This window comes from Battus philenor, unplaced genomic scaffold, assembly GCF_028537555.1.
Source record: "Battus philenor isolate CCGP_79_NKW_IND1 unplaced genomic scaffold, ilBatPhil1.0.hap1 SCAF_1, whole genome shotgun sequence".
Lineage (NCBI taxonomy): Eukaryota > Metazoa > Arthropoda > Insecta > Lepidoptera > Papilionidae > Battus > Battus philenor.
In genome coordinates, this window is record NW_027181661.1 from 428,569 (window position 1) to 500,657 (window position 72,089).

The following is a 72,089-nucleotide window of genomic DNA, read 5'->3' on the forward strand; positions in this document are numbered from 1 at the left end:
AATCCTCTGACTTCTCGGGAGGATGAGAAAGACGCTCCAAGTGACTAAAGTTAAGGGCCCCCACTAAGTGAACTTGACTTGAGCTGTTTCTATACGATAATACTATCAATAGATTTACTACATGTATACATGTTATTGAATATACTATTGTATATAATTGTCATTGTTATCTTAATAAAAAATGATAACAAAAATTTCTTTTACTGATTTCCTCTATTTTTTATTTCATATCTTTCACATATAACTTGTCCCTATCAAAAGAGCTTTTCATTGTACCGACACTTAGCGATTCATTTATTTATATGGATTATATTGGAGAGTAGATATATCAAAAAGTGAGAAAAAACTTAAGTTATAAAACTTGTAAATTTTCAGTACATTTACCACCTCACGCCCTGTGAGAATTGTCGTCATATATCCTTTATATTTTAGTTCCCAAACTATTCAGGCTTTCTCTCACATAGTTGTAGAAAATACATAGTCAATATATATAGCGATAGGTTATAGGTAAAGGCTTTAAAGGAATGAATGTATAGCTCATTTGCAGACAGTTCATATATGGTACACCTTATCAAAATAACAATAACGTAATGCTAATACAGTAAGAACAAGCATTTTTAAAATTTCGATTTCTCTATATTAAAATTGATTTTTATTTACTGTCTATCCCTTAGACTTTGTACTATAATAAAAGTTATTATCCTTGCATTCCAATAAAATGAAATTAATATACCGTACTCCAGAGTGATCACTTTAAACACGCCTATTGGAAATATATGTAAGAGCTTTAAATATTAACTTCCTTTAAAGTTTTCGTACGTATAAATCAATCTGTATACGAAAAATCTTCGTTTCATAAAAAAATGCAATAAACATAAGGTAACTCCGTTGTATCTTTTTACGATAAATTCTTTTAATGCTACAGAATGATTGTAATAAAAAAGCAGATCGTCGTTGTTTCAGCTCATAGACGCCCACAGCACGACTTAGGCCTCCCTTAAAGATATCTATGGGGATATAACATAATCGCCACAAAGGCAGGCGCATTGGTGATTGTAGTGTGGTATTACGGTACGCAAAAGACGCTGCTGCTAATTCTCTGAAAACTTGTTAGTTTAAACATGTATTAATTTATAAAATTCCTGCAACAGAGTAAGAGATATTAATACACACCCACACACACACATATATATATATATATATATATATATATATATCATTTATATATATATATATATATATATATATATATAGAAATGTTAAAAAAAGTCGAACAAGTTTATTATAAGTTGAAGAATTTCCTGATCCACCAGTCCAAATTCTAATTCGATAATATGCGAGAAACATTCCAAGGAACAGTCATATCGAAAAGTTGCGGTGTTGAGTGGCCGTTACAAATTATATATTAATCGCCTTGTGATTTTTGTGAATATATTACAAAAGCAGAGTCGTCGATAACTCTCCGATAGGATTAATTTACTTAAGCATGACTAGAAAACAAAATGGCGGCGGCTAAAATAGGCAAGTATACTGGCAGGTGTGTATTAACCTTCATGGTTATTTGGAAAGCTGTCAAAGAAAAATAAATTACATTCCCTCCCTTTGTTTAATAAAAATATATATTCGCAATATCCTCAAAGTGTCACGTTGTCCAGCTAAACACTACGTTATGTTTTGATGTGCCTTTTATTCGAATACATGATCCAAGTTTCACGAACTACAACTCCATAGAGGGTAACCATTGTATTTTCTCCAACAGTATATAATATCGAAACAAATGTCACATAGCTTCAATTCACGTGAAAGTTAAAAAGTTCAAATGTCCATAACATAACATTTAGGCAGGGTACACGATATTTCAAATAGGCATCTTTGTCTAATATACTTACAGGTGTTTCCAATGTCACAACCCTTACTTGTAAGCTGTCGAAGTTATAATTTTTTATATAACTGACAGTGAATAGGGTAAGACGCAAGATGACAATATTAGAAACAAATAAAACAAATAGCTACTATCCACGCATAAATACACATATTTCAATGTATTTAAATACATATATACTATTTTATTATTGGTTTATCAACTGCATACTGTATGTTAATGTATGCGTATATTCATTTACGTGCCAGATTTAATATTAACAGTATATAAAATCTGTTATTTAACACGTTCAGTGCGGCTTGAGGTCGATTCAGCCTCATGGTAAACTTTGCACTGGTGCGGCGCGTAAAACTCGTGTTTTCTCTCTAGTGCGGCGGCTGTTTACACTCAACCGTATGAGGTATGACAAAGACAAATATAGCTTTCTTTATGTCTGCGAAGCATTGACTCAATATTGTAAAAAAATATTGATGAACATGAGGCAGAAAAGGCCTCAACCGCACTACTAGGAAGTTCAGCTTGAGGCTGATTCGACCTCAGCCGCACCAGCTGAAAGTTCTTCAAAATTGGGCCCGCAGTGAACGTGTTAAGAGATACTGCGAGAAAAAACTGTATCTTGTATTCCCTCTCTTTTACACAGGTTATCTATGATGATAAATTTAATTAAATCAAGATACTTAACTTAACCTAGAATCAGAATAGAAGCCTCTTCAGTGAATATTTATGAGGGTGTTAAGTGTTAGTGATTAAAAAATATATATCTATTAATACATCGGCATGAAGTAACTGTAAATTAGATCGGTTTCTTTGCTTTGTTTAATAAAATGTTAGATTGTTGTTATGATTTGATTATTAAATACTGTTATAGTTTTAAAAAATATAGGTCGTCGATATAGCTAGAATTACTTACCGGAAGTGGCAATCTCTCGTGCATCCGATGGCAAAAAGGTTCTATAGTAGCAACCTCGAACAGGTAGACGCAGCGTGTGTAAGCCCTTCACTTGGTAGACTGGCGACATAGTTAAAGATGTCAGAAGTAGAAGAACTAGATACAGGCAGCGCAGGATCGGTCATCGTGGCGATTTTTGAGGGAATGCCTATGCCTGTCAGTAGGAGTCCATCGGTTGAAAAAGAAAGAAGAAAATGCTTATTGTTATACGATTCTATCTCATCTTTTGTTTCGTCTTTCATCTTTCTCATCTATAGGAACTCTTGTTTATATAAAGGTAGAAAAAAGATTGAGGAGGCCACACTCGCCTCCATTATAATAGAAAAGGATCCAAGAGAGTCCGTCCTCAAATTCTTTAGGAAAGTTGCACAATATGTAATTAATAGGAATAAAACATAGTTAAACATAAAATATTGTAAGTCTTATTATATATTTAATCTTATTAAGATAGATTTATTGAAATTAAAATAAAAAATGTTAAATTCATGTACATAAGAAAAATAAATAAACTAAATAAAGCTGTGATACTGCAATAGAAAATACAACTGAAGTGTTTGAGGATGGATGAAAGGAATAGAATGATTGAGAAAGGAAGATGGAATTATGGAATAATAAAAGGAAGAAAAAAAAGATATTGTGAACTTTGGAAGATGAGGAAGAAAATAAAAAATTCATGTGAATAAATTGTTAAGAAATAAAAAAACCCTGTTTCCAACAAAATAGGGGTGGAATGAGAGGTCCCAATAGCGGAAGCCTCATAAAAAAAATTAAGGTATGAGGTTAAGTTACATTATGTATATATGTCGTAAGTATATAAAACCAGTAATTATGTACTAATTTATTTAAAATATTATACAAGGTTTTCGTATGGATCTCCACTTTTGGACGAACATAGCGCCGCACGATGCAAAACTATTTAAATTTGCGTACAATTTGCACAGTGAACGAACTGTTCAACCGTGAACAAACGACCATAAAGCAGGCGTATTGCAAAACTCAAAATTGTCAATAAATACATATTGTATATTTCGTCCCAAATATAATAACACTTGATTGTCCAAAATGAACTTAAATAGTTGTGAATTAAAAACACTCAATTATTTTTATTAATTTGACATCATATACATATATATACATATACACACACACACACACACACACACATACACATATATATATGGACGCGTAAGCTTATACCAAACCTAGAGTCATGGGTGAACCGAGATCATGGAGAGTTGAACTACTACCTGACTCAGATGATATCCGGCCACGGCTGTTATCGAGCGTATCTCCATAGGTTCAAATACGAAGATTCCCCTGACTGTCCTAATTGTGTTGGAATGATTGAAGATGCAGAGCATGTCTTTTTCATCTGCCCCCGATTTAACGAAGCCAGGAGGTCTTGGGAAGAAGGTGTAGGATGCAGAATCTATCCTGAAACTCTGATAGCTACAATGCTATCCTCGCCTTCGGCCTGGGAACTTACGAGCGCGTACTGTACGACGGTGCTAAAGGAGTTGCGTAAAATAGAGCAAGAGCGGAGGAAGTTGGCCTGAACAGCCACTCTATCAGAGAAAGCTGCGGCTAAATCCCCCCCGCGAAGTAATGCCTAACGGCCATGCCGTGGGGACCAGGGATACCGAAGAGAGAGGATTGTTTTTAGTCGGTATTGATCTAGATCGAGTCCGACATACGGGGCACCAACATCAGGCCCTATGATACGTAAAAGTATTTTTAAACCTCTATAAAAAAAAAAACACATATATATATATATATATATATATATATATATAAAAGGTGTTGAATTAGCTTAAAAATTTGTGATTTCTAAATTGTATGAATAGGCGTAATTGCAGTGATTGAGGATGGATGAAAGGTAATTGGAGTGGAAGAGAAAAAAGAGAACGAATTGTAGATTGAAAGAGTAGCAAGATAGACATTGTGAGGAATGAAAGAAGAGAAAGTAAATAACATAAAGTGAAAATTTTAATAAATAAAAATTAAATCCCTGCCAACTAAATAGGGGGTGGAATGTGATGTCCTCAATAGTGGAGGGCATGTAAAAATAACGCTTAGTGCGAGTGGAAGGAATTTCAACCGTGTACGAATACGAATCTGTACGTCATATTGATGTAGGAAAAGAGATGGATGGATTGTTATGTGCAATTCAGTCAATATAATACTGATAAGCTGGCAACTTCTCGCAATATAATTCGTATAATAGTTATAAACGAAACTGACTGTTCTATAAATAACTTGGCATGATCTTTGACTTATGTTAACAAAACATTTTCTTATGTTTATGCGGTCTTTGTAAACGTTTGGAAGTTGATAAATCACCTCTTTCGAGTTCGCAAAGAGGGTGGAGGGTGTTCCTCTCCACCCGGGATGCAAGGCAAATTTAGGGCGGCCTATTTATTTGTAGTTAATTATTTTCGCATCCGTTGTTCGTTTAACAAGAAAATATTTAAACAGCTAATGCCGTGAAACTTTTTTATACGGGATCATTGGATTAGTAAAAGCCTTAATTGGATGAATTTTCAACTCATTTTTCAGCAAACAGCTATAGAACTTTTTCAAATTTCACCGGTCTAAATTTATCAGTCTGAAATATTTTTAACGAATATTTAAATGTCAATAATTCTTGGAAGTAATGTCACCTGATTATTTTGATTTAAGCTATATTTGATAAAGCGTATATGTATTTATTTATTTTATTTATTTAATACTCTTTATAAAAAAAAAGTACAAGGGGGCGGCCTTATCACACAAGGCAATCTCTTACATACAACCATAGTATGAAAAAGGTAAAAGTACTAATAATGGGTAGTTTACGTGTACAAAAAATAAATATTTACAAACAAACGAACATAAACGTACATAAACATACATAGACATCATAGAAATACATACTTACATACGTATATAACATATACAATAATAAATAAAAACGCCTTACTAACTTCAATCAGTATTGGTTCGGTCGCCTTTGCCTCAGAGAGATACAGAAGAAGAAAAAGAAATGAATTAAGAGATAGATAATTATAGGTCTAGTAAATGGTTCTTAACAATTAAATTGAAAATGGATAGTGAGTTAGCACGTCTTATATTCAGCGGTAAATCATTCCACAATCGTCCGGCCTGCGTGGTGAAAGATTTGGCCATAAAAGAGGAAGAATGCGTCGATATTCATAATTCAAAATTCTCTGATGAATAAATATTTTTTTAACTTTATTAAAAGATGTGTTGTTGTGAAGTTTCTTCCTGCTTCTTGGCTATAACACCTTTGAAGCAGAGCAGAATCAATAATAAATTAAACAAAAAAAAATACTTGACAATCACCAGGAGTTCTGCTATAAGTTCCAATTTTGAATTAAAGAATTTTATCTTTATCTTTATAATACATTATAACCTGGTTTACAATAGTTTTAGATATAATTTAGGAAAAAGTTAAAGAAAAGATAAGAGTAACTTAGAGGCACTGTGATGTGATAGAAATTTCAGCAATAAAAATAGAGAAATATTAAATGTTAAAAAATAAAATTATGTGCAGATTCAATATATAATTAAAAAAGTGGTACATTTCGTAATTTCTTACACCCATTGACACGTTTCTATCATAGCATATATCTTAATATGGTATTTTGGATTGGCAAACTTCTTTATTGATACTAAAATAGAAATATTTAAAATTATTCAACAATCTTTTAAAATAAAATTCTTGATCGAACATTGTATGTGTCTTATAAAAGATTCTCTCCCTTTATTAAAAATAACTGTCGATAGTTTTCTTCCGTATATACTGTAAAGCATTCCATTTAAGATTTATCGAGTCCTTTGTGTTTAAAATACAAGGCTTTGTTACAATTTGTTTCGTAAACATACACTTAGCGGTTTTATAAACACCATTTCACCAAATAAGTTACGTAAATGCAATGTGTTAGTTGCTGTGTTTGTAATCATTTCGCTAATACGATGGGGCAAGTGAGTTTGCTACGTGCAGTTCTACTTTTCGGCATTTTAGCTAACGCTGTAAGTAAACCAATACTTGAATATCTATTATAACAATTACGGCATTTAAAAAGATAGTAAAAGACCACACTGTAAAGCCAAACCGAGAGCCATAATTACCGTTTTTAAATAAAACTATTTTACACTAGTTTTGGTTCTGTTAATTAATCAACCAGCAAAGTTCCACGTCTATCGATTTCCAAATATTATAAAGCCATGTTTACGTGTTGGTGATTGGCCATCACCTAGTTGAATGGGAGATATAGTTGAGGTTATATGAAGTCCTTGGATGCGAGCATCATAAAACCGGTGTTCTAAACGTTTTCTGGGTAAGGCCTGTGACTTGCTATCGACGTCTATTGATTGATATGATTATACCAAGGCTAAAATAATGTTCCAAATTTGAACTTGTTTATAAAGTTTATAAAGCCAGTACAAATATTATCCACAAATCAAATGGAAGAAAATAAGGCATTTGTAATGGCCCATAATGTAAGCTGTAAAACAGACGGTATCAGACATCATACTACGTTATCGTTTATATTTATATCGTTCCTTTATAGGCTTTACGTTTCACTATTGTATTATATATAATGTATATGTTATAATACTATTTTTAGCAACATTAAACAGTCTTTTAGTCTCTAACGGTTTTAAAACACAAGTATTATTATTTAATATAGCATTGTTTTATCATGTTAAGATAAATATACTATATTATAACTGAATATTACAGCTTAGCGGTAGAACCAAAATATAACATACAAAAAATTTCGTTGATCTTAACTTAATACGATAAACTTTTTATCGTACTTAATATAAAAAAAAACACGTATAACATTGAATATTTAACAGTTACACAATATTTTGGTTAAATATAACAAGTGTATATATTATGGATTTAATAGAATTTTCTCTAGTATCAACTAGCTTTAGCCTGTGTTTTATACAAAAGAGTCCCTGGATATCGCATGGAAAATATATTTACTTAAATTATCTGTATATGTTAGCATGCAATGTGCAAGTATAGTTCAGTTAAAAGTTCGAGACATTGTCGCTTACGACAGGCCACATAAGAAGCCTCGAGGAAATCCGCAGGATAACCAACATTAGCGACGTAGCTCGAAGAATTACTCGTCTAGGGTGGGGGTGCAGGTGTACCGAACAGTCACTGTGCTCTCGTCTTATGGTTAAGGCTAGTAGTTAAACGAAATACATTCATAGACAATGGGCAGCAGCATCTTATGAAAATAAAACAATTAATGTAAAAAAATTCGCCACCGAAACCCGCTGCCAAGCGTCTAATTACACACGCCCTTTTATGATTAAAGGGTTTAGCGTCTTATTAAAAGACGTTTGTAACACTTTATCAATTTATTTAACACACGAACAAATTTTTATTAGCGCTTGAATGCGAGCAAAAAGGACGTGCATTCGTCGTAGGACTCTGGGGCGCAATCTGCTCTGCGACCGAGTGAAAGCGGGCAATAGAACAAAGGCGCAAAAGAAATAAAAGAAACAAAAGTAACAAAAGGTCTGCGCCCGCGTCACCGGTGCGTGCATGTGCCCGCTGCACTAATTCGGCACACTAAGTTCGCCCGTCGGCTACGCTCGCCCACAAAATCTTACACCTATTAATTATTCAGACATCACATCAGTGTATATACGACTCCCACATGATGAATAACAAATAAAGAAATTGGTTTGCATTTAACTTTTTAAAAATAAAAATTACTCGATTTTAAATTAATTTAAATTACTTATTTTTACTATTCCGTGATCGTATCATAGATGAGGAGATACTCAGGAGAATGAAAGTCACAAAAGTAAATCGAAGATTTACAAGCATGAAGTGACAGTGGGTGGGGGGGGGGGGTTCGATTGGCGAACACAAGCCGGCAGACGCTGCGTGAGTAGGTCCCCCCCCCCTAGGTCCACCACTGACGACATAGTTAAGATAGCGAGAAGTCGCTTGATGCACACACAGCATTGTGGTCATCTTTGAGGCAATCCTATACCTTGCAGTGGGCGTACATTAACTAAAAAGCAAAAAAAAAGAAAGTTCTTAAGATAATTATACGATTTACTATTTAGCCAAACTATTACTTGACTTTTGTAATCGTTTTTGAAGTTATTATATATTTAAATTTTGAATCGCATTATTGTATAAAAAAAGACCAAATAAGATCGAAATCTCATCGTACCGAAATAATGTGAATTAACACAAGAGAACAATTTAAATAAATTACAAATATAATGTTATAATAATCATTTATAACTGTAATAAAACCTACCAGTCCATTATATACACTACAAAACCTTTAGGTTCTAGTGCGCATCTCTGTATGTTAGGTAGCCAGCCTACTTCAACTTGTTAATCCACTGTACTACGTTTAATGTGCGTACTAAGCCGGAATGTTGAACGGAACGAGAGCGGCGAAGTGTGGGTGTTTCCAGCCACACGATCTATCGAGCAAACAAGGTGCGGACTTCAATTATTAATTACAAAAGAATAATAAATATACCCTGTTTGTACATGGAGATAAATTTAATAATTAGTTGGTATTAAACCGATAAAAGATAAATAATATACGTATATACAACATTGGAACTTTTAACAGAACTCTTATTATTTATTTATTATTTAATCTAGTTTATTTTCAACTTTGCAAGGTGTTATAGTTGTGGAGAAGAAGCAGGAAACTTCTTCACAACATTTTTAATGCAGTTTAATCTAGATTTATACATATACACTTCATGAGATATAGCCTAAATCAAAATAATCAGGCGACATCACTGCCAAGGGTTCTTGTCGTTTAAATATTCGTTTGTTGAATAAAAAGCTTTCTTAAGTAAATTTATTTTTAACGCTTAAAATTATTTTTAAATCTGATTACGTTTATTACAAATGAATAAGGGACTTTTTACAATCGAAGCTTTGGTACAGCCAGGTTTTTATGGTGCCTTGTAAATACGCTATGAATGTTTCATATATTTTTTTAATTTATTATAATATGTACATTAATCTTGTTATGTGTAATTGTTTATTCATAAAGTGTAGCCAAAATGTCGCTTCAGTTTTGTGACTGTGATATAATATATGGATACGATTCTTATGGTACCCATATTTTTGCCATAGATTGTCACTAGATACACGTATTTTGCATTTAATAATCTAGGAGAATTGTTAGACTCGGAATGAATCACTGCTAAATAGGTAATCATCTTATAGGTTTCATAAAAATTAAAAATATACAGAGTGATTAGATTTAGTTTTAATAGATTTAAAGCGGTGAAATAGTGAATATTCAGAAATATGTAACATTAATTATTTTATTCAATAGGAATACGTAAGACAAACAGTTCCTTATAGTAAAGTCTACTGAAACAGATAGTAAACATCGTCCATGAGTGATCAGGAGAGGCCTGAGTAGTACACGCTTTAAAAACCTACACTACACTCCACTTATTACACTATACACCTACACATGTATAGTCTGTCTTCGTGAGAACATCACCAATGTAATCGGTAGAGTAACTTAGCTCTAGGAGTTCTGCTTCCGTAAGCTAAATTTCGAACAAGCTGTACAAAGCCTAATGCGGCCAGCAGTATAACATCATTTACAATAAATTCAAAATCATGCATGATAGTTAACATTTAATGGAATCACGCGTTACCTCGCAGAAATCCATCCTAAGTAAGAAAAGGTCCAATATTTAGCTACTTCCGCACATGCAGTGGTAGTCGTGCAATAAAGTGCACCGCCCGCCAGCCCGCTGATAAATGCGTATGCGGCAAACAATGCGAATCACACAACCGCGACCACCTAATTACTCAACACGTGTTTCACCCCTCCACGGGACATCTTCAGGAGTTATGTTACACCGATTAGTGCCAAACACAGAGTCAAATGATAGTTATCAATAATTATTTCTAATCAAAATCAATGACGTAGCTCGAAGGATTGCTCGTCTACGCAAAATAAAATAAAAATAAGAAATCGCTGGATGCAGGCAAGACTGGTCATCGTTGCGATCTTTGAGGGTCGGATAAAGATCGGCTGAAAGCAAGAAGTAATCCAAATTCTGGGACTCATCGCTCATGGAAGCCATTGAAATTAGGACCGAAAGGTACTCTAGTGACATCTAGATGCGGGGTGGGTTGACTTTTTATTATATGTGTATATATATATATATATATATATATATTCCATAAACATTAGCGTCTATGACTTTGTTTTTACAATTACGTTTAATATTTCCAATAAAAAAAATTGCTCACATATTTGCGTGTTAATTTAAGCCTCTTAAACTATTTACTAATTTAAATAGTAAACTATTTTTTTTAATTATTAAAGACATGGATTGACGACATGGTTTAGGTCGCAGTAATTCGCTATATTCTGGAAATCGAATTTTAAAAACGCTTTTACTTACTGTATTATCATTGCATTATTTATTATTTCTGAAACAATTTATTTTTAGATGGTATATACCTTATATTAAATAACAGTAAATAAGCTATATATAGACACCTATAAAGCTTTGACATATATAAACAATCACCATGTATAAAAATTACTATTTTTTTGTATTTACTAGTTGAATTCACTCTGACATTAGATATATTACATAAGACGATAGTTGTACTCAAAGGATGAGATTTCGCTACATATTAAGCGAATGCCGGTATCGGATATTGAAAATTGAGATCATATATTACCCCGTATAATCTATATCTAATCTATATATAATCATACGTATTATATAACAGTCTATAATATTTATTATTTGTGCATAAAAATATTATAAAATAGTAGATTTACGTAAAGTTTTATCAAGTAATAAAAATAAGGTATACCTCTATTTACACTTTAACAGTTATCAATTTAATTTATTGTTTTTATAATAACTTTTGTTTAAGTTATCTTATACATATTAAATTTAAAGAAATTATTTAACAAACTCATGCACTATCACAGTGTATAGGGTATATACTTAAGACAGTAGATATACGTATTTTAATATAACTACTGTATAAGATATATATTGTTATAAAAACCCGATTCAGTTTGTGAATATAACGCCATTAACCTCCAAAATTGACTTTTCTTACTTTCTCTTTACGTACACAAGACTCTAAAGCCTACTGCAAGGCGTAAGCCTTCCTCTGAGATTTCCACAATGACTGGTGTTGAAGATACCAGCTACTTCCCGTGACCTTGATTGTGTTGAAGGTCCACATACCGGGGGCGTATCAGCGCCGATTCAACTGGATCTTAATCTCCACACAAGAATCTTTCGGGTCCAACAGTCGTAGGCTGCACCAGAATGTGTCTTTCCCGCTGCCTGTTCAGATAAGTATCTTTGAACGTCAGGTTCTACTGCGAATCACGTAGATTTAGCATCGAAAAATATTATAATTGATCTTAGATTATGATGAAACTGAAAGGTTTTATCTAATCCTACCTAGGTATAATGTACTACCATGTACTTTACCCTCCCTTACACGCGTCATTCTCGTAAACACACAACACATTAATTCCAGTACACAGAAACACTATTTAACAAAATAAGTAGCTGTTAATAATAAAAAAATTATAAAATGTAAAACCGACATCGTAGTTTTAAAAAAAAAACGTAATTGTGAACATCCTGATTAGTAATGATATTAATCTATCTAAATTATTTGCATTAAGAAAGACGACGATCTATGTATATAAATAAATATATATGTAGAGACATAATATAATGTATAGCTAAGCTCCAAAATTCGAGGTGCGTTCCACCAATTCGCCTAACTTCGTTACGAGGTAGGTCATTCTGAAGAGAAAATACTGAAAAAATGTGCAGTAAATAGTACAAAACGACATTTTTTCTTTTCAGGTAGGCAATAAAGTAAATTTAATATCTCTTCGCAACTATCAAACATTTAACGATAATGTTTAGAATGTGTTTCTACAAAGTACATGGTTTTACCAATCGGTGAACCGATGACATAGTTAATGTCCAGATAAGTCGAAGATTGAGCGAAAATAGCTCGGAGAAATGTTCGTCTGAAGTGACAGTAGGCGGAACACATTGCTCGTGGTCAATAGTTGTAAGGGCTGAAAGGTTCTCTTGTGGCGTCCGCGGCGTGGGTAGGCTCCACTAGGTAGACCGACGTCATAGGTTAGATCTAGGAAAGTCGAAGATCGAGCAAAAATAGCTCAAAGAAATGTTCGTCTGAAGTGGCAGTAGGCGGAGCACATTGCTCGTGGTCAATAGTTGCTAGGGCTGAAAGGTTCTCGTGTGGCGTCCGCGGCGTGGGTAGGCTCCACTAGGTAGACCGACGTCATAGGTTAGATCCAGGAAATTCGAAGATCGAGCAAAAATAGCTCGAGGAATATTCGTCTGAAGTGGCAGTAGGCGGAGCACATTGCTCGTGGTCAATAGTTGCTAGGGCTGAAAGGTTCTCGTGTGGCGTCCGCGGCGTAGGTAGGCTCCACTAGGTAGACCGACGTCATAGGTTAGATCTAGGAAAGTCGAAGATCGAGCAAAAATAGCTCAAAGAAATGTTCGTCTGAAGTGGCAGTAGGCGGAGCACATTGCTCGTGGTCAATAGTTGCTAGGGCTGAAAGGTTCTCGTGTGGCGTCCGCGGCGTGGGTAGGCTCCACTAGGTAGACCGACGTCATAGGTTAGATCTAGGAAAGTCGAAGATCGAGCAAAAATAGCTCAAAGAAATGTTCGTCTGAAGTGGCAGTAGGCGGAGCACATTGCTCGTGGTCAATAGTTGCTAGGGCTGAAAGGTTCTCGTGTGGCGTCCGCGGCGTAGGTAGGCTCCACTAGGTAGACCGACGTCATAGGTTAGATCTAGGAAAGTCGAAGATCGAGCAAAAATAGCTCAAAGAAATGTTCGTCTGAAGTGGCAGTAGGCGGAGCACATTGCTCGTGGTCAATAGTTGCTAGGGCTGAAAGGTTCTCGTGTGGCGTCCGCGGCGTGGGTAGGCTCCACTAGGTAGACCGACGTCATAGGTTAGATCTAGGAAAGTCGAAGATCGAGCAAAAATAGCTCAAAGAAATGTTCGTCTGAAGTGGCAGTAGGCGGAGCACATTGCTCGTGGTCAATAGTTGCTAGGGCTGAAAGGTTCTCGTGTGGCGTCCGCGGCGTGGGTAGGCTCCACTAGGTAGACCGACGTCATAGGTTAGATCTAGGAAAGTCGAAGATCGAGCAAAAATAGCTCAAAGAAATGTTCGTCTGAAGTGGCAGTAGAACGAAGCACATTCCTCGTGGTCAATAGTTGCTAGGGCTGAAAGGTTCTCGTGTGGCGTCCGCGGCGTGGGTAGGCTCCACTAGGTAGACCGACGTCATAGGTTAGATCTAGGAAAGTCGAAGATCGAGCAAAAATAGCTCAAAGAAATGTTCGTCTGAAGTGGCAGTAGGCGGAGCACATTGCTCGTGGTCAATAGTTGCTAGGGCTGAAAGGTTCTCGTGTGGCGTCCGCGGCGTGGGTAGGCTCCACTAGGTAGACCGACGTCATAGGCTAGATCTAGGAAAGTCGAAGATCGAGCAAAAATAGCTCAAAGAAATGTTCGTCTGAAGTGGCAGTAGGCGGAGCACATTGCTCGTGGTCAATAGTTGCTAGGGCTGAAAGGTTCTCGTGTGGCGTCCGCGGCGTAGGTAGGCTCCACTAGGTAGACCGACGTCATAGGTTAGATCCAGGAAAGTCGAATATTGAGCGAAAATAGCTCAAAGAAATGTTCGTCTGAAGTGGCAGTAGGCGGAGCACATTGCTCGTGGTCAATAGTTGCTAGGGCTGAAAGGTTCTCGTGTGGCGTCCGCGGCGTAGGTAGGCTCCACTAGGTAGACCGACGTCATAGGTTAGATCTAGGAAAGTCGAAGATCGAGCAAAAATAGCTCAAAGAAATGTTCGTCTGAAGTGGCAGTAGGCGGAGCACATTGCTCGTGGTCAATAGTTGCTAGGGCTGAAAGGTTCTCGTATGGCGTCTGCGGCGCGGGAAGGCTCCACTAGGTTGACCGACGTCATAGGCTAGATCCAGGAAAGTCGAAGATCGAGCGAAAACAGCTTAAAGAAATGTTCGTCTGAAGTGGCAGTAGGCGGAGCACATTGCTCGTGGTCAATAGTTGCTAGGGCTGAAAGGTTCTCGTGTGGCGTTCGCAGCGTGGGAAGGCTTCACTAGGTAGACCGACGTCATAGGTTAGATCTAGGAAAGTCGAAGATTAAGCGAAAATAGCTCAAAGAAATGTTCGTCTGAAGTGGCAGTAAGCGGAGCACATTGCTCGTTGCCAATAGTTGCCAGGGTGAAAGGTTCTCGTGTGGCGTCCGCGGCGTGGGTAGGCTCCACTAGGTAGACCGACGTCATAGTTTAGATCCAGGAAACTCAAGATCGAGCGAAAATAGCTCGAAGAAATGTTCGTCTGAAGTGGCAGTAGGTGAAGCACATTGCTCGTGGTCAATAGTTGCTAGGGCTGAAAGGTTCTCGTGTGGCGTCCGCGGCGTGGGTAGGCTCCACTAGGTAGACCGACGTCATAGGTTAGATCTAGGAAAGTCGAAGATCGAGCAAAAATAGCTCAAAGAAATGTTCGTCTGAAGTGGCAGTAGAACGAAGCACATTCCTCGTGGTCAATAGTTGCTAGGGCTGAAAGGTTCTCGTGTGGCGTCCGCGGCGTGGGTAGGCTCCACTAGGTAGACCGACGTCATAGGTTAGATCTAGGAAAGTCGAAGATCGAGCAAAAATAGCTCAAAGAAATGTTCGTCTGAAGTGGCAGTAGGCGGAGCACATTGCTCGTGGTCAATAGTTGCTAGGGCTGAAAGGTTCTCGTGTGGCGTCCGCGGCGTGGGTAGGCTCCACTAGGTAGACCGACGTCATAGGCTAGATCTAGGAAAGTCGAAGATCGAGCAAAAATAGCTCAAAGAAATGTTCGTCTGAAGTGGCAGTAGGCGGAGCACATTGCTCGTGGTCAATAGTTGCTAGGGCTGAAAGGTTCTCGTGTGGCGTCCGCGGCGTAGGTAGGCTCCACTAGGTAGACCGACGTCATAGGTTAGATCCAGGAAAGTCGAATATTGAGCGAAAATAGCTCAAAGAAATGTTCGTCTGAAGTGGCAGTAGGCGGAGCACATTGCTCGTGGTCAATAGTTGCTAGGGCTGAAAGGTTCTCGTGTGGCGTCCGCGGCGTAGGTAGGCTCCACTAGGTAGACCGACGTCATAGGTTAGATCTAGGAAAGTCGAAGATCGAGCAAAAATAGCTCAAAGAAATGTTCGTCTGAAGTGGCAGTAGGCGGAGCACATTGCTCGTGGTCAATAGTTGCTAGGGCTGAAAGGTTCTCGTATGGCGTCTGCGGCGCGGGAAGGCTCCACTAGGTTGACCGACGTCATAGGCTAGATCCAGGAAAGTCGAAGATCGAGCGAAAACAGCTTAAAGAAATGTTCGTCTGAAGTGGCAGTAGGCGGAGCACATTGCTCGTGGTCAATAGTTGCTAGGGCTGAAAGGTTCTCGTGTGGCGTTCGCAGCGTGGGAAGGCTTCACTAGGTAGACCGACGTCATAGGTTAGATCTAGGAAAGTCGAAGATTAAGCGAAAATAGCTCAAAGAAATGTTCGTCTGAAGTGGCAGTAAGCGGAGCACATTGCTCGTTGCCAATAGTTGCCAGGGTGAAAGGTTCTCGTGTGGCGTCCGCGGCGTGGGTAGGCTCCACTAGGTAGACCGACGTCATAGTTTAGATCCAGGAAACTCAAGATCGAGCGAAAATAGCTCGAAGAAATGTTCGTCTGAAGTGGCAGTAGGTGAAGCACATTGCTCGTGGTCAATAGTTGCTAGGGCTGAAAGGTTCTCGTGTGGCGAGAACCTGTGCAACATTATACAATCATCACATGTCATTGTATGATAAATAATCATTTAACATATAAATAAGAGACTACATGTAAACGCATCCTAACATGTAAATAATGAGATAAGTTGCGTGATGTCCCGTCATTTACCGGTAAAACCGTCTACAGAAATCCAATATCCTACTCGACTCAACTTCCGCTTATGTCTAAAACGTAGCTGTCATTGGTATATGATAAACCACTACGGCGTAGCAAACGGGGCTACGGCGACTACGAAAATGGAATAAATTGGGTACAAGTAAATTTATATATGTATCCTCCTACGTGCACAGTCTCCGTCACTCTTCAGAATCTTTATCTTCTTTGGAATCTTCTTCACCCTTTCTAATCTTCTGCTGTGATATCGAACTATATTCCGATCTTATCGTATTAGCGCATGGGCGTGGTATACCGTGATCACCATCCACTGACTTTTCAGATAATAATTTTTTTTTCATTTTTTTCAGTTCACAAAAAGCACCGTTATTAAGTTCTTTTTATAGGATTTTTGTATCATCGTAATCATAGATATGGTTGGTGAAAATATTAAATAATGTTTTATCAGTTCCTCGATTTACCGCACGGGTGCCGGATACATGACTTTGTAGAAAGGTTTAATAATATGTTTGAAAGAGAGATACAAAATATAAATATAAAGAAGGTAAAGGCGGTTGTAAATGTACATACATGTTACAGTTAGTCAAAAATCATTTGAATTTAATATAAGAGTATTGTTACTCTGAATCCAAATCAATTCAACTCACTTCAAATTATTAAGAAGCAAGTTAATTTATTTTAACTGTATGTAAGAAACTCTAAAATACCTTAATACGCTTTTTAAAAAGAAAATGTATTAAGTGTTTTTAAAAGTTTACTTTTAACGCCGTAATTGGACTATCTCTCTCTCTCTCTCTCTCTCTCTTTTTCTTCCTTTTTCTGCCGATAGACGCCCTCTGCCAAGCATAGGCCTCTCCTAAAGATATCAATGGAAGATTTACCATAATCACCACGTTTGGCAGACGGGTCAGCGATCGCAGTATGACATTATTGTACACAGCGGAAACTTTTGTCTATCTTTTGGTAGCTTGTTGATGAGCGTCGAAAATCCAATATAACTAATACACAGTGTGAATTATATAAAATTTATCTCGGGAATTGAACCCGAGATCAGTCATAGCAAGTCTCTATTCTCTACCGCTAAGCTACTACTTTTCAAATGAAGTCTTTTAATTTAACATGATATTATAGTCAATCGACTCCGTACAAAATAGATTTATATGCGTTAATAAATTTAAATAGGTGTTAACAAAAGATTACGAAGATATAAAACCATGGAGTCGTCAATATTTAATGTTTTATAAAACTAAAAAAAAATTTAACTGTATTTATAATGTGATTATTTTATGATATTGCAGCAATGTATATTTTATATCTTTAAATATTTTATATCACAGAACGAGTGTTTTTATTTAAACAGTGAATTGTATCAGATAACAACTTTTTACTAATTTTTGTTTCCGTAAAAACTCTGGCCTTAATGAATATTTGATAACAAAAATAACTGTAATCGTAGAACCGATTTCGAGTTTTGCTTTCAGTAAAATATTTAGTGTTTATATATATATATATATATATATATATATATACATATATATATACATACATAGTATATATATATATATATATATATATATACATACATAGTTATGTGAGTCTGTGTATTCGAATGTACCTGCTTAAAGTATGAATTAATTAGTCTCGCTGGCAAACACAAACAAAACTCAACGATGCCCCTAGTTGCTTTTTAATTACGTGGCAGTATAAGCGCAAAATGTTTTCCATCCTCCCACAGGTGTTCGTGTGAGCACATTAAATTCACAAACGTAAATATGATATAAAAGTTTCAGCGTCGCGTTCACAGAGACCGCAAGCTAGTTAGAGTCTCCACGAGTCTAAAACTTTCCACAGCCGAGGCGCCTCAAAGCGACACCATTCAAATAATTCTAAACACTTTTACCTCCAACCAGCCTCGCTGTAAAACTTGAAACACTTCAAAATTATAATTCAAACTTATTTGAATCACAAAGCCGCTTTCAATACGAACATTAAGAACTCGATAATTAGTAACAATTTAACTTTTTGTCTATCCGTTGATTGTTTTAAGACATAATTGACAAGTAATTACGAAAATTGCTCACAAAACAAAACTCACGAAACCGCATCTCACTCCAATTATATAACACGGGAATGTTGAATAATTAACGAGCGTTCTACACAGTTAACAAGGATTTATAGAGCTGCTATAAATACAAGCGAACGGCCTATAACGCATGATTACATCGCGTCCAATTATGTCAGGTAAATACCTTCATAAATACATATATAACACGGCTTTACAATTGCTTCAATTGTAAAAAAAAATAAAAATATAAACATAAACTATGAAGAATATAACATAGAAGAGAGTAAGAATCTTTTTCTACGAAAATAAATTATGTACATATATAAATATATATGTATATATATATATATATATATATATATATATAGTGTAATTACACAAAGGTTGTGCATTTATCTGCTAAAACCTTTAAAAACGAAAGACTAATTAATAACTCCAAACAGTACGAATTCTGCAGGGACACGATAATAATAAATTTTAATATGTACAAGATTTTCGATTCAGATTGATGGAAAACATTTTCTCTCGTCTATACAAAGTATACACGGACAGATAGTAAAATATAGTTATTTATATACAGTAATGTAAACTTTTAAAACGATTTTTCTTACTATATTATAATTACAATGTTTATAATTTCAAAAACCATTGATTTATTGATAGAGAGTACCATATAATAATTCACAGCAAATGAGATATACATTCACTCCTTTTAAACATTCATGTAAGATATATCCACCTACAACAAGTCGCTATATCTCTGGAAACAAAAGTCATAGAGACTTGAAATATAATAGAAATGTTCCTTTCACTCAGTAAAGGTCGGTTATGAATTTTACAAGATTCCATTCGCAAGGAGGATTAAGGGAGCGCAATTCGCGACAGGCAAGAGAAACCTAGTATTATAAAATTACCTCGTTCTGAATTATATATTTGGAATGTAGGAACATCAACTCGAAGCTCTGGATTTGGAATAATGGCATGCTGTTCGACTTATAGGTGATAATGACTTAGTTCCTAACAAACTTCTCAGACTTGAACACCGTCAGCTTCTTGCTGGAAGACTATCAATTTAATACAGGATTTATTTAAATGCAATAAATAAAATAATAAATAAAAATAAAAATGTAGCTCCGCGATCTTATCCCACCATTCCCGCCCCTATAGAACGAGTAGAAGGTTGACCCACTACCACCCCTGCACGTTGGTGTTCCCTTGGTGTAATAAACATTTATATCATACGTTACTGATCCGCACAGCCCGATTATGGAATAATGTGCCGGAATATTTTCTGAGAAATATAACCCATGTCTGTTCAAGGTCACTGTGAACACGTACTTACTGAGTCTGCATTCTTTACTTAATTCTTCGACCACATAATCGCTTTCCAATAGGCGAGTTGATAAACTGGTAACTGTTAAAATAATTACTGTAGGGTATTGAATATATATATATATATACATAATGTAAAAATATATATTTAAATATAAAACGGTAAAACACTATTACTTTATCGAATTTATAGGAATAAGATGAGTTACAAATGAACTAGTCTGTAAGCTTAGACCTAAAAAGAAAATATTTCAGAGATACGAACACGAATAAACGTTTGATACAAAGTATAGATAACGTATTAGATGAACTCTAATGGCAATATTTCCGCTGGATCCCGGGAGGCTTTCATCGAGTGGAAATGACCCTAATATGCAGGCTGTACGTTGTTGCGGGTGCATTGGCCGGGATGCAACACCTCCCTGTGTTATATTTAGGTTTTTTTAAACAAAAGGTATAACATTTTTGTGATCTAATTTCTTTGATCTATTTTCTATTTTCTATGATCTCTCTCCTATTGTATACTTTCTGTGGTCTATTTTCTATGATCTCTTTCCTATTGTCTACTTTCTGTGGTCTATTTTCTATGGTCTATTTTCTATGATCTCTTTCCTATTGTCTACTTTCAGTGGTCTATTTTCTATGATCTATTTTCTATGAGCTCTTTCCTTTTTTCTACTTTCTGTGGTCTATTTTCTATGGTCTATTTTCTATGATCTACTTCCCATAATATATTTTTATGATCTTTTACATGATCTATTATCTTTTTTCTACGACCCATTTTCTTTGATCTATTTTTTATGATCGTGTTTAATTTATAGGGCTATTTCAGGTACAATAGAACTATAAGAACCAGAAATACATATATTTCTAAAAAATATATATATTAAGAGGGTTTAAAAATAAAACTACATTCTTTATGTAGGTACATAAAGAATGTAGTTTTATTGTATTATAGATAAGTATAATGTAGTTTTATTTTATTATTTTATTATAGATATATTTTATACCGTGGTGATTAATCGGTCCTGTTGGATGCGGAAGGCCTATGTCCAGCTTTGGGCATGATGATGGTTGACGGATGGTCACTAACTTTACGATTTATTATTTAATGGTTTAACAATTTAACCATTCGAAAACTAATCGTCCATGTCGGAAACGAGGTCGGCTCATATATCACAGGGTACGCCCACTCCCTTTCATACTAGACAGTAGCATTGCTTGAGTTTCTTCTGCTACTTCTCCCAGCACTAATATTTTCTGAAGTGATATTACTGTTAGCTAGAGAATACAGCGTTTTTTAAGACTGCCTTCTTATTATATAATACAGTATAACGTGGCTTTAATCTAGGCTGCCGAGAGAACTTTCAAGCGTAGGTGCCTGTAAAAGAGTCTTAGTCCAAGAACCGTCTATGCCATGGTCTTATGAACCCGGTGAAAATAAATTCCATTTAACTATTTCCAGACCAGACCATAAGTCTGCGATCTGGAATAAATAGTAATAGCTCTTAACATTTTTTTCTCGTTTACATTCTTTGTTTGTGGCAAGGGCGTTACAATGCGTGTGTAAATAGTTTTAATTTTAATTTTTATTGTTCTTTTTCTTTTCTTTCCTTGTCTTTCATTCTTCACGTTCTGATCTTCTTTATATGACGCCTTTGTTTCCTCATTTACATTTATAATTATATTGGTTCTTATTTCATATATTTACTTGTTTTTTATTTTGAATTTTTGTTTACACAATTTATCAATTTAGTTATAAAATCAGCAGACGGCTTGTTAACGAATAATGCACAAACTAGGCAAGAAATGATATCAAGTTCCAAGGCTTCTCTTTGCCGAATAAGTTGTCTGCAAGACAGTGTACATCCGATGTCCCTTCCAAGAATCTTGACTTAAAACGCGAGGGACATTGAATGATCATAGCGTCGGTTCTGGGTTAGGCTCCGCGTATTCGCTGTTCACCAGAGCACTAGCTCTGACTCACAGAGACCCCAAATCGGCTCTTAGATAAGTTAAACATTAGAATGAGATATATATTCTTGTATAACTTTCTTTTAATAGAAGTCTCAGATTCATGAAACTTGACCATTTCTATTTGTAATTTTTATTTATTTATTTATTCAATGACACTGATAATTGACCTTACTCTTTATATTTTTAGTAACATTTGCATTTTGTTTTCAACTTTGAAACTACCACTTAATTCAGTTATAATAATAAAGTGAAAAAATAATAATAACCAGTCGCACTAAAACTTAGTAACGTAGCTTGGGATAAAAAACATTTTTTTATTCGACTGCGATGCGACGCGAAAGGCAATAAGAAATATACGATTCGCGAAGACATCATTTATTTATTATTTATAGCTTCAGTGTTCGTTTATAGGCTCTTGTTATTGTATTATCAATTTAATGTTTCAAGGGATGTAAGCTTCGACTTGGTGTCTCGGACTGACTTTTTTATAGCAAAGTATTTGACCTTTGTCTGAAAATGATGAGCGGGTACACGATGCTACATGCTTGCCTAGAAGGAATCTATCTTGATTTCAAGACTCCCAAATTATAGCATGTCTTACTAATAAACAACATGAAGTGTCGCCATACCTTTCTAGACTGTGACCTTTCTGTCAATCATAGGAGCTATGATAAGAGACAGAGATATAAAGATAAAGGTCGACAGAAAATGAACTGTGATATAAATAATAAGGAAATGAAATAGTATTATTATTACACTAAGGCAAATAAATGTAAGAAACAGAAATAAAAGAGAATTTAAATATAGGATCCTGCAAAGAAGGCGATGGAAGTGAGACGATGTACGAAAGAAAAGACGAGAAAAGATATACGAGATGTTGTGATGAGAAAGAGAAGTAATGTAAGATATTAATAAGAGTGAGAGAGAAGCATGACAATGTATAAATAGTCCCTGCTTTACGTAAGGAAGATGTCTCCAAAAATGAGGGTCATAATAAAGTAATAGTTGGCTGAAAAAAACAACGCCAGTTGGTTTTTCCATGCATTGACTTTTCGCACTATAAATGTATTATCAATCAAATGTTTAGTACAACTTAATTTTACCATGTATAAATAGTAAACCCGTGAGTCTTGTTGTCCGAAAGAAAGAAGGAGATAGGAAAATCAATTGGTGTAACTTAGATGTACTCTTCAAAGTTCAATCTATAGAACATCGTTAACTGGCAATTTTTTGCTGATGCTCCAAGCTCTAAAACTTTTCTTTATATATTTTTAATTTAGAGCAGAAACTAATAGTACAGAGTAATTTCTTTTGGCAATTTTTCGCATATACTCAACGCATGCTGAAAGCCATAGACCTCTAAATATATTTATGGGGGATTTACCATAATAGCCACACTTAGCAGACATGTTGGCAATCATAGTGTGGTATGATATGCAGAAGACGCTGTTGTCCATCTTCTGGAAACTTGTTTAAGCATTAGCATTCCTATATAATTAATGCACAGTGTGGACTATTTAAGATGCTGAGAATCGAACTCGCGACCTATCATCGCAAGTCTCAGTCCTCTACCGCTGGGCTACCGGATAGTATATATACATATTAATTGACTACAAATAAGCTAAATATTTTATTTAATTTTATAAATGTGTAATCTGTCATTATGTTTTTTTTTTAACAAGAGTTCAAGTAATGATCTATAGTGCTTTTTCTAAGGTAATTCATTTGTACAGGTCTCCAAAATAGTTTTGCCTCACAAACTACGATATTTGGAGAACATGCTGAACGCGGAGGTGATAGCTAAGGCCACCAAGCTGCGACAGAGGATGGAGGCGAACCCAAACATCCAGGAGAGCGACAAAAACTGGCCGCTGCTGTTGGCGAAGTACCAGACAGACGAGAAGTATAAACAACTCGCCCCTTACTCGTATAAGAATATGTACGGTCGGCGTATACCTAACCTTAGGTAATTAATTATGACAATAAAATTATTTTAATTTATTATTTTTTATTAAACTTTAACCACTAAACCCCAAACGACCCCTGTATGTATCAAAAAAACGACTACATTTTATTTTAATATCTTCTTAATTTTAACGATAACGTGTGGTATCTAACTATTAAATTACATAAACATATTATTGAATTAATTAAAAACAGTTTAATCGGTGTTTAATCAATGATTTATTCGTGATTTTGCATAAAGCGCATGTCATATTAATTAAAATTGATTAAATTATTTCAATTTATTATTTTTTATTAATCTTAAACCACTAAACCCAAACGACTCCTGTATGTATCAAAAAAACGACTACATTTTCTTTTAATATCTTCTTAATTTTCACGATAACGTGTGGTATCTAACTATTAAATTACATAAACACGTTATTGAATTAATAAGAAATAGTTTAATCGGTGTTTAATCATTGATTTATTCGTGATTTTGCATAAAGCGCGCGTCGTATTAATCAAAATTGATTAAATTATTTTAATCCTTGTTTAATAATTGATTAATCCTTGACATGACACAGCCTTAATTATATTAAAGTTCTTAGCATATACAATGAGGTTTAACTAAATAAACATTTAGTTCTAGGATTTTTGATTGAAAAAGTTGAATTATTTATTCGTGATAGCTTTTCTGTAGTTTATAGTAAGCGCTGTGGTAGATGAATGGAACCCAAAAATCCGAAAAATAGATCCCCGTAATAGAGAATTTTATAAACCTATGCTGCTCACATGTGGTAAAGAAATATGCGACGAGATCCGCCATAAAAATAACTTAAACTCATCTGCAAAGACTTTATTGAACGTTCCAAAACACTCTTACACCGAGAAATCAGTTTAATATATAACATCCGTTAAGATGAACTGGGTCTTTGTGATAAATTACACCACTTGTAAGGCCGATTATTGAGGCATATCAGGTATGTCAATGCCCATTCGTGGGCATCTATCGGCTGTCAAGAGTGAATGGGGCTCAGGGCACTGCCACACTTTCTTGCAATTTGCAAAAATTTTAATATACGTGGTAATAAAAGTCAGACATTCAAAAAATAAAATTGATAATTAAATTTACACTTTTGAAGAAAAATCAAATGAAAATTGTAAAAGAAAATTTAGAGAATGTTATAAAAAATGTATTATTGTAAATAAAATGGCGAAGTATATATAGTAGAATGTCAGAAATGATAACGGATGTAGAAGAAAACATAAATAAATCTATACTGAAAAACTAAGTGAAATCAATGTCCCTATCCTAAATAAATTGTACGGGAAATAAAGAACCGCAAAAACGGGTTCCATAAAAAATGAAAATGAAAGAATGAAATGAAAATGAATGGATACACATTATTCAGTAAGAATAGGAAGGCATATCCTAATATTGCTCATAAGGCTGATTTATTTATTTGTTTAAAGATCTCCTATGAAAGATACACGGCATGCAACGAGTATATATATTTTAAATTGTAACGTGTTCTTCAAATCTAAATGCAAGGACCAAAAAAAACATTACAATGGAATTCCGGTGCAAAGATGGCATAGTCAAGTATTTTTTAAATTTCTTTGTCATCAGAGTTCGAGTTGGGATTACTCCGAGATGCTAGTCTTTGTTCATACAACCAATTCATATAACCTTCTCAGCTGTATTGCGTCCGCTGATAGATAGCCACTTCATAGATTTCCATTAAGACAGGCTAAAACCTGTCATCATTCGGTTTATTTTGTCGATCTTAACTAGATTATATGTCTTCTGCCGTTTTGATTGAGCAATTATAAATATACAATTTCTAACATTTTGAAAATGTATGGTCTATTCTGTTTATACTGGCAACTTGTACTTTCATAGATTTTTTAGAGTCACTCGTTCTCTTATTGTTGGAACAGGCAAGTAATCTAATATATAAAATTCTCGTGTCAAGGTGTTCGAACTTGAACTCCTCTGAAACGGCTTGACTGATTTTTACCAATTTTAATATGCGTAGTCAGTAGGTCTGAGAATCGGCTACTATCTATTTTCTATACCCCTAAGTGATAAAGGTTGTTCACACTTAAAAAAAAAATTTAATTTTTTAACGAATTTTTTTGTTTTTATTTTTTTATGATACAGTATACAAGAATACATACAACCATACATTTTCACCCCTCTACGATCAACCCATATTTTTTATTTGTAAATTAAAATATCAATTTTTTTTTGCAAAACAACGTTTGCGGGATCAGCTAGTTTACATATAATTTTTAATTATTATTTTTTATTTACACACGTCACGTCTCTTTCTTCGCAACATTCTATAATATCGCAATTGGTTACAATTAGTTACTTGTTAGGCTAAACTGGTTAAAATACATTAAACACTGGTTATTGACATAGTTTAACAAAAATAGCAAAGGGCAGCATCAGTAACGGAGTTAACCAACAAGTATCGATTAGCCGATGAGTTGTTCCGGGCGAAGTGTTCAAACCTAAGTAAGTAGCACGTAGTAACGCGCTCTGAGTAAACTGATCCGATCACGAAGTATTCAGTTCAACTATATCTCATTGTATCATACCCGTTATGTTTACGTTTAAATATAATATAAAACAGACCACGTGTAATACTTTAAGTTAGTCTTTTATTTAACTACAGTTAAGTTTTGTCGAATAGAGTAATTTTTACATCGTCTTTGTGACCATAAAAGAAAATGATTTTTTTTACTTAAGAGTTGGACATACGACTTTGTAAGCGTCTTCCCACCGGTTTATGAGAAATGTTAGAGGTCTTCCTCTAGCAGTGGACAACATATGACTGCAGTGATGATATTAATTATTATTCACATTGTATTATTATCATTGATTACTTATGTACACAAGAATACAACAAGATAGAAGTGCCACATTTTATAGGAACTACAATTATATTGGATTCCCTTATAAGGCATTCTTCAACTTAAAGATACGAAGCCTCCAAACGCACTGGAATCTAAAAATAGCCTTCATTACTCCGGTAGCGAAGGACAACCCACACGATGGACAGACGGTCTTTCTCACTATTGACCTTACAAGACAGGTCGCTTGTTTCTGGTCTTTTAAGAAAATTATAGGAAAAGCCTTGCTGTTGATGTCCTATGGATAAAATAAAAAGTATGACGGTATCAAATAATACTCAATAAATAAACGTACGTACGTATCTCCTCAAGAAATATCCGTAGAACGTTCTCTTACAAAAGAAATAATAATTCAAAAGATTTCTCATACTTTGTAACTGTATAAAGAGATTCAGAGAACTCGAACCATGAAGCGAGAGTTTCCATTTCCATAATTAGTTATCTTAGAACTTATTCACGAAGAAACTCGGTGTAAAAATATATACAACAAGAATTTATAACTCGTTCCACACCTAAATGCCTGATATAAATTTAAAAAATCCGCTTTTAAAAATGAATGTTGGAGATGAAAGCTGAACATTGGAAAATAAAGTCGTCAAGAGAAATTTAATCAAGAAGCGAAAGTTCGCTGCATTCAGTCGCCATTCCAGGAAATAACGTAAGATGTCTTTTGCAGGAGACGCCACCAAAACCTGTTTATACGGTTAAAATTTTAATAGGATAATAAAATGGAACTTTGTAATATTTCACTGGGGTGTCAAACGGGCCTTTGATTTCATAAATAAAAACCTCTCTCGGAGGCCTAATTGGAAAATCTTTACCCGTGGTTTTAATTAAAAATGACGACACGCGATTACTGCAATCGTTTGTTGATGATACGCCCTGTGTATAACAGTGCGCAAACAATGTGTATATATATATATATATATACATTTATATATAAATGTGTATATGTGTATATATATATATATATATATATAATTTCATGCTATTATATTTATTTTTAATAATTGGTAAAACTTTAATGATAAAACTCCATCGTTTCTTGTAATACGTTAGTACTGTTAGCCTTTTAAAGTCTTGTCTTTAAAATAAATCTTCATATTTTATATTCTACAATGACTATCGTACGATGGCGATAGGGCTAAGCTTACATCGTCGTGTGGGTTAGGTATTCGTAGTAAATTTTTCAATCTTTATAAATAGAAGATATTTTTGACACTTTTATATTTGCATAAAATAATAACAGTAACATGTTATAGGTCTATTTTAAATATATGCCTGTTATTCCTGAATTCTTGCACCTGAGTTTCGCTGAGTGATCGAATCAGAAATGAGGAGTATCGCAAAAGAACGAAGACCACCGACGTAGCTCGAAGAGTTGCAACTGATGGCTGGTGGGACCGAAAGGTTCTCGAGTGGCAATCACGAACCGGTAGACTGGGGAGCCCACCCCCACCAGGTGGACTGATGACATAGTTAAGTTCATGGGGAGTCGCTGGTTGCAGAGACCTATGTCATGCAATGGAAGTCCATTGCCTGGAAACCTAGATAGATATTATACACCTGCTTATTGAAGATGTATAAAAAATTAATATACACACAAACTTAAGTATTACTATTTATATACAGTAACGAATGGACCCGCACGAAGTTAAACGCAGATACTCATTTTTTAGCGCCACTGCAAGCAAATACTTGACCTATTTCACTCATTACCACAGTTTAACTTAATTTTTAACAATTTTATTTCACGTTTTTTATATATATTCGGATTGTTTTAGTCTATCTTCTATCTAAAATTGTAACTATTTTTATTAATGATAAATAAATGAAAAAATATATAAATAATAATAATGTAAAATATAGCCGGGATGTTTTTATTGCAAAATAATCTGCCTTTTACCAACAAGTCGCGCAAGGTGACTCGATAAGTACATGTTTACTCTGTACATGAAAAGACCCGGGTTATATTTCTAAGAAAATGATGAAGCCAACATATAAGACGCTTTATGCGGCGACTATTTGTGTATCGATAACTATTTATAAATATATTTATAAACATCCTCTCGTCCAAGATACCGCAATGTTTGATAACGAAGATCTTGGAACAGTATCTGCTGGTGATTGTCGTGACGTGACTTACGACAGACCTTAAGGGTCAAAGTCACCCAGAGAGCAATGGAGAGGGCTATACTCGGGATTTCGTTGCAAAGTCACCAAATATCACTGACTTGCTCCAAAAATTTCTCGCCTGAAATGGCAGTGAGGAAAGCTGAAAGGTAAAAGGTAAAAGCCAGTAAACGTGACGTGGGTAGCCTACCCCCACTAAGTAAACCGACAACATCAATGCCTTTCAGTTGTCATCCATCGGCTGAAAAGATGAAGAGGAACCATTTATCCTTTTTTTTCAGGCCCATCGCATAATAACAGTTTTCATTTTAATTGTTTACTGTTACTCATGTCCCAAAAGCAATTGAATAATTTAAAACAGGTAAAAGCCTTCGCTGATATATTGAAAAATATTGTATTCACATTATGTTAAGTGCTTCAGCGGTAAATAGCTTTCACAGATCGATGTAAGCAAAATAAAAACACGGCTGGGAGCGCATCGCATCCGTATCTCTCACATGAATAGTACCTTATTCGTTATTACTTAAGATAAAATATACAGTCGATAGATTGGATAAAAAATTAAATTTAAATTTAAAATTCGAATAAATATTTATCGAACATACAACAGATTTATTTCTTGTTAAGATCAAATTGAATATATCTTTTCAGATCAGATAAAAGAAACTCGGCTGAACTTTTTTTTTAAATATTACATCATTCCCTAGATGTACTATCTTCTATGAAGACATTTACAGTAAAGTAGTATTTTTAAATAAATTTTTAAGCATTATCTTATATTAAAATCATATACATTGCCTGTAGAAAGTTTTAACATGATGAAATAGTATCATAGAATTCTTATTAACACAGAATTTGTTTTACCTTCTGGTATATATAATGTGATCAAAAAGTAAGGTGAAATTGTCATTGACTCCCTGGTATTAGGAAGGCATTTTTATTCCATAGGTTGGTCGGAATATTCATTAGCTCAGATCAAACCACTTTAAGGAATGTTTTGTGTCTGTAAAACGTGAAGTCTTGATTGATGCCAAAACTTGACGCATGTCGTTTCACAACCTTCGCCTTATTTTGCTGCGTGTGACTTCTGGCTTTTCAGCAAATTCAAAAAGCTAATGCAGGAACACTACTTTGTCATGATTGAGGCGATAAAAACCGAATCGAAGGCTTTGAAGGCTATACCGGAAAAGGAATCTTCCTAGTTTCGAGGACTGGAAAAAGCCTTGGCAAAAGTTTTATCGGACGGTGTTTACTTTGAACAGCATTAAAACGATTTATAAGAATTAATAAAGAATTTAAATATTGACAAACAAATTCACCTGACTTTTTTATCACAATGTTATATTGCTTATACTCGTATAATGGTTTCATGTAAAATTGGTAATAATTTGAACATACAATACAGTTTCATACACGTGTTGAAAAGCAACAGTATATATATATATATATATATATATATATATATATATATGTATTAGTTACTTTTTTGTTTTGACTGTTTGTATGGCATTCGATATTTGAATGACTCGCTTAACTAATGGTATAGCGGATTAGTAACAAACTATACCGGAGTATCAAAAATACGATCATCGACCTAGAAAAACGTCCTTTTTTAATTTAAACGTAAATTTGTAGAAATTTACGTTATGAATGGTAGGCATAAAACGGGACCGTATTCACGAAATTCGTTTGAAAAAATTATCAACGAAATTGAAATTGAACAAGTGTTTGAACAGATTCCGAAAGGTTTAATAGCCGAATATCGTAACAAGTGTTGACAGTCGGTGAAGACAAAGAGATCCGGGAAGAAGAAAGAAGTGGTGAAAATTGCAATCAAGGGTAAGTGTTAAGTCTCTCTCCCTCTCTCTCTGTGCTTTTAGTAAATAAAGACTGCTCAACTAAAACAAGAGCTTTTTCAATCCCTATTCGCAATCCCATTACAATGTATTACATACATACTAAACATGTACTAATATTAGCATGAAATAAAATGTCCATTTATGTAAAAAAATTCTAATATAATCTACTTGAAGTAAAAAAGACTTCGTTCATTTTTAGAACGTCCATAACGTTTCTTTATCACGATTTTATCGAATATTATAAAATATTTATTTTTAATCAGAGTTGTTTCAGATATTTTTATAATAATGTTATAAAAGTTTATATACTAGGAACATTAACACGCAAATTGGGAAATCATTTTTATTTATTTATACAGGGTGATTGATAGTAGGTGTAAAAGCCTGAAAATCTTGTATGTATACCACAACTCTGGAATTAATGTATCATATCATATAACCTATCCAAAAATTATTTTTTTTTCAGAAATAATTAATAAGAAAAAAGAAAAAGCTTTTTTTCTAAATTCGAATTAAATACATTTTAAAATCATTTTTTTAATACTTTGCAGATTTGTACAGCTAGAAGTTATTAATTAATGTGACATATTTAAGAACGACCACTATACAAGGTTTAAACATTTTTGTTGGCGCAAGAATCACGCATTCACCTCTTTTAGAATGTTAATATGATCAATTACCTGTAAATATTATATATTCACAAAGTACTATAGTGGAGTGGTTATTTAAAGTAGGTAATACGTTCTAAAAAAATAGGCTTCTATTACTGGTAATTTAAACATAAATAACTGAAGAGTGGTTGATAAGACAACAGGCTTTTTAGAGGTCATAGTGTGAAGGCATCGCCACACCAAGTTGTAGCTTCACAGCCTACTTCTCAAATCAAATTCTGATTGTAAAAGATTTTTAATTATATCTCATGTATCTTCCACAATTATGTACGAAATTTATTATTTGAATAAAAAAATTCCTATCAAAAAGGTTTGATATATTTTTGTTTTTTTTCGTTCGATGTGATTTGACAGCCAGGCAGCTCAACAACGTCCATTTCATTTTGTACGAAATTTAAAATTTTAATAAAAATGTTGAGTTTGAATAAATAAGAAAGGAATGTTTAAAAGATCAATGAACCTATTCGTTAGAGCGAAGAAGGCAAGCAAAGTTTTCAGTACCAAACAAACGCAGCGAGAACCACTCCAATCACGTTCATCAATGCTCCAAATTAAAAATGAAAAAGAGAAATATTTTCATCCAGTAATATAAGTACATCCCGAAGTGCAGGTGCCCGATTTAAAAATCCTCATAGCGGGGGTTTCCCTTTTCAATCGAACACAAAACTGTTCGTTAAAACATTCCATGAAACTATTGGCAAATTGGGAATATGGTCCCTACGCGGCTCGGTTGTAACTGGGTCAAATACAAACTCTTACACGTGTGTGTGAGTGAGATTTTTTTCATAAAACCATTTGGAATCGCGTTGGAAACACTCCGAGAAATTAACCTATACACGTTGTTTTTAAATAGAGTTAAACTGGAATGTTTTTATTTAGTTAGTTTTACCGCTTGAAAAAAAAATGTAAAAGTAACACCGCAAATACAAGAAAAAACTCAAGGTTGTTTTTTGTCAAAAAATGATTTATACTAATGACGTGAACAAATGGGGCCAAGGTAACTGTAACATACTGCCAATACCGGCCGCCATATATTTTCAGGTCGGAATTATTTTTAAAAATATACTTCTCTTTGCTGATGTGTTATATTATCTATATCCTCCCATACATACGTCATATTATTATATTGTTCATACGTATAATTATAGAGAGTACAATAACGTAAGGCATTTGATATATTTTGCTTGTACAAAAATGTTAACGATTTACTGAATATACCTGAAAGCCTCTAACATGTTAAAATAAAGGCATCCCGACCTGGTAAACGTTTAAGTAATATGAAATGCTTTTGGTTGTCATTTTATCGAAACATTCTCCTCTTTATAAATTTTCTTCATACGGTAAAGAGATAACATCGAAACATGATATATTCTCTAGTTCTCTGTTTAAGTGTAATGTAAGTTGAGTTTCGAATAAGTTATAGTTTTAATAATGTTGGGGATTTAACTGTTTACACATTCATATTAATGAATTTTAAATATAGAACACATATAGAGATAAAAGACTTTTTGTAACTTTATGAGAAAAATTGCGAATTGCACGACACTTCTATTTATTCTCTTCAGCTGATGGCTGCCCACTCCAATGCATAGATCTTCCCCAAAAATCGCCACAATCCTGCGCAGCCTGCGACTTCCATAACTATGTCGTATATCCACCTAGTGGGCGGTCACCCTAATCTTTGTTCACCAGCACGTGATCATCACTCAAGAACCTTTCGGCTCCAACAGTCATCGGCACGAGCGATGTGTTCCGCTGTCATTTCAGACTATAATAAAGATCTCTTGAATTCATTGTCAAATCAATCGATTTTATCATAAACTTCATGTAATACATCCATATTATAAAGCATCAAATTTAATAATAGGTGATGAAGTTCGGGAATGAATTTCTTATTATAAATTAAGAACATTTGTATCAGTGATTACATAACTGATTGTTGAGGGATCATCTCAGAACAGAGCGCTGTTAAAACCATGGAGAGGTTAGTTATAAGTAGAAATAAATCAGTATATAGTCATCAATTTTCATTTAATTTAAATCTTTAATCATATTAGTGTTTATAACTAATAAGTACACTATACATATATATAGTTTAGTATAGTATAGTATAGTATAGTATAGTATAGTATAGTATAGTATAGTATAGTATAGTATAGTATAGTATAGTATAGTATAGTATAGTATAGTATAGTATAGTATAGTATAGTATAGTATAGTATAGTATAGTATAGTATAGTATAGTATAGTATAGTATAGTATAGTATAGTATAGTATAGTAAAGTATAGTATAGTAATATTTCATCGTCGTCAAATCAGCCCATAAATATTCACCTCAAGATTTATGTCTCCGCCAAAGATATCTATGGGGGTATATACCGTAATCATCACGCTAGGCAGTAGGATAGGCAATCGCAGTGTGGTGTGTGTGTGGTATGCAGAGGACGCTGCTGTCTATCTTCTAAATTTGTTTGTGAGCAAAATAAACGTGCGAAGTTTGAATTATATATCATTCTATCCCGGGATTCGAATGCTTGGACTACAATCGCAAATCAAAGTCCTATACCACTGCTACAACTACTATTGTTTCTCAAAATTTCTTACTACATTTTATTTTTTTTTAATTATGTTATTTACAAAGTAGTAATATAAAGACGTTTCACTGAAACCTTTGAAAAAACTGATTATTTATATGATTTCAATCAGTCTTTCAACATTAGTTTAGTGAGGATATTGTGCAAATAAATATCCGAAATATAATATTTGTGTTGTACTAACAAAAAATGATTAATTAATTTTATTGTTCATATCATCGTCGACTTGGTTCGTTTGTTTATTTATTTCTTTTTTTTGTAGCTCCCGTTTCTTGGGTACACAGGTGTTATTTTTTTTATATTTTTTTAACATATTTTATTATTTTCGTCTCATCTTTTATCCTAAACAATCTTAATTATTCTTTCATATTTTACTCTTCACAAATTCTTTTATCACATGATTTTACTTATCTATTTTATCTACATTTACCATAGATTTAAGTATTTATCTTGACTAGTCTTATACACTTTGTTTTTGGCTTCTTTTTCCCTTTAATAGTCTCTTATATGACCCTTCAGCAGTGCCCTAGAAGGGTCCCGCCACTCTCCTCGTTGTCAGTAAGTGATGCGACGTTCCTTTCGACCCCTTGTTGCATCCGAAACTTGCAATCCATTCTTAAAGCGACAAATACGGGTCGTTTCCTAATATCGCGAAAACAATGTTTTCCTTTTCTACGCCATTCTTCATCTTATAATACGACAAGAGATTTCCAAACGTAACCTTATCTGTGAAGAATCCAAAACGTATCCACTTTATTGTAATCTGAATTTTATATCAAACATGTTTAAATTGAATTTTGCATGCGATGCCAGATTCGAATACCAACAAAGTATTAAATCTTCCACAATGGGTTCGTGTACCTGCCTTCATTCATTATACAGACTTTCATTTCTCTTTTGTTTGCAATTCCAGAACAACTCGGGGGCTGTTTTTGTATACTTGTAGCTTTACAATTATTTATTTCCGTTTCATCGCTTCTCTTGCTACGGAGGCGAGCCGCTACGTGACCCCGTAGCACGGTGTACTGAGGTCATTGACCTGTTTCGCTTAACCGCGGATCAGCATCTTTAGATACACTACCGTTGTTGTTGTTAAGCCTCTGATACTGTTGCAAACAGAGATTTAAAAAGTATACAGGGTGATTTAATTTAATGTAAGTGCTTTAAAAGTGTGAATGTTTATCTTATTTGCTATCAATAATGTATGATACAGCAGTCAATATATTCCATATTGCTATATCATACATTTTTGAAAGATGAGGAGGTGACCGAACGAACTTTAGTTTTAAAAACTGAACCAATTATTTTCAAGAAAATTTATTTTAAATAGTTTAAGATTTAAGTTAGTGAATAAATTATGAGACTCAATAAAGACTATAATATGCAAAAACGCTAGCAAACAAAAATTTCGTAAAATATTAAACGTAATTGTAAAAACCAAGGCACGGACGCTAATGTCTGTGGAATATAAGAAAAAATCAATGGTTTTATGAATAATTATTACAGAATAATAGAATAATTAGAAAAGCTCAGATTAAATTTGTCTTTGCAAATTTTGTACTGCTAAAAGACTACCAGATTCAAACTATAAACATTACGTGATTATATAATAACCCGAATAATTAATGAATTTAATTTCAATTTCTTTATAAAAACTTACTCCGTATAGAAGTTCTTTCACGAAAGAACTTTTACAAAGATTTTTATTCAAAAGTCGCGTACAAAACTTTAAAATTTAAACTAAATCAAGAACCTTCGTTGAGTGTAGATTAATTAAAGCTAAAAGTTGTTAATCTGAACAGTCATCGCTGCAGCGGATTGCTGTGATCTACGATCTCGTAGCTCGAGCTTCCATAAAACACTGCTACACGCTAAATTACCTTTTAAATAATTATTAAATTTGCATTTTATTGGCAGCTACACAAACATACGAGTATATATTATATATATAATTATTTTTCTCTGTATATATTATTCGACATTTTTATTTATATATATATATACGTATATAAATATATAATACATATATATATATATATAAATATCAACAACTTTTGATCATCTAGTAAACAAATTATTAAAGCCGGAGCGGTACAAAGTACAATCAATCGGTTTATCTGTAAAATATGTCAACAGAAACGACATTGCTTTCCCATCTCCCTAATATATATAACTTAAATAATTAAATATGTAGATACATATGTATAAAAAATTAAATTATTCATATTTATAACTTGCTTAGCACCTCCCGTTTCGCGTGGTCCATACGATCTTTTATGTCTATTTGATAAAAACCGATCCTTGATTATTTAAAAAACGCCAAAATAATAAATGTCAAGCGAGTATACAACTTACAAAAGGTATATTTAAAAAAGCATTTTTATTGAAACCTTTGCTAGTGGAATTTCGTAAAATTCGTTTTAACCTTTTGTTCCGGTTCCATTTCATCGCTTCGATTCACACTGTGTGCATTAATTATATAAGATACCACAGCTTACAAGCAAGCTTCCAGAGGATGAGTAGCAGCTTCCTATGCGTGTCATATCACATTGCTATCGGCAACTAAGATCTATTTCTAGTCAGTTAAACCGTCATCGAGTTATAAAAGATTATCACTGGCGTTGAACGGTGCGATATACCGCAATTGTCGGAACAATGGATTCATTGCAAATTAAATTTTCAGATTCGCATAAATTCACGTAATTCAACTGACGGTTTACCACGAGATTTATTTAAAGGGATTATGATAAAAATAAATTCCATTCAGATTTATTGGTTATTGGCATAAGTTTTAAATGTGTCAACTTATTGCTCATTCGCTGTCGATAAATGTATTGTAAGCCTTATTTTTATAATGGCGCCTGTTTTTCTGGGCCCTCACGTTTCCTCCGCCTTATATATAAAGGCATTACAATATTTTAATAGTAAGTTTTTATTTCTTCTTCCATGTTTCTTATTCTTCTTTCGTCCGTCACAAATTCTATCGTGCTTTAATTTTTATATCACTCTGTTTATTTCTTTCATAAGTCTATCATATCTATGTCTAAGTTTACACAATTTAAATTAGTGTTGACAATATTACAATTTGTTCGTGAAAACTACGTGTGAAAACTACTTTATATACTTTTCTATTCTATATCTTATTACATTCTAAATTATCCTATTTTATATTAATAGTGTTGTCAATTTATATATTTTGAGTTTCAGTTTCGGTTCACGTTTTGTTCTGAGCTTTTGTTTTTTTACTACCTTTCCAGTGAATCTGAAAAATACACAACGGCGCTAGTTGTAGAGTATTATAGAGAAGATGTTGTCCCTTTTTATGTCGACCCCCAGTTCCATTTTACAATCATACCTCGATTTTCCATGAATTGGGGAGCAGGTGTTTAGATGTAACACAGTGTCTAGCTGCCTGTTAATGACGTACAGAAGACGTGATCGCTTACTACGAGCCTTATGAGAACGCTCAAAGTTACCCAGAGAGCGATGGCGAAAGCTATGTAACTTAACTGCGAGATTGAATCTGAAATGGGAAAATCGGCGAAAGAACGAAAAGCATCGACGTAGCTCGAAGAATTGCTCATCTGAGGTTGCAGTGGGAGGACACATAACTTGTTCAACCGATGGCCGTTCGGAGAAGGTTTTAGAATAGCTACCACGAGCAGGTGGACGCGTAGACCCACCAATAGATGGAGCGCAGATATAGTTCAGGTCGCAGAAAGTCGCTGAATACGAGCAGCGCAAGATCAGCAGACAGTCCTTGCAGTGTGTGTCTATCGGCTAAAGAAAGTAACTGAAATAAATGATTTCATAATGAAAAAACAACGTTAGGATAACATACAAATTAGAAACATTTTTTTCAATTCTAATCAGTGCATAATAAAATTAATATTTTTTTATTATCTGTCGCCAGATTTTGTAATGTCAGAAATTATTGACATGTTGTATTACAATATAAAATATATATAAATCTCACCCTGAAACGTATAAAACATTTCAGGGTGAAAGAATTTTATAAATAGTGTTTAAAAATATGTGTAAAATCATTAAGAATTCTACTGATACATGAACAGTAACCTGTAGTGTTAATAGAATCGATTATTCCAAACATAAACTCCTAAATCTTTGGAATTAGATATAATCGATATTTTGCTAAAATAATACTGTTATTTATGTAAATTATTCCTCTTCTGTATTCATTTTTCATGCTTTTATTCATTTAATTTCAAATAAATTCTGTCTTTCACATTTGAAAAACAAAGTTGTTGTTTTAATAAATAAATTGCTTTTATTTCAGGTATCTTCATTTGTGATACAATTGTGATCCATATTATTATTTAAATTATTATCATAAATTATAATCGCAATTAAAATAAAAATAGGTCTAGGTAAAGTTAAAACTAGATAACTTATAAAACTCTAAAGTATGCAATATATTAAATACTTATTATAACATAAAGTAATTCGTATAAATAATTAATACATATATAATTTAACGTTATATTTGCTCAACCGCAACCCTTTACATTTCCCGACGTTAATATGTAGTTATATATCTATAAGGATAAACGTAATTGCCTTTGTCTGTTCAAGGTTTGTTTATGCGCAATTCATCTTGTACGAACTCAGACGATCGGTGAGTTTGATTTATATTCAATAACATCAATAACATTGCGAGTGAAGTACATTAATCGTGTCGAAAATTTGGTTGGAATTGTACATATAGATACATAAATATATATATGATCACGCTTAGCGTTAATATTGTTTATGTTTAAACTACCATTATATTGATACTTTATGTAAAAATGGGTGAAGTACTCCTCCATAAACAAAAAGACGCGAAAGATACCTACAAAAATGACTTAGTTCACTGGTTACATACAATAGTTTTACATGTTTTAACTGTGCATATATATATATATATATATATTATTATTATATATAAAGGATTCCATTGGGTATCATCGTCAAGCAATTAGAGGAAGAAGAAAGGAGAGAAATCTCCTTGGAGTATTGTAAAAACATAGTAAGCAAGGCAATTAAAAGCGACAAATCCTAGTCTGGTAAATCATAATAAAAAATAAGAATCAAAACTATTGAAATGTAAAATATTTTAATAAATAAATAAAAATAAAAAATGTAAAAATAGAACTCTGAATGTGAAAGCAAAGTAAGAAAGGCGACGTAAGAAAGGAAAATAAAGTATCGTCGAATAAAAGAAAGATATGTAGAAGATATTGCAAAGAATAAAAGATGAGAATCAAAATAAAAAAAAGATATTGAAAGATATTATCTCTGCGTAAATAAGACAAGGGAGGGTATGTACGAAATGTCCCTAATAATGGGGGACAATATAAAAAAATGTTCTATTGTTAAAAAAGCAATAAATAATTTCGTAATAAATATATATATAAAAAAACAATTTTACATCAAAGTGTTACGTGTAGAGGAAGACGAAAAGAAAATTTGATTCCCTTTCACACAGCCTAGAATCTCATATAAATCGAATATCACACACACTACAAGCGTATCGTAATAAAATATATGAAAGAGATTTTCTTACGTAGTTCGCTAGCGCTTCGAAAGTATCCTATACTTTTAATATTTAAGAAATTTAATATCTCATATTTCATGCACATTTCAATAAATCAAGTCATATACTGACTCCTATGTTCGCAATGTTGTACATGCGTAATTATATTGTGTCTAAGAAGGGCCTATGGCATGCAATGAGCGTCAATATCGAAGAGCTATGAAAAAAAACATATCGGTATGTGTGCAAAATGACGTGTGCATATCATTAGAATTCGGGATGGGGAGAAGGTTAGACCTTGGCGGAATGTCGGAGATCATCTCCGATGAAAAACTTAGACCTCTCCAACTTGCTTTCCTAATATAGGATATACTGGTCAGAAAGTGGGGCAAGTAAAAAAAGTATAGATTATTTTTTTATTGTATTAACAGACTGGGCAGTGATAAACGCGTGCGTGCCTTAAAAAAATAAAGAAACAATACACTCTGATAGTATTTATATTATCAATTTTATAAATATTGTTGTCCAGCGGTTAGAATTGAGTGTCGCAAACGCAGGTCGCGGGTTTGATTCCGGAGACCCAGCTTTCTATATGATTTACACTGTGCATTAATTATATGGGACTTCCCCTGCTCACAATCAAGTGTCAGGAGGATGGGCAGCAGCATTTTCTGCATACCATAATACTACATACTCTCCCCTTTGTGAGAGGCATATGCCCAGTGGGCGTCTATGGGGTTAAAATGGCGACCGCAGTAGTTTAAACGTGTATTTTCCAAGCTAAATTATCACTTCAAAATTGTAACTGTAAAACAAATTTTCTACAAGGCTTTGTATAATAGAATTTTCGAATATTCTGCATATTATCGCGCAAATTCTTTATTTATTCTTATAAATCAATTTCATACCATTCAAAGTAATCCTCGACAAATATAAAGAACAAAATTTACATTTTTACAGAAATTTTTATGTGTAAACATTTACATTTTTTTTATTCGTATAATAAAAAAAAGTTGTGAAGAAATATGATAACATAAATCTAACGGTTGCTTCATGGCTTTCATTAAAATTTAAACGGCACTTAAAAGCTTTATTGGTTACTTAATGTGGGCCTAAGTGGAAGTTAAAACTTGGGCGAATGATATTTAAAATTCGAACGTATTACCTGAGCGCTTTTTTTAAGTAATTCTAAAGTAGAAGTCGGTAACTTTAAGACGTGGAAGGCTATATACCATGTCTGTCCACACAGATATTGTATCATCTCAAGTTATTTGCTTGTTACAATAGAAAAAAGAAGTAAATAAAACATATTTCATTGCGATCATAATATCTATTGATTAAATTAGAAATAAAACTGTGTTAAAAGCAATTTTAATTTGTTTATCTAATATAATTTTTTATTAATACCACCAAATCAATTTCATCATTATTAATTCTCGTTTGATAAAACGCAATTTTTTCGACGCTCGACACAGTCTTAATAGTATTTTTCCAGTACAGCCTTCAATACCTTCAATTTGTTTTTATCTCCTCAGTCGTGTCAAAACGGCGTCTCCGCACTGGTAAAGGTTTTCTGAATAGCCAGAAGTCGTACGGAGCCAAGTCAGGTGAGTACGGTCGTTCCGGAACGGTTCCGTTTTTTTTTTTTAATAAAGTCATTCTCAAGTTAAGATATGACATAAGTTATATATGTAAAAGCTATAAAGAGGTGAATGCGTAACTTATTTGTTGTTAAATAATATACGGTATATTATATCCAAACATAATTATATCAGAAATAATAGATTGCGTAATGATAATGTAGTAAAAAAAAATTTTTCTAAATTCGGATTTCTATATATTAAAATAATTTATTGCTTATTATCTTGTCAAGTTTCATAAATCAATTACCTCTTTTTTTTAAAGTTATACGTGTATATATATCTTATTGTTTCGCTTAAGTTATTTAAGTGTCGAATTTGGGAATCTGTGAATCTGAGCTAGTGGTCAGGTGTAATCACCTCGAAGCAAGAAGTGACACTATGTCTATGTCCAAAGTCCCTCGCGTTGTTGTGTTTCTTGGAAGGAACGTCGTGTGTTTACACCGTCTCGCAGACTGCTTATTCGGCAAAGGTGAGTCTAAGAAATAGATATCATTTCTTGCTTAGCTTGCGCATTGTTCCGCAATAAACCGTCTGATGTGTTTTATAACTATATATCACTGTTGCCTTTTATAGTAACTATGTAATGACATATCGCATTCCAATAGAAAAAATAAATTAATATAACATATTTCAGATTGATCGAAAACCTTTAAAGGTGTTTTCTTACATATATACTATATATACACAGTTTTAAAATAAAAGCTTGTATATTTATAACTAACTACCTTTTATAAATATAAAAAAGAGTAAATAAATCATCTTTACATTAGAAATGATCCTATTAAATAAATGAGAGTAAAGGAAATGTCTATTTTTCATTCCTATTAGCGGTTGGTCGAAGCTTTTTCGGTTTAAAGTAATAGAACGGAGCAGCTGACGTCGAGAACATTCGAAATTAATAATTTTCCTTTAGAATTTTATGTCTTATTTTCGCCTTGTCAATTTCAAAGTGGCTTATGTATAAGCAAACAGTATGTACGGATATGATTCTTATAGATCCTAGATAAAATCGCTTTTCGAATGGAAGTCATAATTAAATTATTTATGCGTTCAGATTATGCGAATGTTATTTTTCGCTCGTCGATTTAATGTTGCCAACTCTCAAAAATTTAAATAAAAATAGTTAAAAGAAACATACATAAAAAAAGGATATAGTATAGATCGCAGGAAGTAGTTGGAAGTGAGCAGTGCAAGACCGGTCATGGTGTTTAAGGGTGGCCTACACCTTTTTTTTATGGCCTCCGCTATTGAAGGCCTCTCGTACCTCTAATTAGTTGGGATCAGGGTCTTTGTTTACAAATAAGTTTTTCAGATTTTTCATCCTTATTCTTCACTCACTGCCATGCTTCTCAATCTCTTTTTATTCCTTATTTTATTATTTACATATTCTATTTTTTTTCACAATTTTTTTTGAGTTGTGCTTTCTTAATACATTACTACACTTTTCTTGTTCTATTTTTCCTATTATTGACTAGTTATTTTATGTGCAGTTTATTAGGTACCTACTTATCTATACTGTCCTTATCTATACTGGCCTTGCAACGGGCATCCATCGGTTGAAACGAAAAAAAAAACAGAGTTCTTTCTAGAACATTCGCGTATACCAATCTCGCATCATCTGTAAAGACGCCTTGATATATCCACAGTCTCTTTATTGATGGTTATGGCAGTATATTTTTTTAACCGACTAGAATTTACACACGTCGATAGTGGAACCCTTAAGACACTTCGAGCCAAAAAAATTTAATAGTCTTAGTGATAGACAAAGGACTCTGAATAACACCTAAAGAGCAACAGGAGATATTTTAACAAAAATCTTCTCGACGAGCTACTGACTTGTGCCATTGTTGCAACCCTATCTAGGTGGCTTTGTCAGTGTAAGCATACTATAATAGCGGTTGAGACCATGGAGGACCTGGATACAAGCAACCTGCAGGATGACTGAATAGAGCTTCCGGACATGTAGACCTTAAAATTAATATGGACAAGATAAAGTTGACATCCAATATACATTTCTGCTATATTTAATATATGATGGTAAACTACGCGGCTATTAACATCTGTACAGTGAAACTAGGAAAGAATTCCTCGCTTGTTGCAAGAAAATAGTTAAAAACGTTATACAAAAAAATAAAAATCCAAATATACAATAAGAAATGTGATAAAATGTGATAAAATAAAACTCAAATGTGACATATAATGTATTATAGAAAATAAGTAAAAATGTAAAATAAAAATGTAAAAAGAAAAGAGGAAATAATGATAGATGAACAGAGCAAAAGGGTAAGAAAGTAGAAATGTAGCATGAAAGATAGATAAAAGACCGAAAGAGAAAGTAAACTATGAAAGAAGAGAGAGAAAATAAAAAATCATGTGAAAAATTAAATTGCAAATAAAGTCCCTGTCCCACCATAAATAGGGGTACGAGAGGCCCCCAATAGCGGGGGTCATAAAAAAAACATCTGTACAGTACTCGACGATTAATATTGCATATCGACCGTGACGTCACGTTTTGTCAGTCGTGCGACAGAGATAACGCTCTACATCCAAAATTAGCCAATTGTCTCTTTCCAAAAGTCGATGTGCAATATTTATCGCCGGGTATTGTACTGTGTTTAGACTGCACGATTTTACGCTATTTGTAACGTCCGCCGATACTTACTCTCTCTTATATGTATACATTTCGTGCTTACTCGAGTGGTTATCAGAGGTACAAAGTTCGAAGTTGTAATCATAAAATAAAAAAGGTAAAATATAGGAAATTTTAACAGAACTCTTATCGATCGTCAACTAATTATCTATTGATTTTTTTTAATTCATTTTTTTACTTTACTCTGCTTTGCAGGGTGTTGTGGTTGTAGACTATTATATGCACCTGGAATAAACCTTCCAGCTTGTTAAGTCCAACTTCGAGAAAAAGATCTATGGTTGAATCCAACTTGGATGGGCAGCGCAATGTAACAAGATGAACGTGTTTGGGTTTAGTGCACCGCCCGCCAGCCTGTTGATAAATGCGTATGCGGCAAACAATGCGAATCACACAAGAGTCAAGTTGACTCTGTGTTTGGCACTAATCGGTGTAACATAACTCCTGATGATGCCCCGTGGAGGGGTGAAACACGTGTTGAGTAATTTGACGGTGGCGGTTGTGTGATAAATAATGTGATTCGCATTGTTTGCCGCATACGCATTTATCAGCGAAATGGCGGGCGGTGCATTTCATTGCACGACTACCACTGCATGTGCGGAAGTGGCTAAATATTGTTCCTTTTCTTACTTGATTAGAACTGTTACCTTACTTTTGTTTTACTTCTTCGTGAAATTGGAGTACGGATGCCCAGTGGTTTTTTTTTTAATTCAGATGAAGCTGTAAAAGTCCCTGGGCTAAATCAATAACTTCAACAATAACAATAGAATAGATAAGCTCTCTCTGTAATTCTTTAGTTACGTGTCAGATACCAAAAAAATTTAGTATTACTCTATGAACGAAATGAACCGTGTAAGTTTGGGCATCTCCCATTATATATGGGCAAAACAAGGTGCCAGTTAACGCTATATATAGGTGATTAGACCAAAATTAAAGAGATCTGTATATGGACTATAAGATCGAACAAAGCTTATACATCGATATTGTAAAGATGTGTGATCGCACCGCTAAGCCTTCGTATCTATGCCAATTATATTATTACTATGAACGTTCCATAGCGTAAGTTTTAATATGTCTACGAATCTCAATTATTAATTATTATTTTATAAATAAAAATTAAAAAATAACGTTTGGAATTGTGAATTGTGTGTTTTTGTGAGTGACGTAATTAAACTAAAAACGAAAAAAAACTGTAAATATTTTTTTGATAAATTTCACGTGGACGGAGTCGCGGCATAAAGCTAGTTAATAAACATTGGAAAAACATGGAGACGAACACACCATTCCCAAGTTGTGTTGTGCTGTATTCCATGACGTTTTCTCTTATGTTATTTAAATATGAATTCGTATATATTTATTTCCCATGAAAAGATTTTTAAACTTTGTGAATTTAAATTTTTGTAAATAGACATTACAAGGTCATATTTCAGTATTTGAAGGATTTCTATTTGATATACTCTATTAAGTTGTACAATATAGGTGTTTAAACTAAATTTATTTTGGAAAAATATGTTTCCTCTCGAATCAATTTTGTGAGTTTGTGAGTTTAAAGAAGTCTGGTGGTCAGCTGTTAACGCGAGCCTAAGTTAAAAGTAAGCAAATTATAATCCGATATTTAATTGTCAAGTTACTTACTTGTTATTCGCGGCCAGAGTGTCGGATGTTTAAACAATCTTCAAAATAGCTTAGTCGCCAAATCGAATGTCCAAGAAACGCGCGCTATCTCCCGCTGAGTTCGCACTCCGATCTGCAGCAAGCCATCGCGTCATTTACACTCGCGTCTTGGGGAACATCAGTCGCCATCTTAGTTTCTTTAAATGCTTCTCTCAAACTTACGACGAAAATTGTAAACTATTTAAAACTGCTTAATAGCGATTGTTCGAAATGACAATTGCCAGCTACAATTGTTTGTTATTATTTCTTGGCAGTTTAATTTGAATTCATTTTAAATTGTTTCGTTCTTTTGGTGTGTAAATGACAGATTTCTTTGTTCTATTTTCACTCTTGGTCTGTAAAGATAAAGTAGGTTAAATTCGAGCGTCTGGAAGCATCTTCTGGAAACATCCAGAGGTAAGTGACATTCAAGATTCATATAGCACTCTCGCAGCCCAGCTCGACTATTATAATATTTTCGACATAGTTAAGGTGGTTTAAAAACAACCATAACTATATTTTTGGCCCCGTGAGAACCTCTCGTTCCGCCTGCCATGCGCGGGGTAACACGTCACACTACGTTTAAGTTATTTTTAAAGGTTTTTTTTTTTAATTTTTTATTTACATAATCCTTACTTCATAATATCTTTAATACCTTAGTTTAATTCGTGTTCTATCTTCCCTCATTTGCAAATCTTCTTCCATGCATCGCCTTTCTTCCCTCACTTACATTCTCTGACTATTCTTCATTACTTATCGCAAAATACATTGAATTTCTATTTTTAAAATTAGAGCTAAAACTTTTTTAAATTTTTCATTATTTTATCTGTTATGCTTTTTATATGATTTTTAATCCAGTTTTGTTTATTTCCTGCGAATCTTACCGACGTTTAGGATCCAGGGTTGCGTTTGATTTCTATTTTCTTTTGCACCACTTTTTTATAATATTGAAGTAATACAGGGCCCAGATTGTCGTTGCCCGTTAGAGAGACGATGTTACTTGCCTTAATCCTTTCTTCTAGCTCTATTTCACAGACCGACCGAGGTCCTCCAAATACAGCCTGTCATTGTCTATGTTTCATGTTAACAACTTATCGGCTGATGTCGGTATTTTTACATAATGTTGCAATGCTTGTTCACAGACGCAGCGAGTTGGGCGGCGCAAAATGGAGGCTGCGATTGAGTTCTATCGCGTCGCGAACTTTGTAAACTGTTCAACTCAGGTCAGGTGTCATAATGTATATTATAGTTATTAGTTATATAATTAGTATGGCACGATTTATTTTTACAGGTACAATAATTCGATCGACTAAAGTGACTATTACTGGAATACATACCACATTATTTATTGCAAAATATTAAAATATATATAAATATGATTTGATTATAATTTAATGTATTGCTTATTTATTTATTATTTTGCTTTAGAGGAACGATCCCGTTGTCGACATTTAACGATAGCAGGACGAACCCCGAACATTCCGTCGTTTTACAAAAATCAGTTCAATGTGCTGTTCCCGCATTACGGGGACTTTCAGATAATGAGTTGAAAAGAACAAATACTATACTTTGATCTTAAGTAAGAAAAGGACCAATATTTAGCCACTTCCCCACATGCAGTGGTAGTCGTGCAACAATGTGCGGAAGTGGCTAAATATTGGTCCTTTTCTTACTAAGGATGGACTTCCGCAAGGTAACGCCTGATTCCATTAAACACTTTGATCTTATCCAAAAGAGCAGAAAAGCGAATAAATATATATTTATATATATGTATAACTTGTATTACAAAACAAATTAATGTTGTCTAAACGTGGCTAACGTCTGTTATAGATTACATAAGCATGCGGCCATGTAAATTTCGATGACTGAAAAATTACTCGGATATTTCTTTTTTAAAATTACACATAACTATTCTTTTATTTTAATGTAAATTAACTAATCGCATGAAACAGGTAATCGTGGCGAACTTTGAGGGAGGTTCTACGGCTTTCTGTAGGCGTCTTTAAGATAATATTGCCGATGCTTAATGCTTGAAATGTAACTTAAACATATGTAGTAATATTAAGTTATTTTTATTCTTATGTGCGGAAGTCTGTGGCAAACTTTTTATTGCTGTCGTATATTGAATGTTCGTTATGCAAGACTTGACGAACGCTATATCGAGGAAGATGTTGGATCGCTCCATTAGCTTGATCAGAAAACTGTTAAGGAATAGGGAGTTCTTTTGACTCCATAATCTACTTCAGGTTTGGATATATTTCCTCTAAAGTTTGATTTCCGAAATAGTACCCTTTCATCTCGTTCTGATCTTGGGCCACGCTGCCGCAGACTTCTTTCATACTTCATAGCTCATTGGAAGTTCTCTTCCACTAGAATCTGCTTCCAAGAATAATCCACGACAGATCCTACATATCACTTGTATTCTGATATATTGAATTCTGGATTAGCGTCAAATGGAAAGGCTTGCTTCTGTTTTCACTTGCTAATTTCATATAAAAGTTATGTCTCTTCCAACAGGCTTACCAGTGTACAATTCCTAGCCAGACATCAGTTATTTGTGTATACGCTCCGAGCTGAACTGTTGTACTGTGCGCCTGCTGCTGATGTCTAACTGGCTCTCAATTCAATGGTGTCGTTCTGACGGTATACCTGCGGGTCTCTTTCCAGACTGAGGGAAGAATGAGCAGACGCACTCGAGGAGTTTCAGCGGAATTGCGGCATGCTATAACTTCTCAATTGTCCAGAATGTAGAAGACAAACATTAATATATGCATTACTGATTATAACAACTCAATGTGTACTTTAATCATTGAGGAGATACTAATCAGTCGTTTATATATTAATAAGCAACATTTAGATATCACCCTGTGTAAGAAAAATAGTTTACTTTCTTTATTGCGTGTATAGGTAAGGTATGTGTTTTGTTGTTGCTATGTTACTGCAGATTGCATTGCGGTCTGAGAGGTTGACATCCTCATACTCATATATATATATATATATATATATATATATATCCTCATACTCATATATATATATATATATATATATATATATATAAATAAAATTATTTGTCTGTACTCGATAAATAGATATATAGATTAAAAACCATACATACAATTAAAAAAGTTGAATAAATTATTGTGTAAATCTCCGGGAAGGTTTTTGGAATATTGTTTTTTTATGAGTTGATGTTTGAGGTATCAAAACTGCCTCTTTGTTCAGATTTTTAATATTTTATATTTATTGATTCATAACCTATAAAGCGTCCATCGATACCTTTCGCAGTTTTTACACAAAAATATATAAAAGATGTTCTACAATGATCACTATTGTTATCGATTTAATGTAATAATGTGAAGTCTTTAATATTATTTGTGATTTTTTTTAATTTAAAACTTTAACCCTGTATATAACTCTACAAAAGTAATTTCACAATTTCGAAAATTGAAAGAAGTCTCTGCAAGACTACTCTCCGCGCCACGGCATCGCCTGTAAAAACCCGGACGAGTTTTGGATGGATACAGCTGTTTCACATACGGTAAGTGCTTAAAATTATTGTTTAATATTTAAATTTGAAGTTTTATATTGTTTGATATTATTTTGTGTCCATGTTTTATTAGTAATGTTTACACGTGAATGCCAGCTATTTTAGCTAATTTATTTGACTCCTTGTCGGATATTTCTCTCACTTCAGGCCTAACTGGCTAGCTTAATGTGAAATTGTAAGGGCTCTTAACTCATATATTTTTCGAGGATCTCTCTCCTGTTAGAAAAGAGTTCCGTAGACTGACGATATATAATGACATAGTCCAGTAAATCGGCCAGTTGAAGTTCCAGTGGATAGACTCTACATAACGCATAGATGATGATCTTTACAAGTTTAAAGTTCGGGAGTAAAGACCTCGGACTAGTATAGGTGATCACCACGCGTAAGGTAGACCTATGACGTAATGAAGGTCGACGGAAGACTAGCCGCTTTTTACTACTCTATCTAAAGTTTAAGCCTATGTCCACTATTGGACATCATACGAGTGAAATGATGCTATTGATGAATTATTTTTAGAGATAGTTGTAGATATTTTGAGTTGTTTGTGCTTAGTTTTTAATGCTCTATTCTATTACATATAAGCTTTATGCTTACGTCGGCGTATTTACTTTAAAATTTTCAATTGTTTGTGCACATGTCCGAGAAAGCAGGCCTTATTGAGGAAGAATTAACAGGTGTACTCTATGAGATTCAACATCAATGCGACCAGCTATAACCTCCATTATCTAGGATGGAGAAGACAGACATTAATATAAACGGCATTAATTATTTTTAGCTAATGTATCAATTTCGCATATTAATAACATCCTTCCGGAAGTACAACACCCTGTATAAGAAGACTATGTTTTCTTTCTCCCTAACGCACAGAGGCAATGTTGATTTAATATAATGAACGACGATCGATTTAGTCTTATTTGGTGCGCTGCAAGAGTGGAGCGATATTAATAATTTGCATTGTAATGTCTCGTTGTGTTGTGTTATATATAAATTATTTTATGATATTGTTAGTGTTATCGTTTATAGTATATCTACGTGGTATGTTAATGAAAATATTGTTTAAATTTCCCAGATATTGTTTCTTAGCGACAACTTTGACAGCAGCGAAAACGGTCACGTGGCGCTAGTGTCGGTGTCTGTAGCGGCTCCTGGTGGCATATTAAGTAAACTAGTGAAGTGGGATTTCACATTATGAATGTTATGAAGCAGAAATAAACATTTAAATGTCAATTTTTATTAAATTTTATGTAAATGATACTTTACCTTAAATGTAATTTTGCTTGAGTATTTTATGAATGCGATCATAAAATAAAAACTGATTTCATTATGATATCTCACTATGATATTCATACTTTTATACCTGAACCCTTGTAGCTTATAAAGTAAATTATATAATTACAGTAAGCGCGATTTTCTTTTTGGTTTTTTTAACAAATTGGGTCTTTCAAACCCTCTCTTAATGTACGATCTGTGAACATATCAATATATATCAAACAAAGAAAATAAAATTATGAATTGCTTTTTAAGTGAAAACACTTGTTAATTACACAATATGCAATATGAGATAAGTAGATAATGCGATGTGAGCGCGTGCCCAATTACGAAAATTTCGAAAACTACTTCTTTTGTTCAATCAACAAAACCCTAAGACAGTTGCAAACGACGGAACTTGTGCCAGTCCTTTGATCTAGAGAATAAGGGCTCGGAATTTTTTGTTACAAGCTACTTATGGGAGAAAAAAAACATTTTTATTAGAAAAGACTGCACTCATGTCTTTTATACATTTTTAATATTTATATTTAATAAACCAGTGGGAGAGTTCTAGAGATCCGGGACGCGAGAGAGGATTGGGATATGCCCGCTCTGCGTAATGCCAACCGTCGGTAACAATATTATTATATTTTAAAAAAAAATTGCAAGATATTGTGAAGGATAAAAGGAAAGAATAAAAGAAATTGAGAAGAATGAAAGTGAGTGTAGAATAAAGATAAAACCATGAAAAAAAAATTATTTGTAAATAAAGTCCCTGTCCCAAACAAAACAGGGGTACGAGAGGCTCCCAATAGCGGGGGCCATAAAAGAAAAAAAAATATTCTTTTTTTAAATTATATCATCAAGGTGTTAGCGTATATCACGGGGGACACCAAGTCTGGATCATAGGGTTGCTGTATTTTCTTCCGCGACTTGTCCCAACGCTTATGCTTTTTGTAGTCGTAGTAGTGTAATTAGCAAGGAAATAACATCCGATCAGATCGATCTATGAGATATTCTCGTAAGGTATTTGGAGCCTCGTCACTATGGTGTGCCAGACGAAGCTATCTAATTGGCAGCCTTACAATCCGTATGCAGAGTCTTGAGCTGGGGCTAGTCCGGAAGGCTTCGAGTTTCACCACCTTAAAGGAGGCCTAAGCGTAGGCGTCTTTAACGCCCTGCCACCTCGAACCCGCGGAATTGGCGACTACCATTTGGGCAATAGTGAAAGTCCAGCTAAAAAATCACGACTGCAAATTTAAATCATTTTAACTGACGCCGTTTCTTCTCGAATGTTCTGTTCTCTAATTCGAGAATTACAGAAAACGTCGCTTTTGAGATCCATAAAAAAATGACATAGCTACAAATTTAAATTTGTTGGTTGCCGATGTCACCTTGATGGCTTCAGATGTGTGACAAGTGGTTCAGTTCTAATAGAAGCCGTCTAAGCTTTGTTTGCAAGGATTAATCGAAAATCAAAAATGTACTTGCAACCCACCCGTTACATCTCTATGAAACTGCGACAGGCCAATACCTTGATTGTATCAAGAGTGTCGGTGTTGTAAGTATAAGGTATGCAAATCTGTGTATATATATATATATATATATATATATATATATATATATATATATATTTCACTGAACTCTACCTATATTTATGATCAATAAGTTGTTGATCTAGAAGCGAAAACTTTATTTTAATCAGACTTATATCTCTGGAGTATAATCTGGAGTAATACATACTGCAGGGAGGACGGATCCCAATTCGAACCGGCTTGGATTAGACTTAACCCGAGACCACCTTCTCTTATCTGGTCCAACACGAAGACAATTACGTGATTTTTTTAACTAACTAACACTCTAGAAGGAGGAGAGTTAATTTTTTTTCTATCATTTATTAGTCTCGCCTGATATTAACCCTTAATAGCCTGATTTACGAAAGTGTTTTTTTTTTTAATATTACTGTGTTTGCTTGAGGGTCTAGATGAAGGGAAAAATAGATTTTTTTTTAATTTCGTTGGAAAGAATATTATTCAACAGTAAAATTCGTACAGCTAACCTATAAAAAAAAACTAATAGTAATGTGGAACATTCGGTTTAAAAGATTGTTATCAAAATTGAAACTCTAGGCTATTAAGGGTTAAGCTATGCTACATGCTTGCCTAGAAGAAACCTATTCACTTTTGTCTTAAGACTCCTAAGTTATAAGTGTCTGTTCCACTCCTTATCTATTTTAGATAAAATAAGACTGTTTACATTACCAAAGTCACATAGCAGTCGCCGCTTTACAATCATCTTCGTATATCAAATTTAGGTTCAAATAAAAAATCAATTTGCCGACTAAAGCAAAACACATTGATGTATACTGAGAAATAGAGACTCAACAAATGTAAACAGATGTAACCGAACCCGACTGACACGCGGTCGCACCGGGGAGTCACCAAACGGTGCACGGCCCCAACTAGACTGGCGCTCTCAATTCTGCTTATTTTATTTACTTTTTACTTCTGTATCTTCCTTCCAAAGATTGTTACGTTTTGCTATCTTTTATTACCTATTACCTTTTTAAAATATTTCAGGAAGGTCAGGCGACTTTCCTCTTGTTCTTATTATGCATTACAACGGAATAATGTTTGTAGCTTCAAGTTTGGTAAATACAATGGTTAAAGCCAAAACTATGAAACCTTTTCGCAAGCTACGGGTAATTTACTATCCACAGCGGAGCCAAGTTACTTGCGTGTACTCTACTACTTACTACATCCGTACCCTGAAAGTATCCGCACGAGTCCAATACAATGAAGATGTCGATGTACTAGGCTTCACGACCCATAACAATGAGGAAAATTATGAGACGAGGAAGTAAAAATAAAATTTGATTTTTAATTCTTTCTTATCAACCACGAGTGTAGAAATTTATAAGTAAGTTTAATTTAAAAGCCCACAAGAAGTATTCAATTATTCATATTACATACCACTCTGGTGGTAGGTAGTGTGAGCAGGGGTAGCTCAGCCATAGAGGACTGAGGTCACGAGTTCGATTCCCAGGATACAATCTCTTATAATTCACATTTTATACATTAATAATTTAGTATTGCCACTGATCACAAATAAGTTTTCAGAGATGGACAGCAGCGTTCTCTACTTATCATAATACCACATTCCGATCGCCAACCTATCTGTAAAGCTTCTGCGATTAGGGTATATACCCCTATAGATATTTTTGGAAAAGGCCTATGTCATCCAGTGGGCGTGGGGGACCACTTACCTCATCACAAAAAACCTTGATTTGTTTTATGGGCTGCTGACAGATCAGCACGAGTTAGAAAATCAATTGGTTTTAAATTGAAAGATTTCACTATACGGTAGCTGAATTTGATTAAGGTTTCTAATTGGGTTCTTCTGGCATTCATTATTGCTGTAAATAATTCAATGAAAAAAAATGGAAAAATAAAACGAAAGAGTGTCAGAAAAAGACCGGATTTATTTTGTGATTTTTATTTTCCCGTTTACAAAGGTGATGTAATCTTTCTGCGCTGGTAACCTTGAAATTACGAGACAACATATCGACATATGTCTGATAAAGTAAATGTCACATTATCGCATTTTTATTTCAAAACCTTGTGTACAACAACTTTTTGCCTAATCATATCACTTACTACATGGTTAACGATTGGGTGGCCTCGTCAACTTTGATTGATTATATATATATCAAAGTTGTTGGAGTTGGAGTTAAATAATTTGATGTAAAGTAAAAGCTCCTTTGTACTTCGATCATTCGCGTTTTCACTATTCGCGTATCTAATAGGTACATGCATATCAACAAAAAAGTTCCAATAGGCATCCAAACCAATATCCTTTGTAAATGCCGTCAAATTGACCATTAAAAAAGTTATGTTAAATTCACAGCCCATTAAAGAAGAAGCTTCAACAAGCACTGGAAACGTGACATTTAAACTGAAAAATCCTAGTGAAAGTTTATAAATGGCAAATATGTTTTGCGATTTATTTATAAAAGTCAATCAGTCTGTGAAACGTTTATCTTTAAGAGACAAATTGCTAATGCGAATTTGCGTATAAATCTTAATTGAAGCTTTTAAAAACTGATAAGCAAGATAAAATTACAAAAATTCTTCAAACTATGAAAAATGATCAAAAACTAATTAAATTTATATAAATATATATATATATTTCGTCATCTAGAAACGAGTCTCCTATAAACCCGTATACACTACCATTCCGCATTCACGGTTTCTGTATTAGCGCCTATTTACGGAACAAGCATTACGTGAAATAAGAGCTTTTACTGTAGTAAATAGGAAATTGAGAAAGAAAAGTGTCAATGAGGTAGTTCAGTTTTATTATGATCAATACATGATGCCTTGAAGGCGACATATTTACTAGGGGGCAAGCTTAAAGCTCCCCTCCGCCATTACAGGTTTACTGCGTAGCATTGGACTTGCCAAATAAGGTTAAAAAGTCTGCCGTTTTAAAGTAGAGTTGTATGGCAACTAATAACCAAGTAAGAGTTTGGGTATCTCCAAGTATAAATGGGAAAACATGGCGCCAGTTAACGCTGTGTCAATAGGCAATTAGACCAAAATTACAGAGATATGTATATCTAATATATAAAATTCTCGTGTCACGGTGTTCAAACTTGAACTCCTCTGAAACGGCTTGACCGATTTTTACCAAATTTTATATGCGTATTTAGTAGGTCTGAGAATCGGCTACTATCTATTTTTATACCCCTAAGTGATAAGGGTTGTTCACCCTTAAATTTTTTTTTTGACGAAATTTTTTGTTATGATACAACATACAAAAACACATACAACCCTAAATTTTCACCCCTCTACAATCAACCCTTATTTTTAAATTGAAAATTAAAAATATTTTTTTTGCAAAACAACGTTTGCGGGATCAGCTAGTGGACTATAAGATCAAACAAAGCTTATACATCGATATTGTTAAGATGTGTGATCGCACCGCTAAGCCAATTATATAGTTACAGTTCACGTTCCATTGCGTAACAGTTTACATCTACGATTTTTAATTACTAATTATTATTTTAAAAATTAACGTTAAAAAATTTCTAAAGGTTTACTAATAATCAAACTACATATATGTTGTTTGTATAAAGAGTTTGTAAATAAAATACAAGTGTGGTTTCGATCCACGGACCTCTGAATTATGGACCCAGAACGCTTCCACAGCGCCACATGAGTTATTTCTTACAAAAAAAATATTAAGGGCCAAGAAAGTCTATTCTCAAATAGCATGTAAAACCTTGTAATAAAATATATACCTAGTCTAACCAAAGTTCTGTTACAAAGAAAAAATCAGATAATATTTTTAAATAATTTTAATTTTAAAAAGAAGATATGTTAACATACTAAACTAGTTATTCAATGTCCACTCTTAGATTTAACACACGCTTTTAAACGGTCGAGCCATGCGTCGGTAGATTTGAGAACGATTTCCATACGGAACTTGGTCACTGCTGCCTCCGAAGATTACTCGAACGACTCAAATAGTTGCAAAAGGCTGCCCGGACTAGCTGAAATCCAATCATCAGCCTTTAAAGTCTGGAACATTTCCATACGGAACTTTGTCACTGCTGCCTCCGAAGATTACTTGAGCGACTCAATATATAGTTCTCAATATATAGTTGCAAAGGGCTTAAGCCCGGACTAGCTGAAATCCAATGATCAGCATTTAAAGTCTGGAACATTTTGCTCAAGCCAAATTTTATAATGCGTGCATTATGACCAAGATCTGAATACTGTTGGAATGTTCACACTTCGTTTTTGAATAAGGTGTGTTGAGAAGTTTAACTACAGCTTCTAACACGGTATCTTGACTGAAGTTTTCATTCCTTTTCGCAAAAATGAAGTCTTGTAACCCCTTGATAGGAGACACCCCACCAAACCTTGACGTATGAATGATGGCCTCTCTGACCTTTGGCCACTACTTTGGAAGTTTCTTTAGAGCTGTGTGCATCATTTTGTTTCTTGTAGAGCTCCTAGACTTAAAAATTTTCATCCGTAAAAATATTTTTTCTGCGTTTTTCTTCCACATATCAAAGTAACAGCTGTTTTGATCTTTCGACTCTCGTTTTAGTGCCTGATTTAACATATGTCCTGTGTATCTTCCCGGTAAGCCTCTAGACCTAAGTCTAATTTAATTAATCAGAGAAAGTGTCCTCGGTGTGGTTCTCATTTCTTTGAATAGGATTTTCTGCTTCCTTATGGCATTTTGACGAATTCTGACCTTGACTGCATTGAACTGCAAATTCGTTTGTTTCAGTAGACCGCAGTTAGCCAGATCTCTCAGTCATCAACAGACATGGTTTCAGTATACCTTTGGATGTCAATATCGGCTGGCTCCTTAGTGTCTCACTCCATTTTCTAAACAAATAATTTTCAGTCAAAAACACATAGAATAATGGCGGGAAAGTGTTATATATTTTTTACTGTAACAAAACCATTCTCAGCCCAGCAAAACCGCCCGCTCATTTGTAGATCAAATGAAATAGTAGAAGTTCCGGCGTTTGAAGAGTTTTGTTGGTCAACCAACGAGAGAGAATTACTACGTCATAGTTTTCATAATGAAATTCACAATCTATATATTTGTGTGTATTTAAGTAATGATTTTTTGTAAAAAAGCAATTCATGTATTTATTTTCTCCTTCAATTTGACGATTCATATTGGCAAGTATCGATAGGTTGTCAAGAGAATGTCAAAAGGTAGGTCCTTTTGACATTCTCCTGACAACCTATTCGGTAGAAACTAAAATAAGATTTTTAAGCTACAAGGGTTCAGGTGTATAAATATCACTTTTCAATAAGGAAGATTTTTTCAAGTTAACAATATGCAATAAAATATTCTAAATTGGCAATAAATTTTTATTCTTACTTCGTAATATTTTTAATGTATCTTTCTCAGCGCACTAGTTCTCTCGGCGCGTCACCAGGAGGCGCTGCATACACCGCCGCTAGCGCCACTCGACGCTCGCTGCTGTCAAGGGTGCCACCGAGGGTAAATGTCATCTGCGAATTTAAAGACAATTTGCATTAACACACCACGTTATATACCATAATCAATGAAAACACGAACAATACCTCTATGCGTTGAGTACAAAGTCAAAGTAGTCTTCATATACAGGGCGTTGTACATCCAGAAGAATGTTATTAATATGCGGAATTGATTATTTTACCTTATGAATGATATATATATATATACATAAGAATGAAATAATCAATACCGTTTATATTAATGTCCGTCTTCTCTATTCTGGATAATGGAGTTCGTAGCTGGTCGTAATTTGCTGCTAGTAGTAATTTTATAGACAACTATAAGTTTGCCAACCTCCCAGGCAGTGTGTCAGCAGATAGTGTAATAAGGCAAGAATAAAACATGTTACCTGTATGCGACAAGTTGAAAATAATTATTTTCTCTTGTTTACTACGCTTCTCACTCAAGGAGTTTTACTTCCCGATGAATGTTTAATGTAAATGTCATTGCGGAGTTTAGACAATGGTTACAATACATCGTCTTAAACTCAGCGACATCGTATACATTAAACTTTGTCTCATGTCCTGGATAACGGAGGGGTTGAAGAAGACCGCATCGCCGCTTAACCCAAGTCCGTTCATCCTCTCAGATCTGGAGTGGCCACCGCAGATTATACCCGAAAGCTTCCTCTGAGCAGTGCTAGGTAACAAAGAGTACCAAACAACCACCTTTCGGATCCGGTTGGACCAAAAAAGGTAGCTGTCTGGCGAAAAAACTAACAAACATTTTAATAAGTAGAGCGGCATGTACTGTAAAGATAAATCAAACTATGTCAGATTATTAAGCCAGAGGATGCGTAATTTTAACCGACTTGAATCGGAAAACATTTTTATACATATGCATACATACAGATAGACTTAAGCCCGCGGGCGTCGCGCGGCATTAGGACTCCTTACCAGACAAGGCGAGTCCGGTCACCTGCAGCTTGTTCTCCCAATTGGCCTCGCAAATTAACCTGTTGTCATTGAAAGTCAATCATTTAAATATCACTAACAGACCAACAGACTAAACAGTTACCCCGTGCAAGTTCCAACTTTTTCTGTTCACGGAAATTTCTACAAGCCACGGCAGCTTGCTAAAACTATATACGTATACCTATATCGGATCTCTTTTTTAACAACGGCTAGGACAAACATCAAAAAACGTGCACCCTTATACAGAATGTGTGACCTCCACAATTCATATGTTAGTGATATTGATATATTCTCGTGCTCTCGTATCTTTTAAAACACAATTTCGTTCGAAATTATTGAATACATACAATGCAATTTAAACCATAATATAAATATATAAACAAACAATATAAATATATAAACCATAGTCTTTGATCCCTGTATGGTAATGTTTTTATTTTTGTTTTCTCATTGACTATAAATCATTACATGTTCTCAGTGAGATAGTTATAACAACTGTAATTAATTTATATTTCTAAGCTTCTAAGTCTGTACTTTCTTACTGCCTTTTGTTACTGTCTATCTCCAATAAATAAAATAAATAAATAAATATAGTTTTAGTAAGCCGCAATGGGTATTTGTTCGTACAGACGCAAATAAAACTACGTACAACTATCTTAATAAACATATAAATATGCGAAACGCAGGCTTCGCAACAATATAACACGAGTCATGGATGTCGCTAATCTGCGAGTATTATACTCAATAGAAATATAAAACATGGACACATTAAAATCAAACAATTTAAATATGAGAAAATATTTTAAAATTCTTACCGAATGTGAATCAAGCAGGGGTTCCTTGCGCGAGAGCTTCGAGTCGAGTGTGTAGATCCAGGGCACTCGCCCGGGTTTTTATAGGCGCCGCTTGTAATTTAACCAAAGGGTAGTTTTGGAAAAATGTCTTGAAATGTTCGAACTTCGACAGATTGTTTATTGAATATTAATATAGTCTGTTGTTTCTCAATAAATAAATGAAAATTAATTATATGTCGACAAAAATATTACCGAATGTGCTAAGAAATTTGAAAAATAATTGCAAATAATAGTAAAAATTAAAAAGGAAATTGTGCAGCTTTGGGTAGTTTTACATGAAACGCATACATTGAAGCCAACCAATCAGAGACAACGGCGCCGCTTGCGACACGGATATGGTTTGCTAGATGTGGCTTGTAATATATATCGATTGCTTGTTTATAACTTTTTTTTTATTTATAAAACCTTACCTTTTTGTCTTTAATTGCGGGTTTATACGTTATTTTAAACGTGTTTATAGAATTGTTTTTTTTTTTTAAATAGAGCATGGTAGGTGAAATGTATGTATAATTTGCAGTTAATTAATGTGTAGTACACCTTATCCGAAACCAATTATTTTAATAGTAATTCAGATAAGTGAGTAAAGACATACATCTATTTTACAACCAAACTTCCTGTACATAAAAAATCAAATTCGATATATAGGTTTTAGACTCCTAAACCAGCACACGTAAAAAATGAAGGAAGTCGAATAAAATTTATTTTAGTTTTTATGGTATACATAATTGGCGTTGTGAAACGCTACCAGCATTCATTTTATTCGACTTTATTTACTTTTTACGTGTGCTGATTTAGGGATCGTAAACGTATATAACTAATTTTATTTTTTACATACAGGTTGTATAATAATGAATGCCTTTACTTACAATATTATCTGAATTATTATTATTATTACACTAATTAATTTCGGATAAGATATACAACACATTAATTAACTGCAAATTAAACATACATTTCACCTATAGTCCTCTTTATAAAAAAATCAATTCGATAAACACGTTTACAAAACTTCTAAACCACCAATAAGAGAAAGAAAAGGTAAGGTTTTAATAATTAAGAAAAAAGTTATAAACAAGCAATCGATATATATTGTAAGCCATATCCAGTAAACCTTATCCGTGTCGCAGGCGCCGCTGTTGTCTCTTATTAATTGGCTTCAATGTGTGTGTTTTATTTACATCTACCCAAGGACGCGCAATTTCTTTTTTAATTTTTACTGTAATTTGCAATCATTATTCACATTTCCAAGCAAATTCGGTAATGTTTTTGTGGGTATATAATGCATTTTCATTTATTTATTGAGAAACAACAGACGATATTAATATTCAAAAAATAAATGTTCGAAATTCGAACACTTCTAGAAATCTTTCCAAACTTCCAACTACCCTTTGGTTTATTAACAATCGGCAGCGACGGCCCTATATAAACCCGGACGAATGCCCTGGAATCCACAAGTCTGGAAGCTCTCGCGCAAGGAACCCCTGCTAGTTTCACATGCGGTAAGAACTTTAAATTATTTTTTAATATTTAAATTGTTTGATATTGGTTTGTCTATTTTGTTTCTATTGAGTATAAAATTAATGTACCGGCGTATCCCTCGCGCCTCGAAGGCAAGCAACATCCATGGCTCGTGTTATATTGTCGAGGACCCTGCGTTACGCATATTTACGTGTCTGCTTTTATCCACGTGGTCAATTTATTTCGATTCCTTGTCGGGTATTTCTCTTATAACGACTCTCTCAGGATCTCTTTCGCATTAGAAAAGAAATCCGTAGAGTTGCAAATACTTAGATTTATGTATACTCGTAGAATAAATGATCTCCGGAGCTTTAAAGTCCGTGAGATTAGGTTAGGTCCGTGTCCACGCGTGGACATTCTAGGGGGAGATGTTGAAGAGGATATATTTTTATTAAGATAGCTGTATGTAGTGTTGTTTGCGTTGTGGATTTCTTAGTAAGTCAGATATTAGGAATCTACTATATTTTTCTTTTTCATCATAAAACATAAATTAGCATTGACAAATGAAACTGACTTAACAGAAGTCATGTCAGAAACCCAAAGAGGCCAAGGCCACATGACGCCCCCCCTCCGCCCAAGACCGTGGCTGCGGTCGATAGTAGTCCTGAAGATGGAAAGGAAAACGAATATGACGTCCGCCACACGACCTATGATTGGCACTCTGGTCTCTGGTAGCCTCATCGCTGATCATGTCGGTTGGTGTCATGCATTCTTTCACTAAATACGAGTTGTACGCGGCTAATGGTACAACTATAGCTACTTATGGTTGTATTACATTACAACTGGATTTAGGTTTGCGACGGGATTTTGATTTCGGCAGTCTTTTCAGATGTTTTGTTTTAAAAGTACAGCTTGTTGCTTTAGTCCAGAAACGGTATTGATACCAGCAGATGGTAAATCCTTGAGGAACCTCGTGGTAGCTCGTGGAGTAACGATGGCGAGACTTCGAGCGCGATTGCGCCCTGCTCTGAGATCGGTAGTTTCGTTCAGCTTTTCTTCCACGGCGTTTTGGATTTTCGGCTTTCAATGCTTCGACTTGCTGTGTAAGGCGAGATCGCCTAGAATGCGTAGATACGCGTTGGTACAATTCGGACGTTGATGTGTATGATGTGCTGGTCACCTGCCTCTTAAGAATGCGGTCGGCAAACTCCACCACATCGTCAAGAGAGCTTTTAGGTTGCGACGTGACAATAGTTTGAATATTATCAGGTAGGCGGGTTGACCAGACTGAGCGTAGAAACTCATCCGTCACCAACGGTCCCCGCAAGACTTCTCAAATGTCGCAGAAATAGGGTGGGTTTACGGTCACCTAGTTTTGCGTGTAGCATGAGTTGTTTCGTTTTTTGTTCCTGCGATACTGACAATCGTCGAATTAATTCAATTTTTTAGTTTTTCGTATTTGTTTTCTGGTGGCGAAAGGATTATATCCTTCACTTCAACGGCGAACTGCAGATCGTGTTGTCGGATGACATGATAAAATTTAGTTGTATCTTGCGATATTCCGGACAAAGCGAACTGACCTTAGAGCTGAGCAAATAACACCGCTGGTTCTTCAGGCCAAAATGAGGGCACGCGCACGCTAACTCAACAAATAGCTTCTCCATCAGCCATTTATTGTGCATTCGGCGCTGCGCCGTTATTATTGTTGTTAGACATGCCTAATTTGTTCGACGTCGGGGTCACCAATGTGGATTCATTATTAAAAGTCGGATATTAGGAATCTGCTTTATTTTTAGGAAACACAAACAAATCGTAAAACATAAATTAGCATTGACAAGTAAAACGAACTGACTTAACAGAAAGTCATGTCAAAAACCCAAAGAGGCCAGGCACCCACAGCGTCTATACGAACGGATACCTCACGGCGGCTCGCCAAAACTATATACAGGTATATCTTGCAGAGATTTCTGTGTAAAATGTAAGCTTGCCCGGGGTCATTGTTTAGTCTGTCGATCGGTTAGTGATATTTCCATGGCTGCATCAGGTCAATTTGCGAGCGGTGGCTGGGACAGCGGCAGCAGGTGATCGAACTCTAGTTGAGTTGCCCCCTTCACAGGAGTCCTGATGCCGAGCGACGTCTGCTGGCATATATCGGTATGTACATATGCATGTATAACATATATATTATTCTATTCAATTCAATTCGTGTCATAGTTAAAATTACACGACCTCCTCGCTAAGAAATGCGGTATTTGATTTATCTTTACTGTACATGCTGTGCTACTCAATAAAATATGTTTGTTATAATTTGACATTGTATTTGCTTCAATATTTATTGTACGCTTCCATTGTCAGTGCCATTGCAATAGTTAATTTATAAATTTTATTATTATACTCTGCCACGGCGAAATCCTTTATTTTCGTTCCGTGCGTGCGAAAGTCTGAAACTTATTGCTTTACCTTAATGCACCTCTCCCAAAGTTCTATTGTCACTTGCTAATACAGCCTGTAATGTTACTTCTCTTTAATTTCCCAGAATTCGAATCTTCGCCAGACAGTTACCTTGTTTGTTACCTTGCACTGCTTTAAAGGTAAGCATTCGGGCGGTACAACCTGCGATGTCCACTCCAGATCTGAGAGGATGAACGGACTTGGGTAAAGCGGTGATGCGGTCTTCTTCAACCCCTCCGTTATCCAGGACATGAGACAAAGTTTAATGTATACGATGTTGCTGAGTTTAAGACGATGTATTGTAACCATTGTCTAAACTCCGCAATGACATTTACATTAAACATTCATCGGGAAGTAAAACTCCTTGAGTGATAAGCGTAGTAAACAAGAGAAAATAATTATTTTCAACTTGACGCATACAGGTAAAATGTTTTGTTCTTGCCTTATTACACTATCTGCTGACACACTGCCTGGGAGGTTGGCAAACTTATATTTGAAGTAATTAAAACTTGTACCAGAATGATCGGTATAATTATTGATTTAATTTTAGTTTATTTTTTTATGGCCTCCGTTATTGGAGAACTCTCGTGCCTCTATTTTTGAGACAGGGATATATTTTACAATAATTTTCTCAGCTTTCTGCTTAAGTGTCGCCCTCTCTCTCCCACAATTTCACATTTTCTTTCAATTTCACAGCATTCATTTGTATGACTATTGGTCAGGTTTGTAACTCTCATACCATGTACCCTCGGAACGGTTGCAAGTTGCCGTTACCGCTAACTAGATGGCGCACTGTGGTGCAGTTGGCTGTATACCCACGCAGCTTTATCCAGGCCTTTCTGGTGGAAGAACCGACAGTTATACTAAACGAAGTTCAACTGAAATGCGACCAGCTACGAACTCCAGGATAGAGAAGACTGACATTAATAAAACGGTATTTGATTATTTCCTGTTAATGGACATATATGCATATTATTCATTAGCATGAAATAATGAATTCCGTATATTAATAACATCATTCCGGAAATAGGACACCCTGATGAAGACTTGTGATGTGACTGATGTGACCTGATGTGACTTTCTACTCAACTAACAGAGGTAATGTTGATTTAATACCATCATTATGAACGACGATCGATTTTGTTAATTCTTATTTGCTGCGCTGCAAGAGTGGAATGATAATTTGCAATGTAATGGTGTCATGGTGTTGTATTTACATATAAATATAAATTATTTTATATTTTTTAAATTATATAAAAGATTTTGTTTTTAAATTCGCAGATGACATTTACCCTCGTTGGCGCCCTTGACAGCAGCGAGCGTAGTGGCGCTAGCGACGGTGAATGTAGCGCCTCCTGGTGACACGCAGAGAGAACTAGTGCACTGGGGAGTTGCATTAAAAATATTACGAAGAAAGAATAAACATTAAATGTCAATTTAGACTATTTTATTGCATATTGTTAACTTGAAATAATCTTCTGAATATTAAATGTAATATTTATACATCTGAACCCTTGTACCTCAAATTAAATATCATAACATGGAAGCCGGATTTTATTGACATTCTCTTGACTACCTATTGACACTTACCATCATAAAACGAAGATTAAACGAATAAATTGCATTTTTTTAGAAAAATAATTAGTTAAATACACACGAATGCATAGATTGTGAAAACTACTTTATAATTAAACTAACCAAAACACTTTTCAACGCTAGAACTTGTGCCAGTTCTTTCATCTACAAATGAGCGCAGGAGGTGGTGGGTGTTGAATACTTTTGTTAAGACTTACTCATTTGAGGAAAAAAGATTTATCACTACAAATTATGTATAATTATTATATAAAATTTTCATAGTGTATTACCAAAGAGTCCAACTTACTTTAACCACATCGGTTACATATAACTTGGAAAAGCTACTAGTTGTAGGGAAAATAGGCAGTTACGGGCAAGTCTGATGAAACATTCTAGAGAAAGGTTGGTATGGTAACATGTCTCCAATTCCATCAAGGCGTTTCAATACTGACAACCTTCAAAAATAAAGAAGCGGCTGAGAAAGTAAATTAGTTTTGTAGGGAATATAGTGGATATAAGACAAAGGGGGCGATCACACTTACCAACTTGTGTGATCACGTCAAATGAATAACTGGTCTCTCTGGTAAAACTGCCATGAGGATAGCAGGGATACAGATGATATCCAAGATGTACACCTTCAGAAATGAACTCACGACTAAAGTAAATAAACAATAAATGTATGTAGATATTTTATTACAGGGTTTTGGTTTTACATATTGTTTGCGAATAGACTTTCTTGCCCGTAATATTTTTTAGAAATAAGACAGAGTGGAGCGGCACAGTGAAAGCGTTCTAGATTCATAACCCAGAGGTCCGTGGATCGAGCACACGTAATTTGTGTCGCCGCCTTACATATTACACTGTATAACATACTACACTAAGACTCTACTGTCATAAATAGTGTAACATACAATCAATCTGCTTCAACTTTAGGTTCAAATAGAAAATCAATTTGGAGACAAAGGCACGTTGATGTATACCGAGAAATTGAGACCAAAACACATGTAAACAAATGTAACTGAACCCGCACTGACACACGAAACGCACCCAGGAGTCACCAGACTGTGCACGGCCCCCACAGGACGGGCTTGCCCGCTGCCAACTACGCTCCAGCTACTGATGTCTACCATTTCACATCACTACAGAGTAACACCGATAGCGAAACAGCCAGATCCACCTAGGAGCCCTAGAAACGCAGGCATAGCTCTCAGGTTAAATAAGCAGGTGAACCCACTGTCTCAAGCACATCGACCTCTACCTGGGACACCAAGTCCTACCCAAGAGTCCCAGAAACCTGGGCTCGGCTCTCAAGTAAATCAGGTAGGCCCGTCTTCCTAGGCTATCGTCAAACACGGCCGGATCACTGATCCGGAAGGGTCCTCCGCACTCGCCCCTGCAGACCCGCCACAACCACCATCATCTCAACACGGTCTTTGATCTATCTCTCGATATACATCATCTCATAATACAAATCAGTCTACCGATGGTTTGTGCAACTTACCCAGGCCCAGAGTAAGTACTAATCAACCGTCATCGTGCAAGAATCTTACCACGTGAGGCCAGTGACCGTTTTACCAATCGGTCACAGCACAACACGGCTCCACTTTTGCACTTCTCACAACACATGCTTCTCCAACGCATCTCCTCTTTATCCTGAAAAATGCTCGCTCCGTCTTCCCGAATAAAATTCGGTCTTTATCATTTTTTCCATCTTGACAATCTATCATGAAAAAAGAAGTAAAAATCGCATGGCGATTACACATTGTCAGGGTGACAAAAGAGGTTTAATACATTTAATTGTACTAACCACGCGTCCGAAAAATCGCATATTTCGCGACAATTTGATTGTTCGAAAACGTGTAGTATTTGAGAATAGACTTTCTTGGTCGTTACTATTTAAAAAAAATAAGACAGAGCGGCGCTGTGGAAGCGTTCTGGGTCCATAACTCAGAGGTCCGTGGATCGAAACTAAGTTATGTGATTGTTCGAAAACATTTAGTAATTAAATGTTTATTTTTAAAATAATTGGTAATTAAGAATCGTAGATATATAAACTATTACGCAATGGAACGTAAACCGTAATTATATAATTAGCACAGATACGAAGGCTTAGCGGTGCGATCAAACAGCTTCACAATGTCGATGTATAAGCTTTGTTTAATCTAAGTCTAAATACAGATCTCTGTAATTTTGGTTTAATTACCTATTGATACAGCGTTAACTGGCACCATGTTTGCCCATTTATACTTGGAGATCACCCAAACTGTTACCTGGTTTTTAGACACCATATACCTTTACCCTAAAACGTCAAAGACTTTATACTACCTCATTTATAGTTTTTTTTTTCTGAATTTTCTATTTACAACAGTAAAAGCTCCTAATTCGCGAGGTATATGTTCTATAAATATCTCTCTATAAATACCGTGAATGCGAAATGGTAATTTATACCAGATTATAGGGAATTCGTTCCTAGGTGACAAATTAAAAAATGAATAAAAAACGTATGTAATTATTATTGAACATTTTGCGTAATTTGAAGAATTTTGTAATTTTCTCTTGCTTGACAGTTTTTGAAAGCTTCAATTCAGACGGACAAGCAGCAGTCGCGTTAGCGATGTGCTTCTTGAACGTAAGACTTCGTTGCACAGACGGATCGACGTTCATAAAGAATTCGCAAGGCTCATTTTCGTTCCTGTCCTAAATATTCAGAAGGATTTGTGAAATTAAATGCCACGTTTTTAGTGCATGTTGAAGCCTCTTCTTCAATTGGCTGAGAATTTAACATAACTTTTTTTATTATTCCATATTAATCTATTAGAATCCTTTTGTTATGTACTTATTAGATCCGAGAATAGTGAAAATACGAATAAAGAAAGACGCGAATAAGGACCTTTTACTGTTTATAAAATTATTTAACTCCAGCTCTTGTGATTGTTTCATGTGAATCTTAATGCCATAATTGTTCACGCACGCCATCTATTAGCTTGCATTTAATACGATAGTACAGCTTCGTTATTTTTTTGTTACATTTGTTTATAGCAGGGTCGAAGTTGTCTCGTGGGTGATTTTTGTCATTTTTGTTTTTATTTTACGGAATTAAATCGGTCTTAAATTCGCTAATTGTCTATTTTTTGTAAATTAGTTGTCGGTATGAAAACGCAAACATTATTTTATTGAAATATATCTAGAGTAATACATACTGCAGAGAGAACGGAGCCCAATTTGAATCTGCTTGGACTGGACTTACCTCGACAAACTAGAGATCTCTACTCTTACCTGATCCATCTCGTAGACAATAATGTAATTTTTTTGGTAACTAACACTTCAGAAGATATTTGTTTTTTAACGTTAATAGCCGCAGCACCTGCATGATGTTAAGCGATGCAGAATTCCACAACGTTACATGCTTGTATAGAAGAAACGTCACTCGCTTTAAATGACAGAAAAAATAGCCGGATAAATCGATTCAACTTCTACTTTGTCTTAGCGACAAATTTATTGCTTTTTTAATTACGTCATCATTTTAGCCGCAGAAAGTCCACTGCTGTGCATAGACCAAGCTCATACTCAGTCCAAGACTCTTCCGACGACCAAACAAGATGGACGACCTTTGGCTAGGTTTGCTGGTCGTTGGTTCCGACTCTAAAACTATAAGGTGCCATGTTTTGTCCGGCCATGCGTCCGGTGCCTGCCACTTTAACTAGCCAATCCAACTTTAACAAGGTCACCTGTCCACCGTGCTTTCCACAGAACCATGAGCTGTGTAGTCCGCCCGCCCACTTCTAAATTTATTTGATTATATCTTACGTGAGGACCGGCTACCTTACGATACCCAACAATAGGTGCCGTGAGGGCCGCCGGCTACCTCACAATTTTTCATCTGTACATCTAAGGAATATTATTTTTTTCCGACCCTCCGGTAATTATTAGCTTCATGAGGTACCTAGCAACTGGATCACGGGATGATATACGATTTGCAGCATGTTTTAGAAGCGGTTACCATGGGTGCCAATGAGACCGCGGGCGATCTCACTTTTTATATAAAATTTACATTAGAATGTATATAGAAACCTTTCTTTGTATTGAATTCACAATTTATTCATATTTCAAAGCTGGCTTTGAAAACCTATCGTGTTTTCTGTGTTACAAAAACGTGACCCGCCGGCGACCTCATGGTACACCGAGTACTGTTACCTTTAAGTGCCATGAAGGTTGCCGGCGGTCTCAGTACATAATGATATACATAATGATATACATAATGTGTTATATTCATTCATAGAATGTAAAGATCCCAAATTTTCACATAAGGAAAGTCGACACTTGATATTTCCATTTGGCACTTGGGGAAGTCATGACCAAAACAGCTTGGCAGTTAGAAGGTTCAACATTATGAATACGAGAACACCAATCATATTGCTAAAATTAACCAAAAAAAATTCTTACTTTATTATTTATATTTACTTTATTTAATTATTGCTTGAACATGTAGGGGTCAATACAAACCGCTTGCCCGCGCTGTATTACGCATCAGTGATAAGACCTTATCGGGACAGCTCCATTAAACAATTTGCTAATCAAACAAACCAAAGCTTTAGTATAAGTTTTATTTGATTCACTAAGCATGCGATAACAGAAATAATAAATCACATAGTTCTCGTTATATTTAAAACTAAACAATATGTACTGTTTAATAGGTACCCATGTTGCACTCTCGGAAAAAAAAACATATATTGGATCCCGTTTATAAATGATCATTTCAATTAATGGACCTCACATGTAAAATAACTAGATTCTTGTTCCATATATTACATAAGAGAAAAACTTCTAATATATATTTACCTTTGTCGACAAAAACTAAAAAAAAAGTTAAAATTTTACCTCTTAACACGGACACTAAAGCTGCGTTTCCACTGGAGAAGTGCGTGGATGAATAACAAATGATATATTAACCAATGGAATAGCTATCTGAAAATATTACTAGTTGTTATTAATAAACATCTGTGGAAACGCAGCTTAATGTCGAAATGAAGGCTCCATGTTAATTTTAAATTGATAATTACTTCATTTAATTAAATTTCAAATTTAACTGTATTTTTCTGACAACGTAAAGTTAATATTTTTTGACATATTGTATTTATAAACGTGATCCAATTAATGAAGGCTTTCACGTATCCACAGCTTCTTTTCATAAATATATATGTCGTTTCGTTGCTCTGTTCCTTTACTTACCCTACCTTTTCATATCTTTTGCGAATGGTGGTGAGTAACAATATACAAAAGTCAACTTTCAACTAATATGTATATATATAACAAAATCATTTACGATATAATGTAAATATATACAAGTAAATATATTAAAAAAATTAAACTGTGCGATTGGAGAATACATTTCCGCGTATAATTCATTGCTTTATGCCGATTTGTGCAAACGATATTTACATTTATCCATCTTCGATTACGCTGTCATACAGAAAATGTGATGTATTGCTTCCTGTATACAGATGAGGCCTTTAAACAGTCTATAATTGTTTTAAATAAAGCATGGCTACATTGTGTGGTCGAATTAAAATAATCAGTTACAAATTCTTAACATTTATAATTTTTATCTCTGTACTATATTTACCTATATAATATGTATATATATACTGTGATCTAAAAGTAACATGAAATTATCTATTTATTCATCCAAACCAATTTCATTAAACGCATTTAGTCATAGCGATTTTCGATTCATCTACATAGTCTGAGTAGTATATTTCCGGTATAGCCTTCAAGGCCTTCTTTGATTCTATTTTTATCTCCTCAATCAAATCAAAACGAGGTCCCCGCATTTGTATTTTTAGACCACATATCCAAATCACGAATACGGGGGTTGGGGAACGATATCGGTCCAGTTCTTTGTAAAGTCGCGAAGAATCAATGCTCGAACAAAATACTAGACGAATTCTAGACAAAACATCCTTCTAAATGGTTTGAGTAAAGTCAAATGTTCTAACTTTTAAGAAACAGACGCTAAAAGGCAAATAAATAGACATTCCTATCAACCTAGAAAAACAACTACCTGCCTTCCTAATGCCCGGGAAATTTAGGTGACAATTTCATGTTACTTTTGGATCACAGTAGTACATATATATATATATATATATAATACATTAATGACATTTACGTTTATAAAGTAGATGAAAACGTATCATTCATTTCGTAAAATTTCGACGAGTTGGTGTCAAAGTACAAGGTTAAACCGTTCAACAATTTGTACTTTTGTTTACCTTAACACTAGTAGATTAAATAGATAATAGTACATCCATACTTCACAGTTAGATCTGGATAAACGTACATTAGAGTAACCATGCTTTATGACATATCCGAGAGAACGTTTTGTACTTTGAAAAATGTCGAGTAAAAAATAGCGACTGCTTTTATATATATTTAGGTGTATATTTATTAAAAGGCAAGCTATAATTTAGTTTATGCTATGATCTCTTCGAATCTCAAATATTTTATTAAAATAATCTCATCTTATAAATAGATACCGCGAATACGATTCAATGTAATTAACTTCGATAGACGAAACGTGGCGACTATGACACGATACCTTCAAGTGTGTTCAGACAAAGTGTATAGGCATTTTTATTTTGTCTATAAATTTTCATATTATTTTCTAAACATTCTTAACTTTAATTACCTAATATAGTTTACACCATTTAATAACCACTGCATTAATAACAATAGATTAATTTTTTTATACATTGGGCCTGGACCTATTACTGATACTCAACACTTCGGGTCAGACAACGCCTAGCCTAATACCTTTATTAATGTAGCGAAATTATAAAAAAGTCTAGAATTGGGAGGCCGAACTCTTAGTATCTAGGCTCCAGTGCCCGATGGAACCTTGGCATAGACTCGACAATTACCCACACAGACAAGACCACCTGTGCGTGCCGAACCTGCAGCCACTTTGGAAAGTGTAACCGCTGGAAAAAGTGGCAAAAGAAACTCAAAAACCGTCTAATATGAATGAGAATTGGCGTCACATGACCGGTTATCGAACAGCGCCGACCAGGAAACCGGAAACAGAACCTAGCATGTGTCTCTGAAGAAACTGCGGTCTGGAGGCATTAGTTGAGGGCGCTAGTGACGACATCAAATGTAAATGTATG

The 72,089-nt window shown here is 34.5% G+C and overlaps 1 protein-coding gene and 1 pseudogene across 1 annotated transcript; one reads left to right on the top strand and one right to left on the bottom strand.

Moving 5' to 3' along the window:
• The first annotated feature begins 6,805 nt into the window (after positions 1-6,805).
• Positions 6,806-24,175, top strand: LOC137921604 (uncharacterized). The gene is made up of 2 exons (XM_068764406.1): positions 6,806-6,863; positions 23,937-24,175. The coding sequence occupies exons 1-2, from the start codon at positions 6,807-6,809 to the stop codon at positions 24,171-24,173; spliced, it is 294 nt and encodes a 97-aa protein (XP_068620507.1). The 5' UTR covers position 6,806; the 3' UTR covers positions 24,174-24,175.
• Positions 24,176-47,236: 23,061 nt separating this feature from the next.
• On the bottom strand, positions 47,237-47,399 carry LOC137922336 (U2 spliceosomal RNA; annotated as a pseudogene).
• Between the last annotated feature and the right edge of the window lie 24,690 nt (positions 47,400-72,089).

Excerpts from the sequence above, each read along its gene's own strand:
- LOC137921604 (XM_068764406.1), top strand. The coding sequence starts at position 6,807 with ATGGGGCAAGTGAGTTTGCTACGTGCAGTTCTACTTTTCGGCATTTTA. Across the intron at positions 6,864-23,936 it reads TCGGCATTTTAGCTAACGCT|GTCTCCAAAATAGTTTTGCC; the intron begins GTAAGTAAACCA and ends TCATTTGTACAG.